At 38.3% G+C, this 72,089-nt stretch overlaps 1 protein-coding gene across 1 annotated transcript; it reads right to left on the minus strand.

Annotated features, from left to right (window-relative positions):
- Positions 1 to 19,089: 19,089 nt before the first annotated feature.
- LOC140234336 (R-spondin-2-like) lies at positions 19,090 to 52,603 on the minus strand. The gene is made up of 5 exons (XM_072314395.1): positions 52,522 to 52,603; positions 22,628 to 22,798; positions 20,554 to 20,703; positions 19,875 to 20,060; positions 19,090 to 19,295 (listed from the first exon to the last, which is right to left on the minus strand). Exons 1-5 carry the CDS (start codon positions 52,601 to 52,603, stop codon positions 19,090 to 19,092), a joined length of 795 nt encoding a protein of 264 aa, XP_072170496.1.
- Between the last annotated feature and the right edge of the window lie 19,486 nt (positions 52,604 to 72,089).

A 72,089-nucleotide genomic window follows, 5' to 3' on the forward strand; every position in this document is an offset into this window, starting at 1 on the left:
GGGAGTTCACTTGGGATCTGTGCCGCCGGAGACCCCGGCGTGATGGAAGCCGGGCTCCGAGGTGTCCAGGAGTACGAAGCAGCCGAGAGAAATGGAGGATCAGACGTTAACCACGGTGATGAGACGACATCAGACACGTTTCCCGGCGTTGTCATGGTGATACGTTCCGATGTAGCGCCCTCTCTTGACTGCGTGGTAGCCAAGGTAACGGAGACACCTTGTTTCGTGAAAACAAGGGCATGTATCCAATGACAGCTTATTTTGATATGAGTCTTCATCATTTTTTTGTTTTTTATTGGTGCCTTACTACTTACAGCTTCGGGGAAATCAGTCACGATTTTCTGCTAAGGTATACAATATTTGTCTTCTTCAGTTGTTTGTTTGTTTGTTTGTTTGTTTGTATGTTGTTGTTTTTTTGATGATGTCTTACTACTTACAGCTTAAAGGGAAGGTAAACCCAAAGAGCAATGTGGATTGAGTGAAAGCAGCAACATTAGTAGAACACATCAGTGAAAGTTTGAGAAGAATCGGACAATCGATGCAAACGTTATGAATTTTTAAAGTTTTGGTGTTGGAACCGCTGGATGAGGAGACTACTAGAGGGTATGACGTATGAGTGGACAGCAATACAAAGAAAATATAAAGGATATTCAACAAAAATTCACTTTTCTAGAATTATGAAAGAGCAGTGGACCAACCGCTTTCAGAAAGCAGGGGGAATAATTGCTACCCTTAACATATGTCAATATCAAGTTGATGGAATTTGTAATTTTCATGAAAAATGGATTTTTGTAGTATTTTCTTTATATTTTCTTGATATTGTAGTCCACTCATACGTCATAACCTCTAGTAGTCTCCTCATCCAGCGGTTCCAACACCAAAACTTTAAAAATTCATAACTTTTGCATCGATTGTCCGATTTTCTTCAAACTTTCACTGATGTGTTCTACTAATGTTGCTGCTTTCACTCAATCCACATTGTTCTTGGGGTTTATCTTCCCTTTAATAGGAGAAAAGTCACAATTTTCTGCCAAGTATTTCTAGTTTGCTAACATTTACATGAGACGGCATCGGACCAAATGTGCGCTATTAATACACGTAAATGTGCGTGCGTGTGTGTACGTTTGCGACGATGTGTGTTGCTGTGTAACCCCATACCTGCACTGAAATTCATCCAGATATGGCCTTGACTACGTGGCTGGTGTGAGAAGGTAGGCACTATACTTCTGTCAATCTAATGGTCATCTTCTGCATTTCTACGGGGGAAGTGTAAAGAGGATAATCATAACGAGGTATGGCACTCGCTGAGACATCGCGTTTTTGTCAGTTGTTGTCGTGGTTGTTGTGAACCCCGAAGTTGTCATTCATACATATATTTGCATATTTATGCAAATATGATGCGCGCACAAAGCTTGCGGTCTTTTACTCTGGGTTCTAAGAAGCTGTGAACACATCATCTAGATTTGTTCTTGGTAAAATGTTGTTGTTGTTGTTGTTGTTGTTGTTTTGTTTTGTTTGTTTGTTTGTGTTTTTTTAATGATTTCATTCAGTGTAGATATAGTTGTTTCACTTATTAAACAATCTTAAGGAGGCAATTAATTACCAAGGCACGTAAAAGCTGGAGGCGTCCAGCTCCCGTCCTCTTGACAGTGAACCGTTGATCGCCCGTCGAGAACGAATCCGTTGATGCACTCGTACATCGCCACACCACGGTACGATGTCGAAGACGTGAATATAGCAGCAGCGTTGTCTACCGTTGGTGTAGGACCACAGTCGATGGCTATATTAAGAGAGAACGCACTTGAATATTTAGAGGTAAGGTTGCGTTTTACTCCCAACGGTAAGAAAAAGAAGATCCCTCTTTTTACACTTTCAGATGGAAAGGACAGAATGAAAAACGTAAGTTTTCTTATCTGGAAATATGCTTCGTGTTCTAAAATGGCTAGCATTAACATAATGCATAATAACCGTGGGATTTACAACAGGAAATAGATATCTTTTTTCCACTTTATACTTTTTTTTTCAAACTATTTGATTTCTCGTGCATGTTGTCCTTGTATCTAGAAAACTTTTTCTCCTATTTTCCCCCTTTCTCTTCATTTTCTTCAACTTCATTCTTCACCTTCCCCTCTTTTTGCGTCCAATATCCTCTTGCACTTCCGCAAAAAATATCAACAAAAAATATGTAACAAAAAACACCGATACGTCAATGTTGTAAGCTAAACGATGAGTGACGTATGATTTCCTCTGCCGCTGCAAATCGTGCGGACAATTAGAGGGAATTACCAAATAAGGAGTAAGACAGTAATATACTCTACCCTCAACTGTCTGGAATTATCACTTATTAATATGTGGTGATGTCTCTGACCCTAACGTTATGATCATTTAATGGACAGGGACCAGTATACCGATACAGACGGGTGAGGGGGCACTCCAAGTTCCGTCTTCCAAGCACTCGGCGGAGCCTTCACCCACGAGAGCGTATCCGGAATTGCAGGTGAAATTTACTGAAGCGCTTGGGCTGAACGGGGCCGTCTTGTTCCCGCGGGAACCGTGGTACGGCGTGCCGGGATCGCCACAATGCGTTGTGGAGTTTGACGAGCCTAATGTCAATAATGATGATGATAATACTTATGATGATGACGATAACAATGATAATAATAATAGCAGTGATAACAATTGTAATGATAATAATAATAATCAAAATAACAATGATGAAGAATAATCAATGATAATGATAATGAAACAATAATGAAAACAACCGTCATTATGTGTATTACATAATGTATAATGTATAATTTTAAGGCGCTTGATACTGAATTTCTTTACGCGGTCTGGTCTACCATCAATGCGAACATCCACGCATGCCGAGAAAGTATTTAGAGATTTACAGTTATTTTCATCATTTTCAGCAAAGTCTTTCAAGCAGTCTAACTGGGAAAATGTTTTAATGCATAAGGGTTTCATAGTTTTGAAGCAACCGCAAACTGTATTTATACTTTTTAAGTAGATCTTCCATGTCACTGATATTCCCTTTTTTGTCTCAAGGACGAATTATCTAGACTACTCTGCTATTAAGTAATCGCATGGTTTTCCATGTCCTCTCTTCATATCTTTCTTTCTCTCTCTCTCTCTCTCTCTCTCTCTCTCATTCTCTCCCAATTTCGATAAAGAAACTGTCTTATCGACAGTAAAAGAGAATCACGTTCAAGTTCAAATTCAAATTCATTTCCGTTTTTCGACAGTAATATTATGATATAGGCCAACGTCTCACTTTCTTTAGTGACAGAAATAATGCATATGGATTTAATAGAGTAAGCAACGATAATCGAAACCTTACAGTAACGATACATTGTAATGGGTGCTGAATCAAAGTGAAATATTAATATGCACTGTGTGAAAAATCGAGGGACCGACTGAAAAGACAATGCTTGTTGAGTGAACCTCTCTTGGAAAAAAAAAAGATAGATGAAGAAAATGATTGAAACAGCAACAACGTCAATAAAAATAAAGTTAGACAGCCCACTGAGAGACAGACGGACAAACAGATACACACAGAAACAACAAACAAACAAACAAACAAACAAACAAACGAACAAATGAACAAACATGAAACGAGACTGGGACAGCCACAAGACTTTTTTTAGGAAAAGACTGACTTGACGACGGGATAGGAGGCAAGACTAGCGTAACAACGAAATAACAAAATAGACGGGAATATACAACAGAGACAACGATTCTACGAGGTAAGACAAATAAAAAGAACACCATCCCATTCTCCCTTTATCCAGTACATGCCAATCTAACCACGAACCGAATTGGCAGATGAAGTACAGACTGTCGGCACAATCGCCGTCGTGCATGAGATAGTCGTGCGAGGGCGCCCCATTGAAGAGATGGATGCATGTCTCCCCCGTTAATCCCCCGGTGGGCTGCCCTGGACCCCACCAAAGCGTTGTGGCGTCAGAACCTGTTGAGACACCGAAAAAGAACACCAAAAATAGAAAAGAGAGAGAGAGAGAGAGCAGAAAATATTGGCAGACGTGTTCCATTTCTCTGTACTCACGGTATTCTTGGAAGATAAATTTATTGAAGCTGAGGATGACCCAGAAAACATATATAATTATATATATCAAATTCCTATGATAGTATACAGATTCGCAGGAAGCAAAATTAAGAATAGTTATTGTTCCCCCGGTTCATTTTAGTAGCTCGTTACGGTTGCAAAGACAAAGCGAAACAAATTTGTCTAATTCCAGTGACAACTGCCGATAGATTTCTTCAAGTTTCTTAAGAGATGTAACTGTCCTACCTATGATTATTGTATCAATTGTAAGAGATGTGAAATATGCAAGTAGAAGGCAAGCACTGTAAGAAAAGATCTGTGCAAGACGTTATTCACCGTCAACCCACAGCCAAGTACGATTTTCGTTATTTCTGTCATCTCTTTCAGCCCCAATCCAGTAATTCCTGTTGTTAATGGAGCTATGGTAGCTTCGAAGTCTCCCAGAGATCGTCGTCTGCGTTTGCTGGTCACGAATCTCAGCGAGGAAGCCGCCCTTTTGAGAACACCGCGAATAACTTTCGTCCCATTTCAACTGGCTTGATGTTTCGACGTAGTAGCAGAAGTTCACGATTTCATCTATGATGAATCCGTTGCCATCGTTACCGATTCCAGCTCCGGTACAACTCGAGTCTGCGAAATTTTGTTTGATATATTGATTTCAAGATACAGTGATATCGGTCCCACTCACATATCACATGGCAACTGATTGATTTTGATTCATTATCAAGTACATCAATTTTCTACAAATTGCATTTTGTCTTACGGCTTTGCTAAAAAGTAGTTTTTAGCTGATTTCATGGTCTTTCAGCCAATATTGAAAAGAATGAACTCCAATAGAGTAACAATAACTAAAGATTTAAAAGAAAACGGATTTTATGATTTTTGGTGCATACAACAGTGTTGGAGTGTTGAATAGATGACGGCGACATTGTGTCGTCTGTCTTGACCATGTGATCAAAAACTATGGGAGTTATTTTTGGAAACGTGAAGCTTTAAGGTTATTTCATAAATTTCCCTTTTTGTCAGATTTTCATAAAACATTTTGTTTGACTCTATTTGACTTTATCAACGTATACACAACTGCTTCCATTGTTCAGTTTTTAAATATGTGGCAGGCAATTGAGCATTACCCGTTCCAAACGAAATTTTGAAATCTTATAATTTTGTTCAATATAGGTTCCCATATATAGGTATGGGTTAAAGGATCCTTATTTGGATACCAAGTACACGAACATTATGCACATGGGTAAGATATTGGGGTGGCTGGCAAAGAAGCAATGTACTCCTACTATCAGACTAGATATAATTTTAAAATACAAGCTACTCTTTCGAGAAATGTATCCTTCCTTGTATCTTTTTTTCTGACTTTTATGACTTTAATTTATAATTAATTAATAGTTGATCAATAATATGCTTAAATTATCTATACCTGAAATATTGTTCTTAACAAAGAAAAACATAGCATTTCCATGAGATTATGAAATCTGGGGGGCATTTCATGAAGAGTTTTGTCAGACATTTCATCTGAGAAACTGTTAAAAGCTGCTGAAATCCTTGCATCTGATTGGCTGAGAGCAAATTAGTCCGACAAAGTTGACGCACAAAATTCTTCATGAAATGCCCCCCTGATGACCCAAGCGTGTAGGACAATGCACTTAATATACGGATTGCCCAACATTCGATTTCAGTTCCAATACACACACCCACGCACACGCGCGCACACACACACACACACACACACATACACACACACACACACACATACACACACACACGACTTACTAAACTGACAGATGTAGCCAACCCGATATCCATCAAGATCATTGCGAGTGTATTCAAAGTCTGCCCAATTAAAATCATGACCTTTATTCGTCATTCCGCTCAGAACGATGCGAGTTTCTGCGGCGCCATTCGTCGGCTCGTCGGACTCCCAGGGGAAAAATATGACGTCATTTCCACCTGCAAATAAACAAAATCATGGTAGAACTATGAAAAGTGTGAATGTTCATACATGTTTAACTCTGCATAAAATAAGGTGGTAAAATGACGACGCGTACCATATCTTAAAGATTATTACATCATGATCATGATCATCATCATCAGCATCATTATCATCATCATCATCGCTGTCATCTTTATCTATGTCTTTGTTTCTTTTCCCCCTCATTATAATGTAATAATTTTCATAAAGTCACTATCATTATTACTCAATTTTATTATCTCCTCGTTTTTTGCTGTAATCACAATCTTATTTTTCTCTAAGGTCTGGTTTTATCCTTATCTCCGTCTTCTGCACATATAGCAAACAATACAGTTCAAAGTTTAGGCACTCTAAAATATAAAAGGTGAAACTGTGTGAACAGCATAAAGAGCCATCATATTTATACTGTAATGAACGTTGACAAATTTCGGTAACTTATCAAATATTACAGTATTTACCGGTATTCCATCTCCAAGAATATTCTGCCTTTGCTTCGTACGCCCCGATCCAAAAGCCTTGGGAGGTATTAAGATATTTTACGCCGTCTCGAAGAAACTCCAGTGTATTATTGCTTGTGATGACGGTGAGGGAACCATTCGACGAAACACAGGTCGAATTCGCCGTCGACCACGTGGCTGATTCGATCACGAAGTCGAAACACACGTCATTGGAAAAGAATCGTTGGTTTGCCGACCCCTCCACCCCAGGACAGGTCACTATATACAGAGATTTGTTAATATGACCTTGTGAAATACTTTGATAGACAACTGTGTGGTTTGAATTTATATGTATATTATATATTAAAAAATATATATATGTATATATATATATATATATATATATATATATATGTATATCATAGATAGAGAGATAAATAGATATATAGATATAGATAGATATAGATATGTATAATTACGTATACATTATTATATACAGTACATAATATTATGTATTTGATTATATTGGCTTGTGTAATACTTCATAAATCACGTTACTTTGTTATTGAGATGAAACAAGCAGTATTCGCTCAACTGCATTTCTTTCATTATTCATGTGTAATTAAAATTCAGTTCGGAGGTCTTAAAGCTGAGACATGATAAATAAGTGGATCAACGTTCCTATACTTCTTCCTGACGGGGCTATGTTAGAGATATTAATTTGTTTGTTATTGATATGTTGATTATGCTTTTAAAGTAACTGATGATCTAAACCAGGCATAAGGAATGCATCAATTCAATCATATCAATGTAACAATTTAATCTATCGATTCTATACTTTCGAGTAAATCATGGAAATCAAGTAAATTATGGAAATCATGGAAATCGAGTAAATCGAGTAAATCACTTTCATGGAAATTCCATATTGATAGTATATGTAAAATTATTTCAAGAAATATTGGTATAATCAACAAGGTTAAATTTTGTCTTCCTTTGTCGTCCCTTATAACATTATATTCATCTCTCATATTGCCGTACTTAAATTATGGTATTCTTGCTTGGGGAAATACATATCAAACATTCTTAGATGAATTACTTTTATTGCAAAAGAAGTCACTCCGTATTAAATGTCATACTGCATTTCTGTCTCATACCGACCCGTTATTTTTTGAAAACAAAATATTGAAAATCAAGGATTTGTATCTGTATAACCTAGGACAATTTATGTTTAATTATGAAAAAAAAAAGATCTTCCAAATATATTTGAAACAATGTTTCCAAGAAATCAGTCCTTTCACAATTACCCAACAAGGCGTTCGAATGAGTTTCATTTGCCCTTTTTCAGAACTCTGCTGGCTCAGAACACCTTTATTTACGATGGGCCAAAGTTTTGGAACTCACTTCCTAATGATATTGTAACAGCACGAACTTTGAATTCTTTCAAGAATAAATTGAAATTATTTTAATTGTAATCTTATAACATATTACCGGACTAGATTTGTTTCATTAACTCAATTAAGTTATCACTTATCTTATCATTCATTAACTTATCATTCAAGGGTGCGTCTTATTACTCCTATACATCCTGGAAATCTGTTTGCTTGTGTCCACGATGACGTGTGTTGCAGTTTCATTTTCTTTTGTTTCCCTTTTCTCTTTTTTTTTTTCGTTCTTTCCTGTTATTTCATTTCATGTCAGTTGACATTGGTTTCTTTGATTTTGTTTCATACATTTGTTTGTAGTTTCATGAAGCCATTATTTGCTTTTTATGTATTTCTGAGGGTCCCATATCGTACAAGCTTGGCTTTTTAGTGGGACCCTCCATTTTTTTCCATCCGTGTAATATGCATATGTATATTCCTTATAAATGCAATTATGTCGTTAATCATCATCACATGTATCTTGTTGATGTACGTTTATCGAAATTACTACAAATTTGTTTTGTTTATGCATTGAACATATTTTCTCCTGTTTATTTAATGGAAATGAAAATAAAGTTGAACTTGAACATGAACTTGAGTACATATAGGTTTTCCCATCCATTTTCGCACTTTTGTCATTCAATTTCAAAGATTTTTTATTCAATTTCGTCCCGAGAAGCACGTGGAACGCAAATCCTAACTTCAATTTCGTCAATTGTCATTGCAATTCGTTTTTCGTCAAACATTTTCGAAGACATAGCATTCAGAATCGTCAATTGTCATTCAAATTCATCCCTCCCGCTGACGGATCGCAGAATTTGAAGATCAAATTCGTTTTTGTTCATACAATTTCATGAATTTTTCATTCAAATTAGTCAGATATTATCGATTCTTTATTTTGATGGTGAACCAACTTTAAGCCGACATATTTTTACTTTCTCTCGTAATCTGTATCGTTACACATTATTCCCTAACCATTTGCTTTAACAATACACACGAAAAAACATAACTGCCAACCAAAATTGATTGAAGGATAAAAGACAGTCAAAAGTCATAACCCAGGACGGTATATCAGTGTCAACTTTTTAACTTTAACTCGTAATGTTCAGGTTTTCGCATCATAATGCATGAAGCAAACTTTATTTCTTGTACCCTGGAACGCAGTAAACATAATTATGTTACCCATTCTTTGACATTAAACAGGCTACAATTCTACACTTAAATTTTGTCTTTAATCATGTTTGCCTAGAAATCGTTTGCCAATGTTTTCGTTTGCGAGACGGTGCGTTTGTTTGTATGAGTGTGTACTCGGATTACTTGTGTGTGTCTGTATCTGTGGTTTTGTGTGTGGGGGCACTTGTGTGTATGTTAACTCCTGAATGTAAAATGTGAACGGTTACAGAAAAAAAAATACATGAATGGCTGGAAAATCAAACCGGATAGAGATATAAGACGAATATGAATGATAATTTAACGAAAATGATTGACAAAAGACGAAATCGATCCTGCTATTTTGAGTGCTGCGAGTGAGACTGACGAATTTGAACTGTAAATGACGAAAATGTATGCCAAATGACTAAATTGAATGGACTTTATTTGAAAATAAACGACGAAAGACGAATTCGAAAGTAAGATTGGCCTATTCCCGACATCCTGCGACGAAATTGAAGTAAAAATTTGTGAAATTGAATGACAAAAAGTTTAAAAAAGAATGGGAAAACCTATATTACATCACGATGACAATCGAGGAAAATTCCAAGTCCACTGGGACAGGCAGTTATTTTTTGCCATTGTTTGCTTCTTTTTTTGTGGGGGGGGGGGTGGGGTCGTTCTCATGTAAATCTGAAACTTTCTGAAAATTAGAACAGCACAATATGGCTAATTCAAAGTGATACAAAACGATATAAGTTTCGTAATAACGAAGGTTCGTTAGTAGGCCTTTTTTTTTTCATAATTATTTGGCTTAAGGAACCTTTGGCAGTCGTTCGGAATAATGATTTGTTTGTTTTTTTTTTCATTTTCGGAATTTTATTTTTCGTACTAACGAACTTTTTTTTCATTTTCAGATTAACAAACCTTCGAAAAAAACGAATCTTATTTTCTCTTTCACAATCACTGATTATTCGGGGCTTACAGCCAAACATGCTTGCTTTCATGTAGGTCACATCATACCTCTCTTTGTACGGATAGCCATTTCGACTTCGACCAGTTATGCTAGTTATCATTATAATTACTACATTATTTTTGTTTGCTTTGTACATTGCTGACAAGGTGAAAGAACTAATATATACATATATAATATTATATATATACAATACATATGTATGTATATATATATATATATATATATATATATATATATATATTCGTAGTAACGAATCATCAGAATAACAAACATCACCCCCCCCCCCCCTTATATATATATACCTGTGCAGTTGGGTGAGGACGAACTCCACGAACCATCCACGGTACAAGTCGCCGAAGCTTCCCCTCTGAGCTCGTAGCCATCCTGGCAGGAGAAGTTCCCCGTTTCCCCGTACTCGCGAGCATCGCTAAACTCACCACGGGCTGGAGTTGGAGGTGATGGGCAAGATATGGCTAGAAAGAGAAAAAAAGAAGATTTAAGGTGCAATTCCACATCCTGCTCAAGTTGCCTTTTTAATAACTGGAATGATCAAAATGATAGAAGAGTTGTCAATTCGTTTTCAATTTCAATCTACTCAGTTATATCTTATTTTACAATATTTTACAACAAGACTGAATATGTAACATTCATTTGAAAACCATATTGGGGAGTTTCACGAAAATTTTCAATTGAACCTAAAATGTTAAGATCAACTTAAAATCATGGTAGGCCGTTGATTTCTCCTTCCAGTTTTATCTAATATTTTCAGAATCCAATTCAAGTTGTCATGAGAATTTACAGAAAAAAAAAAATATGCTGTCCCTTACTTTATTTTGTTAGTTAATGCCTGTATGAAAAAGTCTCCAAAATTGCCATTCTTATATGAAAGTTGAAATAATGATGTCACAAACAGCCTCCCATATATCGAACTTCAAATTTTTGGTCGACTTCAATTCTTTGTGAAACACCCTCTTATAAATGGTATAGCTTACATTTTGATACAATGACATATCGTAACAAGTATAGACGTAAGCGCTGAACTTACATCACTATGTGATATTTGTATCTACTATGGTATTTCCCAATGTTTATTACTGTTCAAAATTTAGGTGTAAATTTTAGAATTTAATCAAGTTCATTACAGAGAGAATACAAGGCAAATATAAAAATACAAAGTTATGCCTTACCGACACAATTGGGGGTAGCCGCCGACTCCCATTCACCCGTCGATGAGTTACAGGTGGCTACCAAAATCTCCTCGTCCCCGTCCAGGTCGTAGCCGTCTTCGCAGGAATACACGGCGTAGCCGGGAAGGACCGTCTCGTTCACGATGGCGTTGTCGTATGACGGAGTATTGCCGCACGTAGCTTCACCGAATATGTTTTATATTTTTGCACGAGCGATACTTTGTTAATATCTTGATTCCTGCCACAACTACCCTCTTTAAATACATGGAAACAAGTACATATGATATTTATCATATCATGTGAGAAAATTACATAAATATGTATATATATATATATATATATATATATATATATATATATGAAGAGTTTGTTTGCAAAAACCGATAAGTCCAAATTTGCCAAATGGAGATATTTGCGATTAAAGGTCAAGAAAAATAAAGAGAATAATAACAAAATTTTTGCTTCTTTTGACCATAATTTCAAAAATGTACCTTTATATGTAGTGACCAATATATCATTTAAAAGGTATTATTTTGTACTTTATGACAGAGACCGTACTTCAAAATCTTCAAAAATGGATTTATCGGTTTTTGCGAACAAACTCTTCATATATTCATGCAAAAGTGAATGAATGAAACTCCTTGAGAGATTGATATTCAACGAATTTTCGACCATAGTCAAGTTATAGAAGTTTAAGCAATTTATAGCAAATGAATGCCAAAATTTCATCAAATACCAATCTACCACGAAGCTTCATTCACCATGACATATATGGATATATATTTCTCCTGCCCCACTCAGACTGAGTGGTAAGGGGCATTATAAATACCCCTATTATTAGTAGTTTATAGTAGTAGTAGTAGTAGTAGTAGTAGTAGTAGTAGTAGTAGTAGTAGCAGCAGTAGTGGTAATAGTAGCATCATTATTATCATTACTGTGATATCTAGTGTACATACGCATTGTATTTTCTATTATTGCAACTGGCTGACAAATAGCCCTAACAAGTTGCACTACATCGACGCAAATGATACACATATAACACACACGCGCACACACACACATATTATATGTAGGCCTATGGTATAAAAATGTATTTATGTTGATCATCTATTATGTATATATGTGTGTTTATGGCTAATCGTACTCTTTTACCTGCCATCTGTCCTTCACTTTGTTCTGGTGTCACGCACATCGCGAAGAAACCCAATAAAGCGATCCATTGCCAGTTCGCCATGACGTAGACTTTATGCTCTTATATATCCTCAGTGCGTGAATGAGCCGAACTTACGCCTTGTTCATGCAAGACATACAAACAGTTGGTTGACGTTCTTGGTGAAATACGAGGTGAGTGCAAGTTGCCAAAATACGATGTAAGCGACACTCTTAGTCCCTCCGAATCTTGACGTATAACAAAGCAGGACAAGTGCTTGAAAGGCCAACCAACAAAATTCATAACTTCAGACACAGAGTCGCTTTAGACAAGAGAGATTCCAACACGCAGACAGACAGACAGACAGACAGATAGCCAGACAGACACATGGTAAGCCACGCGAACGAACACCACGAACACCACGAAAACTATAACTACTGTAAACGCAACAAAAATCAGGAGTCATCCTTTTATCAAACAAGGTTTACAAAGTTAAAAGTCACCTGTACAATCATTGTCAAACGATTTCCGCACATGATTTACCACTGCAGAAGAGAATACTCATGTTTCAAGACTAAATGAAGACCCGGAATATAATCTATCTAGCCATATTATGTATATCTAGTCTATAAGGAGGTAATTCAACCGAATATGAGGTAAAAAGCCTCTCTGCTCCCTCCCTTCCCCCATCCCTCTCTTGTATCTATTTCCCTCCATCTCTCTTTTTTAATTTTCACTGTGTAAGTTCCATGTTTCCTATAGTATTTTATCACTATCATTATCATTCTATCATAATCAGTATCATCAGTAGTAGTAGTAGTAGAAGTAGTAGTAGTAGTAGTAGTAGTAGTAGTAGTAGTAGTAGTAGTAGTAGTAGTAGTAGTAGTAGTAGTAATACAGTGCACTCCCTTTATAACGAACAAGGTTATGACGAAATTCTCGCTACAACGAAGTAAAAATTCAGGTACCAAAACTATCATCTATATCTCTTTACATACTTAACTTTTACTTTACGAAACGAAATTCTAATGTAATGAAAAATAAAAACTGCAGGTCCCGAGGACTAATATTATTTACACTTACATTATTTCTGCAATCATAATCACAATTATCATTCGATTATCAGTAGTAGCTTATCTTATGAGCCAAGCTTCTTGTTATTACTCACTAGCCGTATTACTGTTTTATTATTGTTCTACTATCATTGTTTTTATGATCATCAATCGGATGTTTCGTAGATATTGATTTACACATCAAACGGTATTGACATAGATGTGCATAAAAGTATGTTAGACCAACATAATATTCAATCTGGGCTGCAAGTGTGGTGACACAGTTTGCCGAAAAAAACTGGGAAATGTTGCTGCAGACCCTGATGCAAATTTAACTTGGTTTTCAACATGAGTTATCTTCTCGCTACTTCGATAAAGCGTGCAACCTTCTTGGGCCAGTCGGTGCAAGGTATTGTTTCGCATTTTTTTTTTTTTTGAATCTCTGATGACCTTCATAACATTAATTACAAATACGTGTATCTAGAGGATTGTGTGTTATGATTCAGTCGCGATTTAAATGCCTTTTTTTCTTGACTTCACGTACCAACGAATTCAACACATGGAATGATTGCAAAAGCAGTATCAATCACGAAACTACGGATTGGGGGCGTAAACCTTGTTAATGTTCCGATTATCTGGCCATGTCCACTGATCGAACAGATACCGACTCACTGATAAGCAATCGTGTAAATACACAACCTGAATCCACCTACCATCTAGATCAGGTTGTTTTCTCAACAACCGAAAGAGAGAATGGCAAATACAAAAAGAGATAATCTCTGCAAACTAGATTGATTAACATTCTGTAACGGTGATTCCCGTTTCGATCGTTCACCGTATACACTGGGGTGCATATTAAAGGGACTGTACAGTACTGGTTGAGGTGGGGATTCATGTTTTGAACATTCCTAAGTGAGAGAATGAAAAGCCTCTTATGAAATATGAAAGAGCATGTAATTTTAAAAAGGATTCAACGTTTATTTGATGAAAATTGGTTTTCAAATGGCTGAGATATCCAAAAAAGTGCTGATAATAAAAGGCGACATGCCACAACTTAATTAGGATCTCTTTGTTTCACCTTATTTTTGGATATCTCAGCCATTACAAAACTGATTTTCATCGAATAAACTTTTGATACCCCTTAGAACTGCATGCCCTTTGACATCTCATAGAGTGGTTTCTGAATATCTCGCAAAACGTTAAAAGCTAAATCCGCACCTCGACCAGAACTGCAGGTTACCTACACACCCTTTAAACACCCTATGCAGCCTGTCATTGTGTCTTGTACTGAGCATTACACAATTTGTCAGGTTGTGTAGTTTCTCCATCTTTCTTAATTGTTGTTGCCTTTCATTATCTCTCTTGTACGCTGTCTTCGTTCACACAATCTCCCTAGTATCTTAACCAGCCAAACTAAATGTGTGTATAATCGGCATAAGAGTGCTGCATATATTACATATAAGTATGTTTATGAAGAGAAATTGAGAGGAAAATAGAGGCTTCGAATTAAGTTGAACTTCTCCTAATCTTGTTTATGTTCATTCTTAGACAGGACTTCTTTCTGCCACATTGTTTTGGTGTGGTTTATTATTTTTTTTTTATTTTTTTTTTTTGGCAGAGGAAGGAACGCACGTTTTCTTGTTTTCCTAAAGTCTCATCCATCATGGGGGGGGGGGGGGGGAGGAGAGATTTTAGATTACCCAAGTTTAAGTATGAGTTTAAGATATGGAATAATCTGCCAGATGATATTAAGCAGTGTGTTTCTTTGTCTTCATTCAAGAGAAAACATAAGAAATATATATATTGTAAAATCATATAGTGCCTTCTTGCAAGAGATCCATTATTATTGATGCTAATATCTATAATAAAATGTGTTGTCTTGTTTTGTTTGGTTGTGTATTGCCTTGGTGTTAATTATAATTGTTACCTTTTACTTGGGGGAGAAGCCTTTGACAGGTCAATGGCCTTTGCTTCTCCCTCCACACTCTGTATTGCATTTGATTGTCGTGTTGTTTTGTATTGTTCATTCTTTTCTTTTAATTGTGGAAATAAATAAAATGAATTAAATTCAGTGTTAAAGCATAATCTACCGTAACCAAATCTCAACGTAAGAGGGCGTAAATCATTATTGGACATGGCACAAACAACTGTAAGGAACAGCAATCGCTCACCACGACAGACACACATACATAATAATCACAAGAGAAACACATTACGTTTATGGAGCATCATTAGATAAATCATTATTCATAATGTACTTATACAAGCAAAAGGCCTTGCTGCATTTTGAAAGACATGGTAGAATAAGCGTGAAGCAATGGTCACATTAATCTTCTTAAGATAAGAGGTACAACAAGAAAATGATAATAATAATAATAGATTAGTTTGCCCTTTGCTTGAGCTTACTCTCACCAACACACTGTAAAGTCAGAGTAGACTGCATGGGCTAACTCTGCCATTGCCGGCGGCAATTTGTCTTTACACAATGTCAGTGGCGTGTTAAGATTTTGGTCCCTTAAGGCTTAATGTTATATTCTATCAAATTGCCATGTTGTGTTTGGGGAGGGAATCGAGGCAGTGACAGCACGTTCGCAAGGATTCTTGTTCTTATGAGCTGCAGCAGCCATCTTTATATGCAGATCCGGGATCATCCCACTAGACCGACACCCACGAGTCATACAGCCCACGAGTTCGACATTGGAAACAGGCCCATGAGTCATACAGCTCACGAGTCATAAGCCCAATGAGTTCGACACTAGGTAACGACAGCCCACGAGTTCTACAGATACAACACGGGGCTTAATGTGTCGGCCTCGTGGGCCTTGTTAGCTTAGTATCGAACTAATTGGCTGTATGACTCGTGAGCTGTAAAACTCATGGGCTGTATGACTTGTGAGATGTATTACTCATGGACCTGTTTTCAATGTCGAACTCGTGGGCTGTATGACTCGTGGGCTATATGACTTGTGGGTGTCGAGCTCGTGACGTGCACCCTGCAGATCCTTACAGTTCTTCTTTTGATTCTGTAGGTGCTTGCTATGTGAAAATCATTCAAGGTTCAATAACCCTTGCAAACATAAGGCAACCCACCGAGACATGGCAATGACTGACGTAACTAAGGTTACATTAAGTTCAGTTTGTTATTTTTAATTTTTGAACGTGCGTAGCTGCTGCTGCAGATCCTTAGGCAAATGGTTGTCTTATTTGAGTTCTGTTCATTGATTTGCAAAGTAGCTGCGTGGATAAGTAACATTAAAATGTACTCCCAGGTTTATAAGAAAAAAAATGGTGTTGCACTATTTCATTATATTCTATTGCTATGCATTTCTTTATTGTCACTAGTTCGCCGAAGTTACTTTATAGATTTTCGAAGGATTTCTCTTCGAATTGACCATCTAAACGGCAGGAGCTGAATGTGGAACATTTTGATAACGAGGAACTTTTCCGAAGAAGGAAAATACTTTTAATGCATTCAGCATGAGCCTCGGCAATAGGCATATTAGGCTGATTCTCGTCACTTTGGGAGGTGCATGAAGCTTCGCACTGAACAGCAAAGGCTTATTTTCTGACAATTCTGACATACAGATATCAGAATAGGCACACGCCTATTGGTTGTTCTCTCAAGAAAAATTGTTTTGAACAGGCACGTATACTAAGAATTATGATTATTGTTAAATTTTCTGCACCAGTTAATGCAACAAGAGATTTCTTGCGACCAGTAATGACCCCATGTCTCTGCACCAAAACATAAGGCACATCGTTCCACATACAAAGTGTAGAATAAGAATGGAAGCAACTGGATTGGAGCACATGAATTGTGTCAATACTTTCTCTGACATCGCTTTCTAGCTTACGCTTTATCATATGCTACGCAGGAAAAAAAAAATATCATCAGATTATTCTCATATAAATCTCACATCAGTTATTATGTCAACAAGAAGATTGATCAGACGTATGGATGGGTGAAGTTTTGCAAGCGTGCTGTGTCGCATGTCTGCAATCAGGAAAGTCTTCATTTGGCAACAGAGAAATTTCAATCCACACAGTTCAGATTTGGATATGAGGGTTTTTTCGTTTTTGGAAACATTATGTGTTTATATTAAAGCAAATAACAAGTGTTATTTGCTTTATTGATAATCATTACAGATATTTTGACCTGTGAAGGCTTTTTTTAATATAAAATTGATGTGACCGTGCATCACAAAACGAACAAAAAGTCACACTCACTGATTTTGTGTGAGAACTAAAAATTGGTGAAAAGGGTCAACCTAGTCAATCTTGACTTTTATATATTTTCTGAAAGAGCAATTCTTGTTCTACGTTATGCTAAAATTTGGGATCATAAAACGAACAGGAAAGTGTGTTTTTTTAGCAGTTTATCTCAAACACTTTTTTTTTTCGAATGGTGTGATTAGGTGTGTCTTTAGAGTCCCCTTTTCATTTCTTAAAAACCCTGCACACACTTCACTTTCAACTATAATAACTTTAGAAAAGATTATGCTACTGCTTTGAAAGTTGGTATTTATCATGGACAAAATGTGCTAATAGAACATGCTCAATTTCAGGTTAGTCTGATAATTCCTTCATTGTGATTAATCCGATGGTTTACATCAAGTCTTTTGTCCCATTAATTGCACAGGTAGCATTAAACGCTTGAATACACCCTGTACTTCAGAGCCTCTTTTCTCAGTTCACACTTTTCTGGAGTGTGTGCTTTCTTTCCAAACTTTAGATAGGTTAGGAGAGTCCATTTGATTTGAGTTATACATCATCTTAAAGCTTAAAGTCTGCTCTTTCAGAATACCCTGTTAACAAAACATCCATATCTGGCGACTTTTTGTTGGTTTTGTGATGCAGGGTCACGTATATAATGTATACCAAGCTTATCCTCATAAGCTCATTAGTATCTTGCTCTCCATGAAAGGAACCTGACATTAATCCTCTTCTTTCGAGATTCTTAAATCGTCATAAGCTTTGCACGGTAACCATCAGATTTCCGGAACGTAGTTTCACAAGGACACCTGGATCAATAGAGGCATCCATTCTCGGTAGAAACATATTTTTTTCTCGAGATGAGAGCATCTGGCAGGAATCAGAATGATAGAAAAACGAGGATTTATACACATTTTTACGTAGTCCGTGACGATCCCAAAATACGCACCTTGAAGCATCAAAAGTCACTGATGTTCGTTCCGGAATTTTGTTCGAGGCGCGGTCCGAGTCCGAGACGTCGGCTCTACCACGGCAGCACTCTCTTAATGGACCCTTTCATGTTCATAGGACGGCAGAGTCTGGTTGATCGTGCGGCTGCGCTTGCAGCTCTTTTTGACGAAATGTTCTAGCGCCACCTGTCGTCGAGCATATAACGAACTTGGAGCCTCCACGTATCTCGTGCACCACACTTTCAGAGGTGACGGGTTCCCACGCGTATTCCCTGTTCATACAGATGTTGTCCTTGTCTATGTCCACATGTTTCCCGTTTTATGTGGCGTCTGCAGGTGTCATACGGAAGAAAATAGTGACAGCACCTCACACGAACAACGATGCGTACAGATCTGTCAAATTTGGGACACACCCGTCGGGCAACAGCAATTCAAGCACTGAGGCACATCGCTCGTGCTAGTCGACAACAAATCATCAACATCAGGAAAAGAACGACACGCTTGATTTTCAAATCGTTCTATCAAGATGAAGCGGCGTTTCGAGAACGAAAGCCTCCTTTTTCTTCTTCTCTCTCCTTCGCTCTTTCCTCGCGGATCTCTGTCGGTCAGTTCGTTGGGATTTCTTGCTTTCCCTGTCTGCCTTTCCGTTCTCTCTGTGGCCCTTATCCTTCTCTTTGTTCTTTTTGCCGTTTTTCGACCGCCGTGGCTTTTTGCCTGAAAAAAAGAGACAAAAATGCAAACATAAACATACGAATTATATACTTAGAAATGGTTGCATTTTTTTCTTACACAATGTTTAACTCATCATTTTCTTGTTGTGTTTACCTGTAGACACCCACATTCATTTTGGGATTGACTGTAATCATGGTAATCAGTATAGGCCGATGATTAGTTTTCAATTTTCTAATCAAATCTTCAAAGGGTGAGGGGTGCACCTAAAATTCTGATTATAACCCCCTCCCCCCCCCCCCCCAACCTAAACAGAATCTTGAGCTCCCTGTACGTCCGATGGTTTGTGTGGCACTGTTAGCTATTCTTGGTAAGGACTGTCAAATTACGTTTTATTCTTGCCAAACTTAAAAATGTGTATTATTATCTGTGTCATTTTCATCATCGGTATTGATATTGTCATCGCTGTCATCATAGTACTAGTAGCAGCAGTAGTTGAACTGTTGTTATTTTTGTTTTTTAATGTTATTTCTATCAAGGTGAAATAAGTTTCATTGTTGCTATCTTTGGCACAAGATGTCGCAGAGCACAAAACAAGTCATTATATCGAAATGTCGCCCTCACCCGGGCAGTATCGCTGACTCATTCGGCACCTTTCGCTCTCGACCAGCTCGGGGCACGGCTGGCCGCCCGGGGTGGCATTCACAACCACCTCTCGCTGTCTCTCCCGCTTGCCCCACTTGTGGCCGCACGTTTGACCCTTCTTCATGCACTGTCCCCACGGAGACCACGACGTGACCTCACAATCAACTGATACAAAGACAATAGAATATCAATGAGGAGGAGGAAGAAGAATGAGGAGAAAAGGAGAAGAAAGGTTACAATTATCATAACAATGATGATGATGATGATGATGATGATATGGCTGAGAAAATTGCAATATATACAGACAGAGCGTTTCATATTCATATCCACATTTGCATATTTCCACACATCTGCGTATTCACTGATGACCTAAAGACCAATGGACTTTTATATTATATCAATTAATTAACAAATCATTCATTTGTGTTTGTTAGATGGATGCTCTACCGAGGTGAATTTTTACGAAAATCTCATAATAGACTATAACTATAAAAAAAAAGGCCTAAGATGCATTTAAAAAATGAATTGTGATACTTTGATACAAATCTGTTGGTTTTTTTTTTTTTTTCCTAAAAGAGTAAAGATGTTAGGCCGTCCAAGATTCAGGTACGACACTTTCTACATCACAAAAGACGAATACGATTCATTCAATGATCACCTTTAACCTCACAACGGCCCGTGCGCTCGTCCGCGTACATGTCTTCTGGGCACTGTAACATGCATTTCCCGTAGACGCCTACGAACGGCGGCCGGCATCGCGCGCAGAAGTTTCGACTGGCACACGTCTCACAGTTGTCGATTCTGCACCCTGCGAGGGAGAAAAAAACCCAAGAAAAAAAGAGACGAAGTAACGCCTAGGGTTGAAGAAAACTTTTTATATGCACTCTTGAAGACAACGAAAGATTTGAGGGACATATAAAATTAACATGGCCGAATTGTGACGTATATTGATACAGAATTTCGGCACACCTTCGCCCTACAGCAAGTGTCATACACTGTATAAGTATCAATGTGATCCTTTGGCACTTGAAGAAACAAGAAGAAGAAAGATATGGAGTGTTATTTGCAGATCAAGTTCATTCCCAAGAGAGAGCAGGTCTGAAGTCGTCTTAGATATCGTTTCATGATCTATAGATCATAGATTTAATTGGTTTAATGTTGCGATGTTTGCTGTTTAGGTTTGGGTTTTTCACTGATAATCCATTTAATGATCTGTTGGTAATGGATGGGTCGTAAGATTTAGGTATAGGTCTCCAGGAAAGTTAACCTCAAGATCAACCACTAGCTGAAATAGTCGCGATAAAATGTTCAGAGACGTCTTTGACGTCTTGCGAAATGGAATTTGCCACCTTCGGAGTCCCAACGCGACAGGAGGGTGACTCACGCGATCTCCTTCGGTCACTGCATTTCAGTCCCGATTAGCTGAGACTTTAGAAGGCAGGTATATTCTTTTCGATTTCTTGTGGGAAGGGGAAGAGGGGTTGGGAGGTTGTAAAAGTCCCAATTACGTGTCAGAATCATGGCACGCTTTCATTTAGCCGATGCCGCCGCCAAGTGCGCTGACCTCCGTTACGGCTCAAGGTGGCGCCTTTTGTGTTGTGAAAATTTGAGGAACTGTGATTATCTTAGTTTGTTCTTCGAGTAAAATCTCTCCTTTGACTCTAATCCAAGAAGAGTTCCTCCCCCCCACCCCTCCCTTCGAACGATTCATGATGTCGATTCAGATATGCTTGCAAACAACCTGCATTTTTGCTTTAAGCTAGTCGTAGTACGTTCCGTAAACTATTCCGAGAAAATGATATTCGTGATACATTTCAAGGCACTGCAAATACAATCGACAGTCAAACCTGTCTGTAGCGGCCACCTAAGGGAAACGAAAATAGTGGCCTTTTAATGACAGGAGGCCACTTTAAATAGGTTCGCCGACATTCCGTGTGTATCATATGCATGTACATGTAAAATGTACCTATTATTCATTTTACAACTTTTATAAGAATAATTTTTGTTCTTATCAACTGAAAAACTTCGCCCCCATGCGTTCAAATGATATATTTCCTTTTTTTTTTAATGGATTCATCACCAGTGAATGTTCACATGGATTGATGGTTCTATTTTAACATTTGGAATCCAGCTCGCATGCATGAATAGTTGTCATGTCGGGCAATTTTCCAACATGCTTGGTGATTGTCAGAAACCACGGTTGTCATTAAAGAATAGATCAAATGAGAATAGAGAACACGTAAGTAAAATACTCTCCTAACCCATTAATCACTGAAATACCCGAAACCACCCGTCCGTTTTCATAATGCCTTACCCTTCTTTGTTTTCATAATAGAATATGCACTTATAATTACGTAATTTTGAGAGAGGTCAAAAGTCAACAAGAGTATGTCAGAATTAATTCTGTGGCACACCATTTTCTTGGAAGAAGTCTTGGTAGGCTGTCAAATAAACATAACTTATAGTAGACAAAAATGAACATGCAGTGAGCTATTTTACATCATCGTTGATCATGTAGAAAGTTGTCGAAATGAGAGCAAAAATTGCGGTACCATCCAGGGAACCAGAGGCCATTATGTACAGAATCTTCAGTTGCTAAAGAGTTAAGCACCTTGTACACATGTTGTGTTAAAAAGAAGATAATATCTATGCGGTTGGATGCACTGGTAAATAGACCTCTTATGGGGATTGTGGTCGATTGGAGTTCACGAAGACGGTGCTCGATAACTTACGAGAGCATCGTGAGTATCCTCCGGCGCTGTTGGCGTAGAAGTCGACGGGGCAGGTGTGGGTGCACAGCCCGATTTGCTTCATACCGCTGCGGTGCAGGAGAAAGTGGAATCGCGGCTTGCACGTGAGGCAGCCGTTAAAGGTGGAACACGAACTGCATCCAAGAGGGCAGCCTACATAAGGTGGAAGGGGGAGATTTAAAAAAAGATATATATTTTGAAAAAAAAAACCTGAAAAATAATTATAACAACATTAGATTTCACGCTCAAACTACTAAAATGTCAAAGAGTTAACATGATAAAAATATTCGACAATATATATGAAGATATGCTTGACCGGGACAAGACACCAATCTCTAAAGCTAAGAATTAAAATCACGCCTTGCCCCGAAAGGGTGAGCGGCGTTGCCTTGCGTCAAGTTGACTGAGCTCCTCCCTTCCCGTTCTGCCGAAAAGATGTCTTGGGAGCATGACGGTTTTCATACACTTTTTCTGGTTAGTAGCAACGGTAGTAATATATGAAGGGTTTGTTTGCAAAAACCGATAAGTCCATTTTTGAAGATTTTGAAGTACGGTCTCTGTCATAAAGTACAAAATGATACCTTTTAAATGATATATTGGTCATTACATATAATGGTATATTTTTGAAGTTATGGTCAAAAGAAGCAAAATTTTCTTATTATTCTCTTTATTTTTCTTGACCTTTAATCGCAAATATCTCCATTTGGCATATATGGACTTATCGGTTTTTGCAAACAAACTCTTCATATATACTAGTAACAATAGCAGACACATAATAATGGTACTTTTTACATTTACAAGAAGAGGAGAAGAAGAAAAGAAAAGTGAAAATGAAGGAGGAGGAGAAGAAGAAAGAGAAAAAATGGTCCTTTTTTCTAATTTATTCTTCCTTCTTCTTGTTCATCTTTTAATTCTCTTTCTTCTCATGAACATCACATTTGTTAAGACATCGTATAAAAACAGAAATTACGTCATGAAAACAATGATTAAAGACTGGATTCTCTAACAGGAATAAGAACAACAAAAAGAAATGATTATAAGTTGTAGGAGAAAATAGAGACAAAGGGATTATGAGAACAAAAAAAGCACAAAAGATTATCTGTAAGAACATGTCCAGTAAAGAGACTGCGTAAGAGGAAGAGAGAGAGGGAGAGGGAGAGCTGTTGGCGTGCGTATGTGTATGTGTATGTGTATATGTTTATGTTTGTGTTTGTGTTTGTGTTTGTGTTCGTGTTAGTGTGTGGGGCGTGTATATGTGTGAGTGTCAGGGAGAGAGAGGGAGGGAGAGCAGAGTTACAGGGCTTGGAAGAGGGGAAAGAGGCAAGGAGCATACGTAAACACGTAAGGACACAATTAAATGTTTTGGGTTGTCGACCTGGTGCTAAAATGTTGTCTGCTCGTGAATGAACTGGGGCAAGATAAAATTGGCGCGAGACTCGTGAAACACAGTTTTATTGTTAGTCTTCTGTCCCATTTTCCCGTCTATTCTACCATCAAGGGAAGAATGACCGCAAGGTGACGCATATAGGCCCGATTTAAGTATTGTTATCTCCTCGTCATATTCACATTGCGATGGTGTTGTGGAATGTCTTGAAAAGGCGACAAGACGAGATAAAAATAAAGACGAATCTGTTCCGACCTCGCGAGATTTATGTTTTTCAAAAGAATAAGAAATGTTCACAGACTTCGTTGTTCCGAGGGACACATGGTTATCATATACCAGTCCCATTTCAGTTAAGGGTATAATTTCATTCTTAAGCTGTTCGGCACAGGAGGGTACAGGAAGAAAAACGGAACCACAACTGCACCACTAAACACGGACAACAAAACAAAACAAAACAACAAAAAAAAACCGAGGGGGAAGAAAATTGGCGACAGCGAAGACAAGAACAAAAAGATGAAGATAATGAATCAACCAGAAGAGGAAGAGGAAGAAAAAAAATTAATAGGTGAGGAAAAGAAAAAGATGAAGACAAAAATGTGGGAGAAGAAGAAAAGAGAGAGAGAGAGAAAAGAAATGACGAAAGAAGAAAAAACACACGACCCGTATTCGATGGTGATGGTGATGACGATGCGATGATGATGATGATGATGATGATGATGATGACGTTGCTGGTGATGTGATGGTGATGGCGATGGCGATAGCAATGGAAATTGTGATGGTGATGGCGATGGCGATTGTGATGGTGATGGTGATGATGATGACGATGCGATGATGATGATGATGATGATGATGATGATGATGATCATGATGATGATCATGATGATGATCATGATGATGGTGGTGGTGATGTTGCTGGTGATGGTGATGGCGATGGCGATAGCAATGGAAATTGTGATGGTGATGGCGAAGGAGATGGCGATTGTGATGGTGATGGTGATGGTGATGGTGATGGTGATGGTGATGGTGATGATGATGGTGATGGTGATGGTGATGGTGATGGTGATGGTGATGGTGATGGTGATGGTGATGGTGATGGTGACGGTGATGGTGATGGTGATGGTGATGGTGATGATGAAGGTGGTGGTAAAGCAAAATATAAAATGATCAAAATTATGCTGTTTTCATTTACTTCCATTTTCATCATCTCGCCTACAAAATTCGGAAAGACGAGGATCGAGTCTTCCTTTCAAAAGAGAAGAAGAAAAACGTTCATAGAGTCTAATTTCCATCCTTATCCCCCTCCGCACCCCCGTCATCGGATGAGTAGACAAGTGAAATAATAGTGATAGGTACTAGCTTATCCTCTTCAAGCTGTGTTACAAAAACACACTGTTCTGTTAGCACAAAGTCTTTGGGAAGAAGACACTCAAAAGCGTCAATTACGACCCATGGACAAATCCAAACTGGAAGGGCTAATCGGCGTACTTTTTTAGAAGTAAGAATGGGATAGGCCTCAACTTCCAATCCGTCTTACATTTATCCGGTAATAACATGATTGGTGCAAGCTATTCAGTTCATAAAGAAACTCACGACATTCTGTCTTTTATTGGTGTTTAATCTCAAGGGCACTACCTGTTGACAAGGGAATAGAATAATTTTGTTAGAAGTTTCGAATAAATGCAGCTTAGGTAGAACCACGAAGTCTTACGAGTCACATGAAGACCTACAGAACAAACAAAAAAAGAAAGTAAAGAAGAGAAATTCCCTTGATACTGGACATGACAAAGCCAGCATAGTATTATGAGCCATTACCTATTTTAATTGTGCAACTTACTGCTCTATATGTCTCTCTATCTTTCTATTTGCCATAATATAATTATGGAAAGAGAGAGAAAGAGATAGAGATTGCATATATTTGTGCATGCATTCCTTTAATGGCTTCTAATCCCACTGTTTTCATATTCGTATCCCAGCTCATTAAGTATTTTTTTTTCGTTTTTAACAAACGCAAACAGAAAAACTGACCAGAAATGAATATTATTTATTAGTGGAAAATTGAGCAAAGAAAATGGGATTCCATCGAGATTCGAACCCGAGACCTCCGGGTGTTTCGTTTTTATATGCACATGTATATTATTTGAGACGAGAAATTTCCATGAAATCCGCTTTATCTCTATGGTAACCAGTATAGTATGGAAGGGCCGGAAGTAAAATTGAGCTAATGAAGGACGAGTATTTATACAGAATGGCGTCCAGTGAAGTTGAATCACAAGATACTATACTCATGGCTTGGAGTTCAAGGGTATCTCAGATCTCTGTGGTTCAATCTGTCAGTGACGAGTCCAGACAGAAGCTACATAACAATCTTCCGTGCCGGAAAGGGGGGCTTTTGACTCTCCCCCCGAGCGACAATGACGCAATACAAACACCCCGACACGATTTCTGAAATATCGCCCTGCCCACACACACACACACACACACACACACACACACACACCCAAACACAAATTTTACACACTTACACATTCACACACATATACACACACGCACACACGGTGAACATTTATTTCACAATGTTTCAGGGTGGAGTGGGCGTTGACGATTCGCTCACTTGTTACAAATTTCCTTGCGCTGCATACGATGACATCGAACTTGTACGTGTATTCATCAACACCATTAAACGAAATGTTCGTATTCAAGGAAAGTTCTGATACAAAGGTAACTCCAATCGATATGACGTACACTCGGTTTTCTTATCAAATACTAATAATGCGTTACCTACAGCAGAAAAAAAAAAGCTTATCATAATATTAAAGGAATACGGTTTGTCCAAAGCACTGCGTTTCCATATTCATTGATATAATACATGTATGCTCCTTTTTACATACCGAAGTTTTTCTTATGCCAAAAGTTGCAAATCAAAAGAATCAAATCTTCTTGTTTTTAATTCGAATTCTGTTAATATTGATAATGAGAATCACTGTTCATAGAATTTTACTTGCTTTTTGTACACAAAGAATAGTTTCCTCCGGTGAGAATGAGAGTTATCGCTCGAACATCTAGCCACCTTTTCTTTTCAGTTTGATAGTGGCAATTGAATGATCATTGTTATCATGTTTGCACCACTTTACCATCGATGTTGATCTTACTGTTGGAGCTGTCATATCAATGAATTATTCCATCTGAACAAATTTTCGGGAAGTATACTATCTATAAATTGTAAACTATGCAGGTTTCATTACTCACATTTGGCTGTTGTTACATATTTACACGCCTAATGCGTGCATGAAGCGCAGCAGAGTATATATTAACATAGTAGCTGCGCTACACAAATTTGTCAAATTATTATGAAGAAATGCCAATGAACGATTTATTTTTTTTACAAGGCTTTCGAATTTGACATGACGGACCAATTAACGTCGATCGATATGGGAACGAATTTTCGATGTGTGCAACCTTGCACCCATTTTCAATTTGGCGTCATACGAAGGAACCCTTCTGGCAATGAATTCTCAGGTGATCACTTTTCAGGCTGCAAAGCCTTTTCTTGAGGGGCTCCCGACTTTCGAGTCATTATTGAATAAAACGACATTATCATGTGAGAAGAAAACAACAGCTCGAGAGGTCTCGAATCATAGAAATGGCGCACAATCTTCATCATTGTTGGCGGGGAACATCATCAAGAGCTGTCAAAGTTCAGAAGCACTCTTTCGGCAGTTTGCTGCTTCGGAAGCCCGATTCATCTCAATCGAAAAAGTGCAGACGGAGGGAGAAGAGGGCGAGATCGGGGGCCACTTAGATCCCTCCTTGATCCACATTACTTCTGACTCGCTTTGTTGTCCAAAGGTTTCCGCTATTGGTGAGTGGACTGAAGGTTTCTTTCGTAACGTTGTACAAGGAGAGGGAGTGTTTCCCAGCCCGCCAGAGAATATAAAGCACCGGGCGGACGTTTACCCATAGCCTCGCCCCTCGCTCTCCTTGGAGGGATTCGGGAAGCCTCCCGATCACTCCCCGATGGACCTCTCGGCGAACAGCTCGTTTCGCTTGGCTTACAGTATCACAGTTGCATCACCATCCAGCGTATCTACCTTTAATTATGGTTATCCATCGATTGTATTCGTAATGTTTGGAGCTATATACACCCTATTCTGTTCCCATTTGCCACGTGTATCCCCCAGCTATAATTAGTTTCATCTTCTATAAGAAGAGACAGAGAGAGAAAAGAGAATTGGATTGCAGGAGAACAGAAAACAGTAGGAGGAGAAAGAGGAGGAGGACGGAGAAGAAAAATACGAGGAGCATGAGCTGGGGAAGGCGAAAAAGTGAAGAAGGAGAATTGAAAGGGAATGACAAATTGCAAGATTGTTTTTTTTTTTTCTTCATTATATAGGCCTACAGTCTGACGTTGTTGTAAGAATCTAAAATCTGGTTGTCTTGTCTGTTTTCCCCAGACAGCCGGTAGGAAGGACTTGTTTTTACTCCCGGGAATAACTCAGATATTGGACGAAGGCTTTTCAAAAACCAAATGAATGGTATATTTGTTCTTCACGCTTTTTGCATTTTTTCCTCTTCTAACTTCTGAATGACGACAACTCCACATCATCACAATCATCCACACACTTTTGGTTTGTGTAATAATACACTCGATTTCGAAACAAGGACGAAAGGCAAATTTGTTTTCTGTGAATAGGCACATGTCGAAGCCCTGATTAGAGATATATCGAGTGAAGGCCTACTTAAAAGGCAAAATTAATTAAATTTTCGTTTGAATGTAGTTTAACAGTGGGGTCACTGCATTACAGTGGATAAAACTTTTAATCGGAGCTCTCCCGACAGTGCCCGAGTGCGAATTTTGCCAAGAGCCTAAAAGCTCTTGGACAACCAAGTTCTCACGCACAGTGGCCCTCTCCATCCAGGTGTATTTATCAACTATTGACCGATTCTGTGACGCGCTATGTGTATTTTTGGCATGGGCAGCGCCATTACGCGGTGTCTCAGCCGACCCCCCCCCCTTCCCACTCCCCCACCCCTCTCCCTACATTAGCACGCGCGCAGAATGAAAAACTGATGCATGGTTGCTTTAGCCAATGGGCGTCTCGTACTGAGTGCGCGAATGCTTGCTTAGTGCGCGAACCTTTGTTACAAGTGCGCGATAAACATGTTGCCCGTGGGGTGGGGGAGAGCGGGGGGGGGGGGTGCGGCTGAGACACCGCAATTTGAGCTCATGGCTGCGCCCAGTGCTATAAAATGTCTGCTGCCCTCAACGAACCCGAATCGGTCAATACCATGCACTGAGAGGTTTAAATTGAAATTATGGATTCTGAGGTGGCTGGCATAGCACCATTTTCTCAGGGATGCAGCCGCAAAGAAAAAAAAGTAATCGTGCCAATCGCCCTTAAAATATTGGTATGGCACAAAATATACCGAGGTCTGACGTCACGCCACATCCACTTTTTATTTTTCATGGTGAAGTTACTTTAAGTCACATGAGAAGTTTACATGAGAAGTTCTCGGTTAATCCTAGTTCGAGAATTTTATAATGTAGGATATAAGAATGGATATTCCTGACAAAGCTATAGGGTGATGAATTTGTTATGGCTCATTGGTGGAGCGGTGACAACAGTGAATGGGCTATCTTGAGTAAATAAGACATGTTATTATTATTATTATTATTATTATTATTATTATTATTATTATTATTATCATCATCATTATTATTATTATTATTATTATTATTATTATTGTTATTATTATTATTATTATTAATGTTATGCAAATATCGGGTTTACCGTCTTGCATGACGGCGTAAAAGTACTAATACGCTTTTCTATTCAATAGTAACTCTGCGCCCGAGAGTACGCCAAAAGTGTCTGTTACGTTAGGAATATGTGATCCGTCGAATCACTGTCTTTCTACTGGATATGTAAAAGACATTGAAATAAACATTTTGAAACTAATATCCTCTACATTATAGCGATTGATATTTTCTTGACGTTTTCTACTCTTTGTTGACGCTCGTTTCATACATGTTGGCAATACGATGCCACACGTTCAAATCTAAGTTTCTAATAGCCGACATCGTAAAGACATCCAAATGCTGACACAAAAGAATTCGTTGCTACATGTATAACTGTAATCATAATCAATTTATGTTATCTCTGTTCCAGCCCATTTTTGCGATTTCGCATGCAGCCGCTTTCGTGCCAAACTCTTGACAAAAAGCAACAACAACAGAACGACATTGAGAATGATAATAGTAATAATAATGATAAATCCACAAGTGATAAGACTAAAATGTCGGCGGAGATTTTGTGGTCGTAAAAGTCAGCTCGATGTATTGAGCAATAAGCAAGATTAGCCACGCGCGTTGCGTGTCCGTCCGTCATCCCCCCATACAGTTCTTCCACCTGCTGTACAGTTTTTCTGCGCGCACACTTGCGCGGCGCGTTTCGCCGCGCCGTAATTGATTGGAGGGGACATTCTGTATCATTCCTAATACCCACATACACTCGCACCTGTCAGTCGGAACATCCGCTGTTTGCATTTAATCTACTACACGTCCGATTTACACATGAACAGAGCGAGAGACGTCAGACACGCGCGATTGAACAATAGCCACTCAAAATAGTAGAAATATATACCACATCGGGGATAATAGAATTACAATCTGCTCATATTAAAGAGTCATGGCATTTCCAGGGTGGGTGGGGGGGGGGGGGGGGTTAATAACCCCTGAGATACATGTATGAACATGTTTTAACATGCATTTAAAAGAGGTATTGTGATTCCTTGTTCTGACCAAGGAGCTTTCCATGTTCTGACAAAAGTACCTGTTCGTGCTACTTTGAACATGTTGAAACGGTGAAGTTATTGACCATCCTCAGGTATAGTTTAAAGATGTTGATACTAGTTACAATGACAAGAATAAACTATGAATCATTATGGCCTTATAATGTCTCTCGAATCATAAATGGCACAAATGAAGTGTCAACGTACTCTTCGTCGCTAATTCTAAGTACATTTGCACGTACCCACAAATACACACATTGTAATATCTCACATTTATAAATACAAACATGTATGTATATATTGTACATGATTATGTGTGTATACATATATATGCACTTTCACATACATACCATACTTTATACATATATATTTTTATAAAAGATATTTGCATGTATAATAATGATCATGTGTATAAGATGCAAAGGATGAGATGAAATACTTAAGGAAAAAATTCATACTAATTCGATGTCAGCTAAGGAACAGATTTGGCTAAACACACTCGTTCAGTGAAGAGATGCCCACGAAAACAACCTAACTACAGTAATAGTGTCTCAATCACACAAAATGAAGTATAATCATTAAGGAGCCATGAAAACATTCTTTTACCACCCTTGTCAAAAGAAGGAAATAGTCTGATGTACACCATGAAGGGAACGAAGACTGGAGGTGAATTGTGCTTTTATGTTTCTCATAGAGATAAATTTGATGCATAATTTTCAAGAGGATGCACCAGATAGACTTGCACTTTTTGTAAAAGTCAAAGAAAAAAAGAATAGAAACAAATAGGAATTATTAAATGTCCCGAATTGCCAATGAGTGGTTGCTGAAGCGAGCAAACACATGTCGCATCTATTTTAAAGCCGATAAATGTATAAAAGAATTAGGAAAAGAGGGCGCGTGTCATTAATAATCAAAGAAACCATAAAATGGAAACCTTATCCGTTGTGGCTGTCCGATTCACAATCTAATAAAAATCTAAATGTCTCAACATGATCTTGGCAGGCTTGAGGATGAGGGATGTTGAAAATTGCAGTGAAGTTCATCCCATATCCGTGATTATGATCCAAATACAACATTTTGTGTGATGGTGCAACACAATACTAATGCAGCTCTCCGACCTAACGTTGGTAAGATTCTATATAGGAGGAAATGACGCAGATCTTCGTTTCTTTTTTCTATCTTTCTGGGTTCTCTTCGCTTTACAGGAATATGTATTTCGTAGGCTTAAAGTTATTAGCATATTTCAAACATTATTCTTATTACTTTTCATCTGCTCAAAATACGTCTACGTTGTATGAAATAGCTTTGATTTATAATAAAGGCATTTCTCTTTCGAGACTTACATGCACAAAAAATGTTTTTATAGTTTGGCTGACTCGCTAGCGATATTCTGTTCTCTGTCTTATTTCTTACTTTTATCATCACGTGGTTTAGGGGGAGTTAAATTTAAGGACATTGTTTCCGAAAGATTTATTCCCGCTTTGGAATTGAGAGAAATTTGATCTAAAGAGTTTGACGTACATTTTGAACTTCCAGCTTTTTATCTACGGATAGAATATCTTGGACAAGTGGAAGGGCATAGGCGTAGAAGAAGGCCTGTCACCTTTAACGCCGGGCCCAGACGCTTTGCGACGCATCACTCAGCGTACCGGAAGTGCACCCTTGCTCTTTAGCGCGTTCTCAATGACACTTCGTCACCGCGACACTTCCGGTTGCCCAATCTGGCCACTCGATATCCCGCGTCCGCGGAGACGCGTTGATAAGACACATAAGCAACCATCGGGCAGATGCCATCCTCCTGGCTTACTAACTCTTGTGCTTCCCTCGAACTTAAAGATGTTTTCTAAGATCCTACCGAGGTGCATACGGATGCAGGTTCTGGACAGAAAGTTATAGCATAAATAGACTATAAACTGGAGTTTAAACCCGTGACGTTCTCTTGTATGTCAATCTCTCCGTTTCGTCCTACGTTATGAATTATCATTACATAGATAATAAGATACGAAGATTTTGATCGCCAAAATAGTTAAGCACCATATTTGAACATTCTTAGGTATGTACATCATCCAATGGAGGAAAACTAAAACCTTTTCCTATGATACCTCACTTGTTACATAACGATAAAAATTCGTGAAGTTATGATTAAAATATCCCATAGAGTATAATTATCAGTTTCTCTGTTTTCTAAAAATTGTAATTGCAAATATCTCAAATGAACGAAATAGAGTTAACTCATTTTTTGGATCAAACAATACATATTTCAAAGAGAGGAGGATGAGAAAATGACAGTAAAGAAGAGATGACCACGATTATGTTATTTTGTCGTCCATGTTCGCGTCGAAAATATTATAGCAGTCATGTGAGAGGAATTCAACCTTGTCATTGTTTGTCTTGCTCAATGCTCCTATACCCTGCAAAGTTCTTGAAATGTCAGACAAGGGCTCATTCTCTCCGGCGAACCGCCGAGAGTTGTTCGTGAATCTGCCAAAGTATAATGTCAAGGGTGATTCATGAGACTACATCCCTCCCAGACAAAGTTACTTGATTCCATTCTACAAAACTCGCGACGAAAAAAAAAACAAAAAAAAACAAAAAAAAAACATGATAATTTGGTCCTTCGGCGTATGCCAGAAGTGAAGAGTGTTCCCTGCGAAGCAGCATCATGAACACGATAGATGCATGGGAATAGACATGACGACGTCGATATCCGCTGTAAATATGACTTTTAACACACACTTGCTCTTCAGCTCTCAACTACTGTCCGATAATGGGCAAACATATTAAGACTTGTTACTTTGATTCCAGTGATTCAATTTCTTTTGTTGTTGTTGTTGTTAGTGTGGTTGCTGGTTTGACTGTGGAAGAGGAAGCAACCTTAACGAGCCTCTCGCATTCAGTAAAGCTTCGAAACTTATAGCATGCAAAAACCTTTAAAAAGTACACATCTTTTAAGAACGCTTTTCTTGCTGTTACCGTTTTTTGGTTACTGTCATTGCTTCGAAGGCAATGCTAAGGAATGCGACAATAATAAAAGAACATGATTATTTACATATTAATGGTGATGACGATCGAAGCTGCAAAGATGATAATTTGCAACCATGGTAACTGGCGTGATATTAGTAGTGATTACGTATAGATTCATATCATAGACACGTTGCTATTATTACTCTGCCCCTTTTATCATTCTCTGTTGGTCGGTGGATGAAGAAGTGATCATGATTAGAATTAACATAACTACGGTGGCTAATACTAAAGTCTTGACCTATCGGTTTTTGTTGCACTGATTATTTGAATCACACCTTGATCAATCACTGCATATTAGTAATAAAAGTCCCCAGTCACATGGAGTTAAAAAAAAGCCGCAAAAGTCGCATTGAAAACGTGTAGCCATTTTAAGGCAATAAGGGAGTATCCCATTTCTCCCAGGGGGGGTGTTCCGCCCGCGCCCTTCTCACTCCATGCCCGGAGGGAACCATGAATATTAATATTTCCGCCTCCTGTTTGTCTCTGCTCAAACAGAACCTATATCAACGCATACGACCCGCCTACTCGGTCTTCTCCTGTCGAGACTACAATCGTGTATTTAAGAAAGGATCATCTTCTGATAGAATACGAAACGTAAGTGTTTGACTTACTTGAGCATTACGTATCAAAATCTAGCCTACTTCTAGGATTTATATCAAGGGACACGTTAACTGGCGATAAATATTTGATTAAAAACATTGATAAAAGAAAAATGAAGATCGTCTGAAGAAGAGATGAAATGTGACAAATAATATTCTCGGTTACGGAAAAAAGGGTGATTCTTCTTATATAATTTGTGTTTTTAAAAAAAAGAGGGTACCGTAATTCACCGCTTCGTGATTATTTTCTAGGCTATCAGACGTTTGAAAAAAAAAATGTATCAATGAATTCACCACTTTGTTTTTTTTTTTTTGGTTTAATCTTACGATATATAAACTAGAAATGTCGGTATGGCGACTGGTATGCCTCCGCCGTAATGCATGGTTCTCCTGATAGGTCTATATTAAAGTACGTCTTGACAAAGTGTGATGACAGTTTAACATAATTGGTAAAATATCAAAATGACAGGTTTGTCACAAATGTGTTTAATGTTTACTTTCCTAGAACTAGATTTAATTGGATGAATGGCTATATGTCTACGAGTGCAGGTATTTGGGGATTTGAGGATTGTTACTTGACTTTTGACTCTTTTATAAGTTTATGCTTGGTTGATGACCTATACGCATGCATGAATGCAAAATTTTGTATAAAAAAAAGTCTTTAAAACAAAACTCATCGGACTTCACGATTTGTGTTAATCATGTTAATGTCAATTTGTTGAGGACAACTTTTGAAATGTCCTGGCGGAAGAGAGCATTCACTGCTTTTCACAACAACAACAACAACAACAACAAAAAAGATGTCATGGTTGCGCTCAGCACCCGATGTGTCAAGTACGTCGAGGAGATTACACATCATCTGGGAGAGACATGGCCACAGTGGCTTGAATTGAATTGAATTGAATTGAATTGAATTGAATTGAATTGAATTGAATTGAATTGAATTGAATTGAATTGAATTGAATTGAATTGAATTGAATTGAACTGAATTGAATTGAATTGAATTGAATTGAATTGAATTGAATTGAATTGAACTGAACTGAATTGAATTGAGTTGAACTGAACTCATTTGATTTGATTTGATTTGATTTGATTTGGTTTATTCTCTGTATGGTATTGCTTTACACTTACATCAATTAACAATTTCAGTAACACTGTATCATTATATGAATATGTCATTACACATCATGGTTATTCTGTACAATTTCAACAATTTTCGTTACATATAATAATCATATATACATCTGTAATATAATCACATCTTAATTTCATTCAATTAAGTGAATCAATCTAACTAAGAAGGCTAGTCTCATTTAAGCCTCCCCTTCCTACATCATCCCTCAGCCCCAGAAGGGCATTGGACAGCATCCCTCTCGTGTTTGTCCAACCTCTTACTGGCAATGACGTATGGCGGTGTCGGACCCCTTCCCCCCTTTGCAGACGAATGTAGTCGTCATGGGACGCTTGTTAAGCACACGAGAACTCACCCCTACAAGTCTCCGGGAACTGAATAATACACGTGCTCAGGACTGCATAAGAAGTCAGCCATGCTCTATTGGACATCAAAGCGTCTTCTATGGCAATATGATGATGATGATGATGATGATGATGACGATAATACTGACAATACTAATAATAGATAAAGATTACGATAGTAAAAGCAAGAGATATTAATCAGAGCGATGAAGGTTGAGGAATGGATTTTCTTCAGTTTGTCTCCCTCTACAAATGAAATTAGTTTTTTTAAGATTGTAACTGCTGATCTGTAATCTAATAACCATGTCCGAAACTAAAGGAACCACGGGACTCGAACCTGTTATCTACTGCTTCCCGGGCAGTGACCACCAGGCTGTCCCTGGTTGCCGGCAATATTACAATGAACTTGAAACAAATACCCAAGCTCCGAAATTCCGATATTGTTATTTTAAGTAATCCTAGGCGGACAAGGCATTCATGAAAGCAAGAGAATATTAATCAGAGGGTGAAGGTTGATGTGCGAATTTTCTTCAATTTGCTGATCTGTAATTTAACAAACATGTCGGGGGCGAAAGGCATCTCGGGACTCGAACCTGTCATCTACTGCAAAAGATGACAGGTTCGAGTCACATGGTTCCTTTTACAGATATGTTTACCATCATTGATACCGACGTTTCTTAGCGCATTGAGACAGATCAGAAAACTTGAATAAAAATACAGAATGTGATTACCAAGTACGAATAATGCGATATGTTTCTAACATAAGAGAAATGAATTACGATTGAATAATTGAGTTTTGAGAATTGATTTAAATTTGTCTACACTTTGAGCATTTTGAATGTGTTGTTTGTTCGAAAGGATTGGGGCAATGATGAAACTTTAACCTCTTTCAATTTATTTGTATTGGCTGAAAACATGAAACTTCATAATTCGATATTTCTTTCTTATTTTTGGACGATTTTAGTGTAACGTCTATTACTCTGATTTTATTGTACTTGTCAAATCTAACTTGAAAATGGTTATAGAATTTCGTTCAAGGAGGAATACAGTGTGGAATGATTTGATGATCAAAAATGATAGAAATAGTGGGAATTATGAAATAAGTGGCGAAAATGAAAACCTGATGATTAGCGAGATGAATGACGAGGGCATAGTCGTTCAGAGGTCGACTCTGCCGCAAAGCAACACTACAGCTGCCACGGCACGGGAACATCCCGCGTGTTTTTTTTTTTTAGACGGCGCAGATTGGGGACCCTAAAAATCTATTGGGGACCCTATCCCTAAACCTAACCCTAATCCTAATCCTAACCCTAACCATCAAACCCTAACCCTAACCCTAACCCTAACCCCAACCATAACCCCAACCCTAACCTTAACCCTAACCAAAAACCCTAACCCAACGTTTTTCCCATAGGTTTAACACGCGCCATGCCCCAATCTGTGCCGTCTTAAAAAAAAAAAAAAAAAAAAAAAAAAAAAAAAAACGCTTCCCGGAATAATGGGCGTGGAAGGCAATACAATGCACCCTCCTGCCTCCTCCGGCGGGTTGACCGTGAATTACGGACGCTCAAGCTCATGATTGAAAGCGTTCGTGAACGCTCGTCACTCCCCTGAACGGGAAATCGCCCGTGGCTGCTGAAGACACACAACGGCTGCTTGCGGCTGGTGCGCGATATTGTCTTACACGTAGTAAATGCGATCGCACTTTCCTCTAGACTTGCTCTTACAACTGCATTGAAGTTATTCCCTCATAGCATAAACAAATGATACATCTGCTTTTTGCCGTCAGAGTATAAAATTGTATCAACATGCAGCAGGGAATGGGGGGGGGGGGTCCTCGTTTAAGTTTCATGTAGGAACGGGGAAGGGAAAGGAGGATGGAGGCATCATGTATCTATATCGGCACGCGCCTTGCATGGTAGAGCACATTGGGGGAATGTGATCATGATTATGTACGCTTTTCCTGTTTAACTTAATGCCACTCTACAATGTTACATTTTTTAAAGAATGATATTCTCTCTATTGGGGAAATGTGCAAAAAAAAAAATGAACTAAATTGAATGAAATTAAATTGTAGTAAATCAAATTGAATGAAATTACATTGAATTGGATTGGATTGGTTTGAATTGAATTGAATTGAATTGAATTGAATTGAATTGAATTGAATTGAATTGAATTGAATTGAATTGAATTGAATTGAATTGAAATGATTTGAATTGATTTGAATTGATTTGAATTGATTTGAATTGATTTGAATTGAATTGAATTAAATTTCAATGAAGTGAACACAATTGAGTTGAAAGTGATAAAGACAACGTGTGCCTGCATGTCTTGGAGGGGAAAGGGGGTATACAGAGGGACTAAGGAGGTAGTTACAGGGCGCAGGTGGAGTGCCAATGATAATGACTTGGCATTAACGACAGCTCAGCTAGTCAGCGTTCTGTGTGCGGAAGGTGTGGCCCAGACTCACCGAGTTTTCTTTGCCCCTCTCGATGACTCCTTCAATATCCTTGACTAATATCGTTATATTGCGAAAATTTGCAGCTCGCAACGCCGCAACGGGTTCACGTTACATGGACACACTTCTCTCTGCTCTTAAATAACCGTCTATAAAGTCGAAAGGGATTCAACGACTTCTTCATTAGATCCTGCTACGTATCCGTTTGATATCATCGCAATGAATCCGGCCAAAGTTATGGGGTATCAAATAGCGTCATAAATATTCTGACCCCTGTGTCAAAGACCGGAGACATTTTATTATTTCCACAGACTATAGCGCCGATAGGCATTTTGATCACCATTATTGGCTAATTAGGTAAACTAATCGTAAAATATATATCTACCAACAACCGTACCCCATGGAAGTCGAGCTAGTGCAGCTAAATATGAGGTGTCCAGCTATCTTGTCAAAAGGAAAATGCAACAAGCGAACAAACTTATTTATCTTTCCTGTGAACGTATAGGTTGATTCTATTTCACATCATTTCAGTATATAGAGAGTTTGCACTTCGAACTGTTCGACGCAAATCGTCTCAGTCATTCTTTGCGTAGAATTTTATACACACGCGCTATATTAAAAAACAGTGTAGTATTGGCTATATTGTGCGGTTGCTTGTTAACAGCAATGAAAAGAACAATGCCCAAGTATACAGATATCAACTAGTCATTTTGTTAGCCTGTTAGGGGAAAGAGCGGAGAGAGACTTTGAAAAATGTGTATAGATGCTTGGAAACCGATTGAAAAGACAAGGGTACAAATTGATTGGGAGCACCCATTCAGACTACTAAGGATCAATTACTTATCCCCCCCCCCCCTTCTGTAGGCCGACTATATAGTCTGTCAATCCCGAAAAGCCAAAACTCGATATGACGTCAAAATGAGCGCATAAAGAAAAAGGTCGTGCGAGCTCTCGACGAAAAGCCTCCACGTCTCAACAAATCAGAAGGAAATGTCAATTGTCTTTTAGCAAATACTGTCCATTACGTCATTTACGTCATTCGGGTTTCAGACTGGGGGCACTTGAGGTGGCTCTTGCATATTGGAAGTACTCTGGCAATCACCACGCAGACCTATCCGACTTAATGCACTATTTCGGGGGGGGGGGGGGGGGGGACATCGACCTACCTCGTTGTGTGTTCAACGGGCATCCTTTCTCGTTAAAAAAAAAATAGATTGAAATAAGAATAGATAGATAAATAGATAACATGTTGCAGCCTCGATAAAAGCATTGTAAAAAGGCGAATATTATCAATAGAAAAAAAGAATAAATCTGAAAATCGGAGGGCACAGCAACTCGCGTGTTTGGGTTGATATAGGCCTATTTTAGTAAATGTTTCGAGAAGCTCGTCACTGTCTCTTCAAAAACACCAATTACTCTAACGTTACAAACGAATATAGAGTGTTCAAACATGACGACTGATCAACTTTGCGATTGGTGATTATGCAGCTGGTGTCTCATACCCTGTACTTTCTTTGAACATAATTATTTCGATGATTATTCATTATTCTTCATTTTGTTGCATTATCGTGATTATGTACCAGAATCTTAAAATGCGTAGACAGACTTGAACGATTTGTATCCAGGGGAAAAGGTGATATATGAATATCAAGTGTCATTATTATCACTGATTCAAACGTGAATAACATCAAGTTAAATCAAGTGCTTTCAAGCCACAGGGGCAAAGACTTATAGCTGGACGTGACGTCAACATAGCACTACCTGATTGAAGATTTGTCGGAGGATCTTGTTTGTTTTGTTTTGTTTATTTGTTTCATTCTCCATCTGAGGAGATCGAAGATGGCTGGATAGCCCATATTCAGCTGCACTGAACTGGTACTTCCATGGGATCTAGCTGGATGTGAAGGGGGACCACTTCACCGGGTTATGCACTCTGCTCTCTATACGCTGAATGAAAGAATGAAGCTGGATCTTTTACGTGCATGAGATGTGACTCTCTCACATACTGGGACCTCTATTCTATGTCCCATCAGAGGGATAGGGTGCTTTGCTTCTAACTATAGAGGGGACGGTATGGTTACACACAACGCTGCTATAATACGTGGGACCCGGGAATCGAACCCTGGACCTTTAGATCTGGAGGCAGACGCGCTACCGACTAGATTGAAGCTCCTCTCTTCATTTAATCCCTTTCTGTGCCAATGAGAAAATGTGCACAAATTTCACATACAAACCTACGGACAGGAAATAAACGTGGTACACAAAGGGCTAATAGACTATCAAAATAGTATCGCAGAGGACAGGCGAACCAACATCTTGAATTTGATCCTTTTTTTTTTATATACCAGCGGTCAATGTATGATGTAGGTGTGTGGGTAGGCTTGATCAATCGCATGACAGGATTTATAGATTTTTAAGTTTTGCGAACACACTTGGAAGCAGATTTCTTTTCCCGCTCTTTCTTTCTATCTTCTTTTCTTCTTCTTCTCAACCCTCTGCGAATAGCAATTTAAATGACATTTTACATCATCAAAGATCAATGTATTACCATGGAGCTACCAAGATGGTATTACCATATAGTCTCAGCAAACTATTACCATGGGGATGAATGAAAACGCTGAAACAACGACTTTCTTATACTATCAACCTAAGCAAACCGTGGCTTTTCTGAAGCATATAAAAACATTTGGATTTCGGAAAAAGCATGAGGTAGGCTTCATCGACTTTTTGCAATCGTCGTTGTCTTGTAATGATAGTTTAGAGCTTCGTCATTCATCCATTGTTTTGAGGGGTGAGGGAAATAGAATACTAGAACGAAATAGTGTACAACGATAATGATTCTCCTTCCTTGAAAAAAAAAGAAAAGAAAACTTTTTGTAAATTTCTCAAAGTGCTTTATATGTGACAGAGTTTTGCCTTCCATATTCAGGATATTGCATTAGTCTGCATATTTCCTGGGTACTTCAGTTTTCTTCTCGCCTCCCTGATTTTCTTCAATGAGAAATAAAATGCCCACCCTCTAGGATGCACGTTTCACGATGATTCGGGGGAATAGCTTTTATGACTGCTTCGACCTTTTGTCTAGCAGGAACTAACAAAATTTAGGAAATTTCCTCTCTAATTAGCATTATTAGCATCGAATTTCGCATGGTTGTCCCAAAATAAGTTAAGAGCGTGGAGATGCACCTTTTTTTTTTTTGCACGACATAAATGCTTGTAATTATATAGTTATATATAGAACCTTTTTTCCTAAATTTCCTCCCTTACTGGAACTTGGGAGACTTCAACGGACCGTACAAATATATAAAACGCCATTGATGAACTTTTCTTGTAAATGTATTTTAAAAAATACTTCAAAAAGAGATGCAATTCAAACTGCTCGATGTGTTATCACAATATCACATGCAATGCTATGCAAAGGTTGAGTCAAAGTATAGATCAGAGTGCTTGTAATCCGTTTTGAATATTCTACATTAGCTATCAATTTTTCAACATCTGTCATTATCATTAATTTTGCTTGTCAGTATATTTTCTTAAATTGCCCCGTCAGTGTCTGTCAGACCAAGGAGTAAAAAAGATAAATGAGTTTAATATACTGTATTGAAAAAAAAAAAAAAAAAAAAAAAACCTAATGGATGTACCATAACCTGAAATTTTGCGGGCAAAAAGAAGTGCTTCAGCCTCGAGAAATGTCCCTAAATTTTTGATGGAAGTTTTATCACTACGTTCGTGATGCCGAGGATGACGCAGGATTATCCTATACACGCTACATCGTCATCTCAAATCAGCTGAAATCTGCGATCTCACTGGGGACTCGCGGCCCTCGGTCGCCCCGTTCCGGCCCGCCTGTGCCAATCCGCTACACGCTACACCTTGCGGACAATGGCCAAGGACAAACATCGAACACAAAAGAAATCAGCGGCTTTCCTCTCTCCGGAATTATCGTCAATTAGCCATGGAATCAGATATGACTCTTGTATCCGCCCAGCCCCGCCCAGTACGTTCTTCTACAACAATGTTTAAAAGTACTGGTAAGGGAGAAAAAATAACAGAAGAAACACTTGCAAACATTCGACTCCTGTGTTTGGTTAGTGTGCAGAAACTGTTTGGAAACTGACGCTCGCTTTTTCAATTCAAAGTACAATGCTCGGGAATGTATGTATACGGAACTTTAATGTGTTTGAGCACGCTGCCTAAATGACTCTCAAGAATTAAAGGAAGGAATGTCTTTCATTACATTAAGAATCAACATACCGTCAGAGAGTCACATTAAGAGCGTATATATTTGTCTACCATGCCAACGCACATCAACAGCACGTTGCAGCCGCAATCAAAATCACCATGATTGTATGATCAAGGCACGGGCTAATAAGCTTTGATCCCTATCTAAAACGTTTTAGACGGTAGGGCAGGTACAGATTACAAGGTTTGGTTGCATGACTATGCAAATTTCCTTTCACAATGTTACATCTTTCTCACCATAATTATTACCCTTCCAAAATTGCAACCACCAGTTAACTAGTCTGCCATTCAGCAATTGTTCAGCCCTATTATTGAAATCCACCTCCGACAACCAACATCACTGCAAGTACGTCACGAGCGAACATATCTTGATCGTCAAAAGATGTTTTGGGGACTTGATGGTTTTACTGTTTTTTGCTCCTCCTATGGTCAGGTTGAGTTGGGTGTATCTAATTTTGCTGTCTAGCGGGACGCTTCTAGAAGCATGTGTTCTCTGTGTAGAAAATAAGTTCATCTCTTGATATTCTTCAGTGAAAGCACAGATGTACTAGCTACACGATGTAAAAAAAAAAAATAAAAAAATATATATATATATATTCTTGCTAACGACTCCATCTACATTTTGAAAACTGAGCTACGTCACAAACAAAGTGCATCAACAATGTTTCACCAACTGCTTTACATCTGAAGAGTATCTGACAATGCGACACAGCTTATAGAACCCAACCCCTAAAATCTTGGCTGTGTAATAACAACCTTAAAGGGGCATTCTAGATGATTTTCATAATTTCACATCAAGTAGTACATAAAGCGACAGATCCACGTATAGATTTGTGGAATTTATTGTGGTCCTTGAGCAGAGAAACCAATACTCTGAAAATCTTTAAAAATTTAATTGAACAGTGTTGATGACGTAGGAGCCTCACGTATTTCAGAAATGTAGCAGTGTAATTCCATTACAATACTGCTTGCTTGACACGTTCACCTGTGTAGAATCTACGCCTGCCTTCTTCTTTTGTTCTGCTTACTCGAGCCCCAACTCATGCATTCTTACGGTGAGGCTGCCATGTCATCATCCTTGTTCATTGCAATTTGTTAGACATTTTGAAAACATTCTTATTCCTCATCCTAATCACTATAAATTCTGAAACTCTGTACCCAGTATAACTAATTTATAGTTGTTTAAATCTAAAAGTCTGAAAATCACCCGGAGGTCTCCTTTAAGCATTCTTGCCGAATCATCTCCCCGTACGATGTCGCACATCAAAATTCTTTTACCGAAGAGTTTAACCCCTTCTTTGCCAGGGACTTTGGACAGAGTGCATAGCGCTATGGGGCTTTCGATGCCAATCGGCACACATGAGGTTAACAGTATTTTCCAGCCTCGAGTGGGAGTGACAAGGAATGAAACTGGGTGTCACATCGAATCGCCCTGGCAGCCTGTTCTCTCAGGGTGGTGAGTGGGCTCCGTTTATTAGATTCGTCTTGCACACCATCTCGATACATTTCCGTACCGACGGTGGAAATGTAAACTATGGCACAGCAGCAAACCACTTGGCCAAAATCCCGGTACACTCGTTTGATATGATACACACCTCGCCATTAAAGGGATGGTCATCGTATCGGTTTAGGTGAGGAATCAGCGTTTAACCTTTTGCGAGATATCTTGAAAACCACTTTCTGACAGAACATTTTATGGAATGTTAAAGAGCATGTAATTCCATAAGGAATTCAAACTTTATTTGATGAAAATCTGTTTTAATTGGCTAATATATTCAAGAACAAAGTAAAACAAAACGATCCTGATAAAAGTTGGCTCCCACCTTTTATTAGGATCGCTTTTTTCCTTTTAGAATTATATGCTCTTTCATATTTCATAGCAGTTTTCTCATTATCTCCAAAAATCATCATAAAAAAAAACGTTGGAAAATGAAGCACTAGCTCAACCGAAACTGTACTATCCCTTTAATCGCGCTCTTTGTGTCGCTCGTCCTGTAAAACATATCCATAAACTCTGGAATTCAAATATTTTGCAAAGGGCGACGATCCATTGATTTCGCGAGAAGTGCAAGAGAACGACCTCGAATGGCAGCTGATTAATAACGAGTAATAACTTTATGACGCCCCATTACGAATCATAAAAATCTCTTTATGATGTGTTTGTCGTCCATCATCATTTAAGTCCCCCTGACGCCAAGAATGAGATAAACAATGCATTTTCTTCTTATGGCATTTTGCACATAGGTGTTACGTACGGGAAAAGAGAAAAACAAACTTTATCGTGAGCGTGATAAATGCGAAGAATCCGCATATTTTCCCCCGTCATATTGGAAAGGCACAACCTGTGTTACTGTTAACAAATCTAGCGAAAACAGATTCTAAAGAAGTCTCATTCAATATCCAATGGTTGTTCCCAACCGATTATCATTGCAAGGATTCACTTTTCTAAACGAATACAAGTGATTCCAAATTCTATTGCAGAATAACATCAGCCCCCAAGCAACATTTCAAAGCACAAACATCGACCATGTACCGAACAGGTTGTGGAGCACAAACCCTTTGGCATATCAATAGGTTGTGCTATGATTTATATTTCTTTTTTTTTTTATAATGTCTGTCTTCCAGATATGAGGAGGGGTGTTACAATATTTCAGGAGAGCCTGGAAAGGCACGAGGTCGTGTCGTCCAGGGGTTAAGTATCGCAGGAGTGGGCGTGAGGCGTTGAATATTGAAAGGACATGGTCATTGATGTTAACATTGTTATCGACATCGCCAGACCCAGATCTGTCCACGAAACACTTCCATTGTGTTAAAGAAACATGTTTTTGATACAGGGGTAACGCAAGGGCATGCGTGTAGAACAGGTCCAGATTTAAAGCGACATGTCCTGCAGGATTCTTATCATCCCCCCCCCCCCCCCCGTGGATCTGGAGGTGTCCAAGGAAATTTGTACATTATCCACTATCAACCGATCGTGTACTGGATTGATTTTGCTTCCGGGATTATTAGCTAGTCCTTGAATAAACTGGCAACTGTAAATTGTATGTGAATTCTATAGATCATAATCTGTTATGAGAGAAAGATTATATCTGCAAAAAATTCAGGGAAAAAAATATATTGCCAATTTGCAACAGAAACAATGACTTCAATCTTCTAAACTACCCAATCAAGGATTACTTTAAAATATGTCAATTTAGAGAGATATGAAGACTCTGCACAACGAAAACTAACGATGGTATATGACAATTAGCCATCGTGTAAGTGAGGCGCACCTTATAGAACAATCCGAAGAAGGTGCAAGTAAGGGCTTGAAGGTACTAATTACCATTGGAAGCAGTGATCTAATCAAAAGAATATTCGGGTTATTACATTTGATGCATATTACATGTATTGTCAGTGAAATTGTCTCACAATTGGTCGATTTTATGACTGGCGTACGCTGCCATTTATTTTCCCTCTTCATTCACAACATTTTCTGTCGCATAATTCATGGTTTACTTGTAAGTTATGTACACAGTGGTAGCAGCAGCAGGATTTAAAGAACGGTACCGGATCTAGGTGAATGACTGGGTTTTTGTTTTGTTCTGTTCAGCTCTGTCTCGTACCCCCTTCCCCTCGTCACGATGTGTTTGTAGGTTGAGCACCTTATGAACTTTTCACACGTGACTACATGTATCTTGTTTATGGAATGACGATGTCCTTCGAGAGCACATTTCCCGACGAATGAATTTCACACCTCGTCGTTCTTATCCCCAAAGATGAAAACGGTGGGAAAACTGGTCAGAGTGACAAGGCCGCTCTATAAAGGTCTCCTGTTTACCAAAGAAGAAAGGAAAAAAAAATCTGGAATCCCTGAACGCCGTTGATAATAGACTGGCATGTTACCTTGTAGTTGTACATTCCACGCCTACTTTAACAGTCCAACCAAAGGATTTCAATTCCAATTCAATTTTAATTCTGCCGCCATGCAACAATGGTACATGTCATTCAATCTGTTAATTGAGTTCATCGCCATAATTCGTAGAGTGTCGATCAACATTGTCAGGTCATTGACCCACGGATGCGATAATATTTTGGTTTCATCTAAAATAAACAAATAAATAAATAAATAAATAAATAAATAAATAAATAAATAAATAAATAAATAAATACTATGTATTTAAATACAACCTCCTAGAGTCATCATAGTTTAAACCTTGCTTGGCGAGGACATAGCGTCGATCTTCTTTGTCATCATTTTTTTTTTTTTTTAAGTTCTGTAAAACGTGATGAATCTTAAATCATGATGGTTTCATTCGTCTAGGGTAACCTCTACAGTGTAGGTACTGTTCGGTCTGAGCCAACCCTGTATTAGTGTTTACCTCACATTGAGAGTTCCCCCATTGGGGGCCTGAGTGAAGGGGGGACATTGTTAAGGGCAAAACACGCAGGCAGGCACAGACAAACGTACATAGACAAAAACAAACAAGAACAACAACAAAACAACAACAACAACAACAAAATCTTGTCTATAGGTATGCTGGACAGCGTGAAAGACGAATGCAAATCATTTTACAGTCTTTACACCTTCTCCATCTATATACTGGTCGGACTCCCAATCTGCTTCCCAGAAACGGAAAATTAAAGAATAATTAAAATATTGATTACACTTTTTTTTCTTTAATCAATTTGTCCGCATTCAGATTTTAAACACTTTCAAACAAAACAGAGGTCGTTTGTTAAACTACACGTTGGGGAAATGAGAAAGGTTGTCATTTGTATTATGAAATATTCTTGTAGCTTTTCGAGGAAAATGTCCTAAAGTTGTGGCTCCATTATGATCAGGTCAGCATTAGTGTCATTTCACGTGATTAACCTGATTAATGAGTAGTTTGAAGGTGAAGTAAAGTTTCCAGTATCATATGGAAGATTAAAGAAATATGTAGAATTCCCTTCTTCAAATTTGAAGGGTGACTGGGACGATAAAGATTCTACATTGTCTCCGTCTTCTAGTGTAAAGTAGTGATAATTTTAAGGGTTTGGGTATTTCTTATTATTATTACTTCTTATTTTTTTAGAGTAACCTTGCATTTCTTTCAATTGTATCCCCCAGTGTCATGATATGCAATGTTGTGTTCCTCCTATTTTTTTTTCAATTCAATTCAATTCAATTCAATTCAATTCAATTCATTTATTTTTCATTCTTCTTTTTTTCAACAAAACATAACGCATAATATATTTTGGTTGGTCCTGTTTTGAAGTATTCTTGGTGTTAAGTATTAGTGATTATTGAAGTATAGTCCAATAGAATTCTATGAGTGGTTTACAATATACAAGGATGCTAGTCAGTGGACCTCTCAGTCCTTTTTTTTTTTCTCATTATAAATTTGTAATTTGTCGGTCTGTATGTATTGTCTCTATTGTTAACTATCATTTATTTTTATACAGTCAATTGTTTGCCTAAAATTATGTGTAGTTTACCCTATGTTATGCTTCGTTAAAAAAAGAAGAAAAGATGAACTGAATTGAATTGAACTATCTGAAAATTTATGAAGCAATATGATGAGAATTTAATGCAAAACAGTGATCTAACATTTATGTATATGTTCGTTTTTTGTTGATTTATTTACGTAGCCTCTACACTGAAAATACTAAATCGGTAGATTTCTTCCAAATACCTTTTTCTTTTTGTTGTGCTCTAAAGAGTTTCCACGATTTTTACAGTCGTTAACAAAATGCATCTTTAAAGTTCACAGCCAAAATGGGCGAATAACATTTGTGCTTCCCATTTCCTCCTTCTATAGAATCCTCGCGTGGCGTTCGGGTGTGGCAAACTCGCGATGACTAACAAATCAATGGACTCAAGAATGGCAGTGTTTTTTGTTTGTTTGTTTGTTTGTTTGTGCTGGTTTTGTTTTTCTTGTTCGACAACATTTGTCTGCAATTAATAGTATTCTGTGAAGTTTCTTTATTTCGCGTTCTCGTTTAGTGTCTATTGGGGTTTGGAAATCTCGAGGGGAACGTGTTAAACACAACAAGAGTCAGATGATACGTAATCCATTACTGTAGAAGGGGTGAAGAAAAGGGGTATTTAATGTTCATCTCAACCCTTTCCATACTGAATTCTTAAATCCCCAATGGCATATTACAGAGGCCACCAGGTTCCAGTTAGGAACAGGCCAAGCTTCAAAGACAAATAAGCTTTTCTCTCTTACTTTCTCACCGGAAGTGTTCTTTGTAGAAGTTAATAATGATTATATGGGGTTAGCTTACCATGCTTCGCTTATTCATCAACATTCTGTCTGACACATTTCAAAAGTGGAAGGAAGAGGTGTATCCATTTTCTGCGGCAATGAGTGTTTTTCGTTTAGCGGGCCTGTTTTGTATATCCTCTCTGAACCCCCCTTTACAGTAAGCATAAATGTATTCATATATCCACTTTCTTGTACCTCCCTATGTTCATAGTCCCGGGGCCATTTCTTCGAACGAAAGGGAGAAGCGTTGTGTTGACATTATCCCTCTGAATTCCTTTCTAAGTTAATTGATTTGTGAAGGAAGCAGTGTAAAATCATACAAATGATAGATTAAACATATACACATGGCATGATTACGTATGCTATACAATGTTATATATATGATATAACATTATATTATATGATATTATATCATATTATATTATAACTATTATATTATTTTATATTATATTATATCATATTATATTATATTATATTATATTATATTATATTATATTATATTATATTATATTATATTATATTATGATATATCATAATGATATAATGCAAAATAATATACTGTGATATAATTGATTCATATGTGTAATATGATATAGTATACAATGTAGTGTAACATAATATAGGCCTAATTATACTCGTATGCACAGATAGAAACATGTACATTTTTCATTACAGATCATAGAATCAGATATAAAGAAGAGAAAGAGAAAATAGATGGATAACATCTCAATGTAACAAACAAGCATATGAAAATTATTTCTAAGTATATTCTGTTGATAGGCTGATCGAATAGTATTCAAGTAGTGGAGATCAATTTGTCAGGCCTTTCTGACAGCGTGAAAATAAGTGAGGCAGTCTATAACCTCCCTGCGATCACCACTTAGGAGCAATCGTCGCTAATTGATTATCGTGAGCGTGTGTGTCGTCTGTTTATTAAAAGACATACCGCTCTTTATAGCGCTGGAGATCCGCTCGGGGCAGAACGACAGACGACCTCGCACTTTCTTTTTCAACTATAGCTCTGAGTTCGTTGATACCAATGAGAGTATTTGCTTTCAATTTCCCTTCAAGACTTCCACATGAATAGTCTACAAACATTCCTCAACATACATTATACCACAAACACACACACACTCTCTCTCACAAACATACACACACGGCAATACACACACACACACACACACACACACACACACACACATACAGATCGAAATTTAGCAGAAGCAGTTCGATTTGTGAACAGAAGAATGATACTTCTAACAAAACTTAAACACCTGCGGAGAGGCATAATTAGGAAATGAGGACAGCACAGGTAGGAGATTCATGTGTGGAGACCCAAGTTTAAATTGATGACATCAAAAGGGGGCCGCTATCTTTACAAGGACTTGGTCTTCTATTAGACTAGAATCATATCAAAACATCGCTCCATTCCGTCCAGCGGATCATTATGACAAACCTTACTATCCAGACATAACATTAATCAAATAACAGAGTTCGATTTCATTGTCTAGATCCACGAGGACGTCTTTCTTAGCCAGTGACCTTGGATTTACTACACCGTTTTTAAAGTGCGTTTCGGTCCCATGCTCGAGTTAACTCTAAGAAAACAGTAGGCCTAAATCCAAATAAAAAGACTGGTTGCAGGCTCATTAACATTGTACATGAAGCGATGAAACTTTCAATTTTAGAACGTCTTCATAAGGCAGTGATGTTGGTCCAAATGACGTGTCATTAAAAGTCAATGACCTCATTACTTTACACCTCTCTGATTAAATGGAACACAACATACCGGGGAAAAAAAAAGAATTGCAGTATTGGTCGATGATCTATAGCAACTACAGCATCAACCTCTTGACATAAGGATATCAAAATTTTATACATGGAGTCCTCGACGGATTTTGAGATGCCCTCACCTTTTAGAGTTATTCACAAATTGTACAAGCTATGCTTTTCTTGTGAATTCCTTTTTTCCATGTAGAGTTATAAATTAAGATTGTATTGCCTATTATCCAAACCAGAGTTGATATCATTATAAAAATTCTATTCATGTTTTGTTGAAACGTCAGTGGTTCAAAGTTCCTTTAAATATTATGTACTCATGTAAGCGTTATGCATGTTACTTTGTATTACTTTATATGGAAATAAAATGGTTTTGAATTGAATTGACTTGAATTGAATTATAACCACATGCTTAAGAGTCAATGGGAATGTAACCGCTTGTGTAATATTTCACTGAAAGCAAGGAATTATGATTAAGATTTCTATACTAGTCAATTGGAGATTGTTGAGGTGTTGAACATCGTCAGCTCCTCTAATCCAGTGCATAAGAATTTTTTTTTTTGTGAATATCGCTGCGTGGTGAAAGCTTATAAACTTCCAAATTCTATATCATCTTTCATATCTAATATTCTTTTCAAATTAAGTTTGTCTTGTTCTGTCTGTTTGAATCAACGAATTAAACCTGAATTCCGAGTGGAATAGCTTCTTCTCTTAATGGTCATAGCAGGATACCATACACACACAGAATACACCAATGTGTCAACGACCTGCACGAAAATAGCCTCATACACATGTGCACTCCACACTCACTCAATGGCTTGCTCCACGATTTTACGCTTATAACATAAGGCCATAATTTCACGCACTCTCGGTATTTGACGTCGAGCCCATGTGACGTCACAGAGGAGAACCGTAGTGGTAAACAGAACAGTGTAAACCTGGCAAATCAGCAAAGATGTTTGTGGGGTCTGAAACTCCGGCACTGTTTAGAACTAAAATACAGAGGAGCACGAAGCAAAACTAATTTCTAGGGAATGCGCGGTGGCCAACAATGTCCTGTCTCTATAGTTTGAAACAGAATTTTGCGCCAAACAACCATGACTTGATTGAGTGATTGGTATGTCGAAGAGCGCTTAACAACCCGTCTTTGTTGATGTCTATGCCCCTCGTGGAATTAGGCAAGTTTTCCTTACATGCGAGGAATGAATGAAAACTCAAAAGGAAGGCAAGATATTGTTACTCCAGGGAGAACACATATTACGTGCTTGATGGAGAACAGTGTGTAATAAAAAAAAAAAAGCAGCTGATTAAAGTCTCTACATTTATAGAACTACAAAATGTTGGAAAGACCCTTTGTGATGGTAGGTTGTAAGGGGTCCCGAGAGTAAGTTGTTTATTACTTTTGTTTCCAGCTGTTACATTCTTCAGAAGCAGACATCTCTAATGTACTTTTAAGAATGTATAGAATAGTGCATGTTTACAAGAAAACACCTATTCATGTACGAGATATTTTCCAATCTAATAAGCTTCGTTGTGTTCTCACGTCTGTGTTTGTAGAGAGGCAGAGTGAACAGATGCATTTTCATGAGATAAACTACGCAAAAGTAAGTACATCACCATCTAATTTATGTTAATCAAACGACAACAGAAGAAAACATTGAAAGACGTAAAAACACAATAGGAATAACAATATCATTGCAGCAATACACTGCAATACACTGCCCAGGACAGGGCGTATATATGAAAATGCAGCCCAGGGCACGTCCATGGAATTATGTAATATTCTAGGTCCTATGTAAAGGTATATTCATGTAATAGACACAGACAGGCACAAGAAAGATGAAGGGAGACGGACGGAATGGAGTGACATGGTAACCATAGCAACGTCTTACCTTTGCCTCTATGCCTCCCTTCGAGTGATGCGATAAGTCCCAATAATAAAGTGACAGCGAAGATGAAGCCTTCGGGTAACATCTTGCTTGGATAACTGTATCCTTTTCACGGCAGGGAGCACGGAAGAAGATAAAAATCATACAAAGGCAAGCTGGTCCCTGTTTGTGTAGTAGTTTTTTTACCGTTTCTTTTTGCTTTGTTTCATTCGCTTCCCAAGATTTGGAGTAAACACTGACGTGGAACACTTCTAAGACTTCCCTCACCCGCTGCGTGGCGTCCTGATAAAACCCTCCGCGTTTCTGAGATCAGCTTGGTTCATCATTGGGAAGGTAAACTGCGGGATACTCGTCGCACGGGAAGATACAGTCAATGCCCTCAATGGTTTAAAACTCTGGAGTCATCGCTCTATAACGACATTACTCTCCCCCTACACATTCACAAAGCGATATTCTCCTTGCGAAAAACGTGTCTGGAGAGTCAAACCCATTGAAGAATGGGGTATCAGTGAAGTTTAACTTGAACAGGGCGTAAATCACTCTATATTTAGCGTATACAGGTCCACAAGAGCACATTTGTGGGGAAAACGTGCGATTGTAGATGTGATCGTAGATGTGTTTCTAACTTCTAAAATGGTCAGGCATGGTTACAAACTTGACCGACAAAGGGGTGTGATAAAATAGCCTCCTCTGAAGAAAAAAAAAAGGAGAAATCAATAAATTAAACAAAAAAATAACAGAGCCACCTCGCAAACAAACGCTCAATTGTTGCTCTGATGCCATGGAGTGCACATTAAACACGCCTCGCGTTTTTCTCCTTTACGTTTCACGGCCTGGCTGACGTCGTTTGGCCGGTCGGGTTTCGGAATATCTGTTTCACGGAAACTTTATTCTCCAAAGGCGGCAAACTCGGTGCTGGGACTGGAGTTGAGATAGCGTCATCCATCAACTTCGATTGAATCCGTAAACTTGAGCGGACACGAAACATTCAGTCCACGCCTACCATGGGCCTTTATACCCTCATGGTAAGTGAAGGAAGAAAAAAAAAGAAAAAAAAAAAAGAAAAATGGGAAATCGTAAGGAAATAATTACAGATGATGGTAAGCCACGAAATCGGTGACTTTAAGATAAGGGGGGGGGGGAGGGAGGGATAAAAAGAAAGAGAACGTGAAGTGAGGTATATGGAAGAATGGCCCTACTTGGTCTTCTGAAGGCTTGTTTGGCTGTTATTGTTTAAACCAGAGGCGAGGAGTGAAATTTACCATGGGTACACCAGCTACAACTACAAGCCAAGAACCTGAACTTTGATCACTTGCTTCTTCTTCTTCTTGCAGACAGATCAGTGACGTGGTACATCCATCGGGATATTTTCGGGCACAATTTTCAGTGCTTGAGACCCAGTGCGTCACATTGCAATAAAACCAGCTGTCGATTCATGTATCGGCGGCGGGGAGAGCCAACTTCCCTCGAAAAAATACTAAATGAAATGTTGTCTCCAGAGAGATATGTCCGTCGAAAGTCCTTTCCCTGCCAAGTTACTGATTGCTAAATCTTTCTGTCCTCCTCTCCACATGACCGACGTGAGTAAATCCTTGCAGCGATTGCATGGCAGGGTGCATGTTCGGACATTGTAATCTCGGCAGCCTGCGTCCCCAGTCTCTCTCTTTCCGTCTCTCCCTCTCTATCTCGCCTAATTGAGAGCAAAGTTTCGAGTTTGTTGTCGTCTGCTGCCTTAAAGTCGTAGCCGGCGGCGTGCGCAAGCGCGTGAATGATGTCAAAGCAAAAGAAAGCACGCTGTAAATAACCCCTCGACCCCGCCCACTTCAGTGAAGGCACAAGTGCGCACGCATCTTACACGACTTCTAGATTAGCAAACGACACGCGATGAGAGGAAAAATAACGACCAAAACCCAAACATGCTTACTTCTTTAAACCCAGAGCACCTCTTTGGTCCTTACATAAAAAGGTACGGAGTGCAGTTACGCCACTTTCTTACTTGATAACTGACTGATTCCTTCCAATTAGCAAGTGCATTACTGATGGGTTAACGTTACCATTGCTAGCAGACGCGGTCACATAGAAGAAAGGCAGACATTTTCCTTATAGAAAAAGAGGTCAAAGCAAAAAAGTAATGTATGATACATTGGCCCTAAAGGGTTATGAGACATTGTGTTATTAAGTTTCGATGCATCCTCAACCGGTTCTCTGAGGACCATTCTGCGCGTCGTGAGGCTGCCGAGACTGTCAACGGGCGCTGACTTAGCGGCGATGAGTTAAGTCGCCCGCGGGCATCGCGCTTCCATACAGGGTGATGGGAGAAGGGGGAGGGGGTAAATGATTAGCAGAGAACTTTCACACACTTGACAAGACCTCGTTTGGAAACGTGTCTTTGAACATCGCTGGACGATACCGAAAGATGTTTTAAAAGACTACACTCAAACTGGAGTTACGTTCCTCTCAAACGCGCTTTTCCATAATTTAAGGCCACTCGTGTTCCGGAAGTACTTTCCCCAAGCCATATCTATTTTGTTGTTGTTGTTTTTATTTTGTGTGCACGTTTGAAATCTCAATGGTTTGACCTATAAAACATGAGTGTGATGATGGAGCATTGATTGATACTGTATTCGCTTCTGCAAATGTGTGTAAGGGCAACGAGTCTCTGATTGACAGACCGATCAACTGACCCAGTCGATATAATTTTGGAATCCCAATGTATCATGCAGTTAACAGTCGACGATGGGGCTCATTTTTATATCTAAACACTTTAGACATCCTGCACTAAACTTTACGCTTTAAAATGTTTTCAGGAACGCAATTACAAACGTGTTCTTTAGGAGATATGAAGACGTTCAAACAAAGGTGGGTGTTTTAATCTGTCTCTTTTCGGAGAGTGAGGGGGAGAGTATCGTGGCTCATACCAACCATACTACTACTGTATCTGAAGTCCATTTTCCATGAAGCCCTCCCGTTCCCCATCCTAAACTACCCCATCCCCCATCCCCTTACCCCTCCTCTTCCTCTATCTTCCAAAGATGTGTGACTCAAGTGATGCAAGTCGTTGGCATCAACTCCCATCAAGACTTGTCCACATCAAGAGTGTTACAAGAGTCGCTGGAAAGTTAGGACTCTGCCAAGAATTGGACTCTTATAAAGAAAAACTTCTAACCTCCTCCCCCCCCCCCCCTTTTCTCTCCCTCTCTACCTCTCGTTCTCTCATCCCACCTCTCTTCTTCTCTTCTTCTCATATCCGTCTATCTGTATGATTATGTTTCTATTAATCTAGCTATCTAATACTCTCACTTCTATAAATACAATGACAGCATATGGAATTTATAAGGCGCCAAATCCATGTAATAATTTATATTCGTGCTGCAACATGTGCGAGATATGAATTACATGCACAAAAGAAAAGGACAAAGTGAAACAGTACAGTACACTATGTAAAGATAATGGTAATCACATCATCCTAGGCCAAGTTAAACAAAGGTTAATACTTCTCGAGGTAGATTAGTAATCAATTAATATCTCAACTGAAACGATGTTCCTACGACTGGAGGAGTGATTTCCACAAAAAGGACCCGAAGTGAGCGAAGGTTCGATTCCCCACTTTTATATCTTTATAAATAATTTATCATGTCTCTATTCATGTATTTATGTCTTTTAATCTATCTATTAACAAATCTTCTGTGAATTTGTTCTCCCTTTTCTGTATCTCCCCATGTATCTATTTGTCTCTCCTTCTATCTATCTACTTATCTGAACATTGCCTGTGGTTAGAAGAGATTCATTTTCTCATTCCAGGGTCTTGCTCTATAGTCAATTTTGGTTGTTGCAATTAAAGTGTAAGCCTCTAATAAGTATACACTGTAATACCTTTGTAATACCAGGAATACCTTCTAAGTTAGCAAGATTCATGCATCTCCGCAACGTACACTCCCTTCCCTAGATTCACTGGTGTAGTCAGTGGAAGAACCCCATTTAGATGAACACAATCAATCAATTATCTTACATTGGTTTCTTCTTCATGTTTTCTTTCGTCTTTCTCTTCTTCTTCTCCCCTGAAGACGTCTTAGGATGTCCTTTCCGATTTTTGCGAGATTATCTCGTAATTGCTCGGCTATATCACCAATCAAGTTTCAGTCTCTTCAGACCGTTTCGGAACTTCCGTTTATGCGGGTGCTCAAAAGATTATGTTGCCAGCATCATAATCTTCGTCAGGCTCTATGAGTGGAAGAGTAATCCTCTTTTGTGACCCCTCCGCCTCGTCGCTTTCCACCTCGCTCAACCCTTTCCAAATGTCTCATCAAAGTTCATCGGAACTTGTTGTTGGTTGTTGCAAACAGCAGGTGTTAAACTTATCCTTGTCTTTTCCTTTGGCTCGGCGAGGAAGTTAACCTTTTCCATTGGCTTGGCGGTGGACATGAAGAAACCATACTTTTTTATTTCTCTTTTATGAATTTACTTTGATTCTGTATTGTTCTTGTCCAGATTGTAAAGGCATATGCCATGTAACTAAATGAACACGGATATTATCAACGGTGCATAAACTACAGATGATTCCTGAAACATCATTGCACTTGTAGGACAACTATAGTTGACTGATAATGTTTATACCTCCGGAGTGCTACCCTATGGTTAACCGCTTTTTTGTCCTCCCTCCCCCTTTCCCGTCCACCGTTCCTCAACCTTCCTGTGATTTTTATTCATTATTACTATTATTTCATGTAAGGAATGTTAAATGCTATCTAAATTCATAGTAAGTTTGTTAAACTCCAAGAGTTTCAAAAGGGCATCATGACAGAAACGGCAATACTTCGTGTAGGTGCATGTTAAAATTTCCCTCATGATAGAATCTCAGCTTGAATGCTCGAAGAAGTCTGAAAAGAAAAAGAGGAAGAAAATTTCTGCCCGTCTAGAGTCGAATGAAACGCAAACAGTCGTTCCTAAGCCTCCTCGAGTCCTCTTTCTCCGCCCAACAATAGCCCGATTCTACACACCGGTTACCAATGACAAGCCCAACAATGATCTGTATTCTCACAGTAAAACCGCTTCTATTGCGGATGAGCCCACTCAAAAAGCGATATCCCAAGTCATGAAATAAATCCCCGTATAAGCGCCATGTGTAAATTGCTCGCCTTCTTCAACCTCATTCCTTTTTTTTTTCCTCTACATCTATCCCGTGTTCTTGTGCGACAAAAGCAGTGTTTTGTGGGAGATTCTGACAAAAAAAAAAGTCGGTCATTCTCTTCAGCTAAACTGTATAAACGCTTGTATCTTGCAATCCCAGGAAAAAGGAGATAAAATTTAACGTAATGATGGCAATTGTAAAGGTCTAAGAACTGATACGGTGTTTTTTCAACGTCATTTTACGGTTTACTCCCGGGGAAAAAGAAAATCCGCAACTTAAGTAGTGTCTGCCCAAAGAAGAGAAAGGGAAACCGATTCTAATAGGCTCTTTGAAGAATTTTGCTTAATTGAAGCCAGGCTTATTTGTCAACTTAGAAAAAAGACACCGCGTCATCCTAGCAGAAACTGCCTTATTTGTGTATCAGTGTAGTAATTTAACGGAGGCTAGCCCCACTTCAATGGTTTCCCGGTTAGGGAGATGCGATGGAATAGTTTATACTAAGTACGTCTTGAGGGGCTGTTGTATGCTTCAAAACTTTATAAAGCAAAAAGAAGACTTTTCATTTCAGATGAATCCATTCCCTCTCGAAACACAATGTTCACAATCCTCATGACAATTGGCGTCATTTAACCATCTACTATTCAAAGATAGAACTAAAACGAGAATAATAATTGCTTAACCCCTAAACGAGGTTTCTGCATCTGCATTGATAACTAATTCCTAATCCCAATGGACATGCTGTGTCTAGACTCAAGATTTTTATTCATTTCATCAAAATGGGCATGCCTTCACATATACTGACATTACTGTGAGTATATTTTGTAAATACATGTATCTGTTAACTGTGCCATTATTTTAGTTGCGACAAATCAAATGATATACATGGATATAATCATGTAATAGATTAATAAACGAATCACAGCTGTATGATGAATAACAGAAAATGAATGAAGATGAATAAATAAAAGATTGATACATAATTAAGCAAGTGAGTGAATAAGTAAATAATCTGGTGGTGATGAAACAGCATTTATATAGCACCATTTATCTGTAGAAACATTCAAAGGCGCCCACATGAATAATAGATAGATGAATAACTCAATAAATCAATGAATAACTATAGATACATATGTGAATCAAATATGAATAAATGAGTGAACACATAAATGAATAATCGGATAAATGATTGATAAACTAAAGAAAAAATTTTCATGTTTTCTCACTTCAATTTCGCCAAGTTTAACATTCTTTATACCCAAAGTCTAGCAGAATATGTCGTAGGCTTACTAACGAATGTTTCCAAATTTACAGGAGGTTTTCTACTGAGGAACTGGTAACAAGCTAGTATAATCATAGTTCAACCATCTCAACTGGAAAGAACACACTCTCTTATCAGTGTGTTCACATAGTCGACAATGTGAAAACGCTCGAATTTAACAGTGTGAAGATGATTTCACACTGTGGTGTGGTTTCACAGCGTGTTCACATAGTAATGCTTTGTTTCACGTTTCACACTGTGATGTGGTTTCACGGCGTGTTCACATAGTCATGCTTTGTTTCACCTTTCACACTCTGAATTGATGAATCTAAATGTGTTCACACCACGAAAATGCTCGAATTTAACAGTGTGAAGAGATTTCACACTGCGTTCACTCTGTTACTCACCTGTGGGACACTGTGTTCTTTCCAACAGGGATTGTAAGTACCTTTTGTATCTTTGTATCATACTTAATGGCATTCACTTTTTACAAATTGTTAAACAATAAGATTTGTCAAATGTATACTTTGTGTTACGAACTGCCTTTTGTGTTAGATGGAAATAAGATATGATTGAATTTAATTGAAAATTGAATTCAATTACTGCACGCACATTCAATGCACGCACATTCACCGCCATCACACATCAGAGTTTATTTTCCCCTGCTATCTTCGCAGCAGAATTTGTACTGTTACGAATCTAGTACGTCCCTACCTTTTCCTCGGGCCGGCCATCTTTTCAAGCTATGCTTACAACAATGGCGGCCATCTGCATAATCGCTTCTTAACTACAATTGTTGTTGTAATCCCCGCTGCATAGACATGCATACAGTATATACATCATTAATTTCCTTTTATATCTTTGTTTATGCAAGTCAAACGACCCTGTTCTGAATTTACTTTTTATTTCCCACATGTTCATGATTATATACCTTATGTATATTGATTTGCTGATTGATTTTATGATTTGCAGAAAATAAAGTATCTATTAAACAAACAACAAAATTATTAGAATCAATTATTAGAATCAAGTCTGCGTGCACCAGTTCTTGCCATATCGAGCAGGCTTTTTGTTGGTCAGAATTTCTTTCAAAGGTGTGCATAAACCTTGAATATTATCAGTAAACTGATCTATCCTGTTCTGTCAATATGAATATAAGCACAAAGTCCACATCCAAAAATGAAACACACAACGAATTGATTTACTCACACGTATCTTAACCGTTTTGAGTAATTGTTTGCAAGAACATCAAACATAACAAATCTTAAATTAGGAGAGAAGACGTGATAATCCAGTATCCACTTAAGTGGTAATCTTCTTACTTGTTCACTTTCTAAATGATTTTAAATAAATGACTGTAGGACGTCTTCAACTTATATTTGATGATCGATTTTTTTTTAAGGTTTATCATTTGAAATCAAATATCCACACATCTATTTATTGACTGTCTGTAACACGTGCTCCTTTTAGTTGCCGATTTTCATTTTTTTTTTTTCGTTTACACGTCTATTCATCTATACTGTGTTACCTACACAGTCGCCTCAGTCGCCCGTGCCTTTATCTACTTTATCTAGCTGGCCAGAAACGGTCATAAAATTCGACACAATACCCCCTTTAAAACAGAAAACCTATGACTTAATTTGATTAGCAACTAGGTGAACCCTAAAAAGCTTATGAAAAGTCATCAAACGGTGACCTATTGAGGGCACACAAATACCTGAGTAATAAAACTGGATGACTCACATGATTCAAAGAAGAAATACAGGGAGAGAGGGAGAGAGAGGGAGAGAGAGAGAGAAAGGGAAAGAGGAAGAGGAGAGATGGTTTGTGTGAGCGTGTGTGTGTGCGCGTTTGCGTGTTTAAGAAGGGAAAACATGGAGAATTTAAAAGCTTCCATGAAGAGTTGATGATTGTGTGCAGAGTTGTGTGTGTGTGTGTGTGTGTGTGTGTGTGTGTGTGCTGGAGATCGAGGCAAGAAAGGAAGGGAGAGAGGGGAGAGAGGGAGAGAGAAATAGGAAGAGAGAACTAATAGTAATTTGACCGCTGTGAGGGCGTCTACTTAGTTATTTAAAAAAAAAATGTGCAGATGCGGCGCCTACTTTCTACAAACATTGTTTTGAAGGTGTTGAATAGAAATTAGCCTTTTATGGAAGCTTATGATATATATGAGTCATGCAGCTTCACATGCCTATCGTGACACTTGTACGGTCATTGTGCAACACAACAGAACAAGTAAGATGATTCACCTAATAGGCCTATACCAGACCAGTGGTAGCCTTCATCTCCGAAAAAAAAAATAGAAAGATTTCATTTGTTTTTCTCTCATACCCAGACATCTTTTATCATACAGACAATTAATTCCCGCTTTTCCAATTAAAAAAAAAAAAAATCTATCGTCAGTATTAACCCCCCCCCCCCCCAGAACACACACACACACACACACACCGCGTGGCTACCCAACGAAATGAAGTCAATATAACAATAATCATAGTTTTGCAAGTTCACTTGCACATTTTGCGCTCCGCGGAGTCTGCGCATAGCCAATAGCTGGCGCCCTCAATCATCTAAGTTATAACATGAAGTGCCATGAAGTTATAGTGGACGAGCCCGAGCCCCTACACTTTGTAAAGAATAATCCGCACAAGCATGTTTGATTACTAGTTAGATGTGGTTGATGACGGGAGAACATTATTAACCATATCATTTTGTAAAGAATAGGAAGATGCCCTTCTGATGTTTTATTTTAAGAAAAGAGGAATATCTCAGAGATTAACGAGTTGTTTCAGCTATTGTTCACCTCCATAAATGCATTTGAATTAATAAAATGCAGCAATATTAATAGAACGCATCAGTGAAAGTTTGAGGAAAATCGGACAATCCGTTCAAAAGTTGTGAATTTTTCAAATTTCAGTGGTGCCATCGCTGGATGCGAAGACTACTACAGCTTGTGGTGTCACACGTGCAGAACGATAAATAACGAAAGTATGCAGAAAGCTGAACATATTTTCACTTTTCTCGCATAATAAAAGATTACTTGACTTGCCTCTCTCGGTAGGCAGGGGCAATAATCAGCAATAATATTTCTCTTAATGTATGTCAGTGACAAGTCGACGGAATGTGTACTTAAAAAAAAAATGTGAAATTTATATTTTCCTTACAACGTTTTACACAATGTGACATCTAGTCTGTGGTAGTCTTCTCATCCAGCAGTGGCTGAGCGGAAACTCTGAAATTTATAACTTTTGAACGAACTTTTGAACAAACTTTCAGTGATGTGTTCTTCTAATATTGCTGCATTCATTCAATCCACATGTATATGAAGGTGAACTTGTCCTTTAATTTCATATGCTTTGAAACCGTTCTGTCCACAACGAAAAATGAACTATTACAATTCCCCCTTAAAATGGGTAGATCATAAACAGACACAATATTTAATTACTAGTGGTTTTAAAGACGACTTTAATAATTACAAAGTGCGACATCGAACAAGTTACAAGTCACCTTGTTTCGAAATTTTCATGATTAAGTGATTGAAATATCATTTTCGTGAAGAACATGATCTACCCCACAACATATGGTTCAATTTTTTTTTCATGTCCGTTGTCGGTATTTTTCATGAGTGCGTGACCTCCTGCAAGTTTTTGAATTCTTTTGTCTGACACGGCTGATCCGCCAGCTTAACCCCGTGTTGGGATTTTAATACCCATAATCACTGCATGATTTGTGTGTGTGTGGGGGGGGGGAATGGAAATGCTTTGAATAGAAAAACAATAACGACAACAGTACGGAGGAAGGAAGTAAAGTTTTTGTTTGACGGCTTATCAGGGATGGCATGTCTTCATTCTATTGCACTCTTCTTTGGCAATCGCATTCCTTTGGGTCATGGGGCTTGCGAATGTATATACATGTAATTAAAAGCATGCACGCGACAGAAAGTTTCGCCATTGCGGAGCGCGGTGCCACGCCCTTTCAACGATCCGCATGGGGGTGTCAGAATGTATTAACGCATGTTTTAACGGAGGGAATGAACTTGCGGAAAATTCCCCCAAGTAATGGGCCTATTGAAAGACCATGTGAACGTCTAATAATGGGATTAGTGTGTCCTCTCTGTTTAGGACTCCTCCATCACCTTTTTACACGTGGTTTCTATTGGCAACAACTATTCAGAAACTGTTGAGTCATGGGAAGATGGCATGCACTTTGTTCGCAAACCTCGTATCATGCTCTATGTATTAAGGTGAACACGATTGTATTTAGGAATTGAGTAACAACAGCTTGCTTTTGTTGAAAGACAGAGTGCTTAAGTTATCAACTGATTGATATAGTTGAGTCACCTTTCAACAAAATAACTGACAGCATCCTATCTTTGGAAATTAGTGTTATGTCCCCTCCATAAAACAATCGACACATGCGGTTGATATCTTTATAATGTTTATAAAGGTACAGACAATCACCCCCCCCCCCCCAAGAAAAAAAGATGTTATTGTTAATTTAGCCCGGATGATCTTATTCCTATTGTGATTGTGCGGAGTAATTTAGATATACAAATTAGATTAGAAATAGACGCAACACTACATTAGTAAGAGTGACGTAAGGAATGCTTATGCACATTTGAATAGTGTCAAAAAAGAAAGTCTATGTGCATGAAATGAGAGAGGGGCGAGGGGTAGGTTTGAAACAGAATGAGTTAAATTCAAATGTTGGATTAGAGTAAAGTTATAAGAGACCAACGCTTAATGGGTGCTGTTCGTTATTCCGAAGGTTCGATATTCCGAAGGTTCGTTATTCCGAAGGTTCGTTAATCCGAAACACGCAAATTCCCTATACCTAGAGGTTCGTTAATCCGAAAATGAAAAAGGGTTCGTTAATCCGAACATGTGTTTGTGGCGTTATTCCGAAGGTTTGTTATTCCGAAGATTTGTTCATCCGAAAATGAAATTCGGAAAAACGAACCCTCGGAATAAGGAATCTTCGGACTGAAGAGCCTTCGGAATAACGAACCTTCGGAATAACGAGCTGTAATCACGCTTAATACATCCGGATGTATACTTCAATCCTCTCATCCATTAAAAAAAAAAGTCCAGCTATAAAATGAAATCAACAAAAATCACCATACTTTGTTTCGTATAAATTAACTGCGCTGAGGTAACAGAACAGTAACAACGTTTACGGCAGGAGGAACCGTACTTTGTAACAATCAGTCAAGAAGATGTTTTACATGTTATCACATTTTTTGTCTTAAATTATTTTTTGTTCCAGTGCAAACCAACTGCAGATGCTATGACACTGTCACCATAATATATACTACCCATTTGTGGTTGGGAATAATAATTAGGTTTCGCACTATTGGGTCATTGTCTTGCTTTACATCTGATTTCAGTGAAAATAAAGTTGTTATTGGGGGGGGGGGATGGGCTCTGTTAAGGATTTTCCATGCCTCAAAAACTTCATTTACATTAACGTATGCTTCAAAACTATGGACATGTTTATGATACAGGGTTCATACACTTTCACATTTTCAAAATTCCCTGACTTTCCATGACTTTCCAGAGCAGAAAATGTAAATTTCCATGACCATTTTACACGATGTACACATGTTATTCTAAAGTGTGTAAAAATACATTATCATAATACTAGGAAGCAAAATAAGTGTGTATACAGGGCTGTACACTAACCCATTTTTTCTGCCGGTCGAACCTGTCTCTGTCGAACCAGTATATGCCCCGTTTTACAATTTTTTACTGGTCCGAGCAGAAAATTTACTGGTCAAAAACAACAACCTAAAAAAACATTAAATGACTTGCGAACTTATTTTGTTTTTAATGGACTACTATTATTCCCCCCCCCCCCCAAAAAAAGTACATTTTACAGATTAGTATTCTGTAAACTTGCATTGTTTATTGCACAAGAAATTGAAAAAGAATAAGAAAAAAAAAATGAATGTTTGTTTGTGAATTATAGTGTAAAATCAGATCGTATCAAATGCGTTTGTCACTTTTTCTAAACATCAGCGCACGTATGCGTTTCTTAACTTGCTGCGTAATTCACACTCTTGGTGCTCAGTTGGATTGCGATGATTTTATGAATTATTTTAGCTGTGATATTTTCTGATGCACGCGCCACAAGGGGTTCTTTATTTTTCTCCCGATAATCCCTTCGCATTTGTGCATGCGTTCTTGAAAGGTACACGGCATGCAGGGCCGAATTCGCAATCCTCTTTGCGCCTATTTCTACCTCAAATATCAGCGGGATTGTGACGATTTCATGAATTACTTCGGCTGTAATCTTTTATAATGCACGCGCCAAATGGGGTTGAAAATGTGTCCTTCATTTTTCCCGATAACTCTTCGAATTTCGTAAATGCGTTCTTAAAAGATGTACGACATGGCCGAATTCATGATACTTTTTGCGTCTATTTCTACCTCAAATATCAGCGGGATTGTGGCGATTTCATGAATTACTTCGGATGAATCTTTTGTGATGCACGCACCAGCTAGAATGGTTGAAAATGCGTTCTTTATTTTTCTCCCGATAATCTCTTCGCATTCCGTATATATGCGTTCTTAAAAAGTATACGACACGGCCGAATTCACGATCATTTTTGCGCCTATTTCTACCTCAAATATCAGCGGGATTGCGATGATTTCATGAATTACTTCGGCTGTCATCTTTTATGATGCAAGCGCCAAAAGGGGTTGAAAATAATAGTGTCCTTTATTTTTTCACGATAAACTCTTCGCATTTCGTAAATGCGTTCTTACAAGATATACGACACGGCCAAAAATCAAAAAATTCCTTGTGCGCCTAATGTTTCCTTAATCTTCAACGGGATTGCAATGATTTTATGAATTATTATTCGGCTGTAATCTTTATGATGCACGCGCCAAAAGGGGTTGAAAATGTGTCCTGTATTTTTCTCCCAATAATCTCTTCGCATTTCGTACAGGCCTATACGACACGGCCGAATTCACGATCCTTTTAGCGCCTATTTCTACATCAAATATCAAAGGGATTGCGATTATTTCATTAATTGTTTCGGCTGTAATCTTTTGTGATACACGCACCAGAAGGGATGAAAATGCGGTCTTTATTTTTCTCCCGATAATCTCTTCGCATTTGTGCACGCGTTTTAAAAATTATACACTGCATGTAGGGCCGAATTCGAGATTCTTTTTGCGCCCAATATGTTTCCTCAAATTTCAGCGGGATTGCGATAATTTCATGAATTACTATTCGGCTGTAATCTTTATGATGCAAGCGCCAAAAGGGGTTGAAAATGTGTCCTTTATTTTTCTCCCGATAATCTCTTCGCATTTCGTACATGCGTTCTTAAAAGGTATACGGCACGGCCGAATTCACGATCCTTTTTTGCGCCCATTTCTACCTGAAATATCAGCGGGATTGTGGCGATTTCATGAATCAATTCGGTTGAAATCTTTTGTCATGCACGCACCAGAAGGGTAAAAATGTGTTCTTTATTTATTTTTCTCCCGATAATCTCGTCGCATTTGTGCATGCGTTTTTGATAACTGAATTCAAGATCCTTTTTGCGCCTATTGTTTCCTCAAATTTCAACGGGATTGCGTTGATTTCATGAATTGTTATTCGGCTGTAATCTTTTGTGATGAACGCACCAAATGTGTCCTTTTTTTTCTCCTCTATAATCTCTTCGCATTTCGTACATGCGTTCTTGAAAGGTGTACGACGTGGCCGAATTCATGATCCTTTTTGGCCGATTTCTAGTACCTCAAATATGTCAGCGGGACTGCGATGATTTCATGGTTTTTTTTTTTCTCCCGATTATCTCTTCACATTTTGTGCATGCGTTCTTAAAAAGTTCACGGAAGGGCCGATTTCGGGATCCTTTCTGCGCTTATCTTCATTATGAGACCATTCTGAACAAATGAAAATATTCATTAATTTTGTGAAATGACTGTGTAAAATGTAAATGAACGAAGAAAAGTAGGTGTATCAAATCACACGCAACTTTTGCATTTAAACGCAAGTGCGTTGCTGAAAAGACTTGCGTTTGATAATGATATGAAACTAAATTGTACGAACCTGAAACTCAATTGCGTTTAAACGCAACTCTAAAAATCAAATGCAAGTCCATCAAATCACACGCAACGATGTATTTAAACGCAAGAGCGTTGCAGAGAAGACTTGCGGTTTTCGTACGAAACTAGAAACTGCGTTTAAAAGCATCTCTATACATCTACGGAAGTGCGTTATTGTTGAAAAGACTTGCATTACCTTTTTATGTCGTAAGCAAAATAAAAAATTAAACGCAACTCTGAAAGCCAAATGCAAGTCCATCGCATCACACGGAACGCTGAAAAGACTTGCGTTCGATAATCATACGAAACTAGAAAATTGTAGGAAACTTAAACTCAATTGCGTTTAAACGCAACCCTTTAAATCAAATGCAAGTCCATCAAATCACACGGAACGCTGAAAAGACTTGCGTTTGATAATCATACGAAACTAGAAAATTGTAGGGAACTTTTTTAAAAAACTCAATTGCGTTTAAACGCAACTCTAAAAATCAAATGCAAGTCCATCAGATCACACGTAGCAGAGAAGACTTGCGGATTTTGTACGAAACTATAAGAAACTGCGTTTAAACGAATCTCTAAACATTTACATACGGAAGTGTGTTATTGTTGAAAAGACTTGCATTATTTTTTATTTCGTAAGCAAAATTATGAATTAAATGCAACTCTGAAAATCATATGCAAGTCCCTCAAATCACACGGAACGCTGAAAAAGCTTGCGTTGATAATCATACGAAACTAGAAAATTGTAGGAAATTAAACTCAATTGCGTTTAAACGCAACTCTAAAAATCAAATGGCAAGTCCATCAAATCACAAGCAACGCTGTATTTAAAACGCAAGAGCGTTGCAGAAAAGACTTGCGTTTTTTTGTCCGAAACTAGAAACTGCGTTTAAACGCATAAAAATTTGCGGAAGTGCGTTATTGTTGAAAAGACTCGCATTATTTTTTATTTCGTAACGGAACTTTCGCCGTGACCGAACTTAGTCTGCACTTGCAGGGGAAAGACATCGCAACATTTATACTGACGTTTCAAACCACCGAAACGCATGCTGCTTCACGAAATGTCAATGAAAAATGATAACAAATTATTGTTAAAGTTCGCTATGCCGCAGGTTTAAATCTCAGTCCAAAGTTAAATTAGTCCGACAATGGAAAGAGGTTTGTTTTTACGAAGGTTAGTAGTCCGAAAGATGTCGTTTTCGGATGAACAAACTTTTCTTCTTCTTTTTATTTCAGACGGGCCCGCGCCGTACAGAGCGGTAATTAATGTTGCAAATCGGAGCGCGAGAACAATTCATTTTCAGATTATGGCAATAGAAATTTAAGTAAAACAAATATGGCGACTTAGGGAAGGAAAATCACACATATTTCAACTCAGTCGGCACTGAACAGAATCATACGAAATCATACAGAATCATCTCGACAGAATCATACGAAATCACACGCATATCTTCGCAGCGACGCACTTGAATTTAAATCGCAAATTTAATGCAATTTGGGGAATTTGCGTTTGATATTTCAAATCAAGTTTAAAACGTGAAGTGTCTAGAAACGGGCCAAGGTTTCCGATCCCGCTCTCTCAAAATCTCTCTACAGATTGGGAAATGTGCGTTGTCGTTACTAACCCGCGCGATATTTATGCATAAACTAAAACATTATGTCAGTTGGCATGTTTTGGCGGCAAAAGGAGTAAGATTTGGGTAGCGATCCGCATTGTGATCCAAATCTTACTCTGTACAGGGGAAATTAGTTTTCATTTACAAGTCGACATTCGCGTAAGTCGACGTATTTTGCTCAGTCCCGATTATGTCGACTTATCATACGCGAGGTTGACTGTACATGTACCTACAAAAAGGCAGACTTGCGGAAAACAACCATGAGATAGGCCGGTCGCACTGCAGCAAAGTAGCGCTAGCTACATATGTAGCTAGAGCTCGCATGCGCGGTATATGCGCAGGCTAAATGCGGACTTGCGATAATTGCGCCTTTGGAAATATAGAAAGCAACCACGAGGTTGCGATATCGTCCGTCGAGTAAGCTAAGCAGACACGATTTTTTTGAGAGGTTCTGAAGAACACATGAGTGGCATATGATGCAAAATTATTTACATTGAAATGATTATGTTGTCAATATTCTGTGGTAAAATGCTTTAATTCAAATTTTATATCAAAATCAAAGCACTATCTCGATCCAAAAGTAATCATACATTCGTGTTATTAGATGACTGACGCTTCGATCATGTACGCAATTAATGCCAATCACATCGCCAGCAGCGCTCGTGTCACACATACATGTATGTGTACACAAAGGCACCACGGCACCTTACACCACTGCCAGTCGATAGTCCTGTATACACACAAGTACACGTGCATATGCACATGAAGGACGCAAACGAAAACGATCTTAATACGAGAAACCACAAATTTGCCAAACTATTTTTCCTTTGTTGATAGGAGAAATCAAATACCATTTCAACAAATATCTTGAAAAATGATTTTCCCTGACTTTCCAGAAGAAATAGACGGATTCCCTGACTTTCCCTGACTTTTTGCTTCTGGAAAAAGCATTTTTAAATTCCCTGACTTTCCAGAAATTCCCTGACCCGTACGAGCCCTGATGATAGTATATTATGAGGAAAACTACCGTGTGGAAGAAATGGGCAAATACAGTGAAGGCCAAATGTGATAACTATAGCACTTTATAGAATGAGTTTTCAATCATTTTTTCTTCATTCCTGCTTGAAAGTATATCATGTAGATTTGTAATGTACTCAGTCATGGCATGATTACCCTGCATCAATCCCAAACTTCATTCAGCTTGTACTGGTTAAACTCATACAGTCACAACTATAAATACATGCTGATTTCATTGTGATCCCTATAGGCAAACGTGGGTGAATTTATTTTAATACTCACCACATCGTTATAGTAACTGCTTCCTGAAATCATTTTGAGTGTTTCAAGTCTATCTGTGTGTGTATGTGTGTGAGTGTGCTTATGACCTGCATGTATAAAGTACGTTTAATTTATATACATATTATGTAAGTATGTGTGAGGTTGCGCGTTGTTTTGTAGCGGACACAAACGTGTTGTATGCAAGTGTAAATTGGTTGTATGTACTTCATCTGGCATTTCCTTCCACAAGGTGGTAACAGCAGATGGGCCTCCTTCTGTTCCTCGTTAGGCAACGTTTGGCTGAAGATGAGTTTGTTGATGTAAAGCGAAAGCGATGACGCGATAACGAAACCACGACGTCGACGAAAGATCATTTCATACACACTGCTGTCAGAACAAATCTCCGCATTTCATCGTCAGACGGGAGCAGAAGTCGTCTCCTCGCCAAGCCATTATCTCTATCGACGTCGTTCTGGGAATCATGGGGATTAAGTCATCAGGGCGATCACCGCTACCCATCACCACTTCCTGATGGGATGGTGGCAATTGCCCACTCCAGTAAAATTTGGTCTTGAATATCGGTGATATTGATGCAGGCTTGAGTTGATATGATTGACCTCATATGTGAGAGCGCGTTACGCACGAAAACCAGCCGCACGTTCGCGATCTTGGCCAGCCATCGCGATACTACAAAATTACGCGTTATTCCCGTGTTCGATGGAAATTTAGGCGTCACGGTGATAACAATTGAAAGGATCCGGCCGGGCCAAATCGCATCTGGATGCACGCTAGCGAAAAGACGATGCGTCACCGAAATAGAGGCATCACTCACCACTTTCTGTCGATCGACGTATTGCATCCATCAGTCACCGTAGAGGGCCCTTCGGGATTGGTAATGTCTAGAAGAGTGGGGATGGTGGAGAAGGGAGGGTGGGAAGTTGGAGGGAGGGTGGATATCATGGCCATCGCATATTGATCAAATCAAGCCTCTCGTAGATTCATTTAGGTGTTATTGCATTGGCCTTTCTCGCAAATGTCTTCTATCTCAAACTGAAGGTATAAAATGCACGTTTGCACATTATAATACTGTAGTACATGGCGGTTGGTTACATTTTCAGGTCCAATATCCCACCCAGCGGTTTGGCTATGCGTTCAAACGACGTGAAGGGTGACAATAAGGAAAAGTTTGTTCCCATATTGATAAATATAACTATACTATGTTTAGGCCTCTTTACAAAAATACGCAAACACACGCACACCCATAACTATAAGCGTGTGTGTAACTTATGGATGCATAGATAATGTTCTCCTTTCTAAATTCATATATAAGATGTAATGCACTACATTAGGTCATAGTTACACACACACAAACACACACACACACACACACACACACACACACACATTATATAGGTGCAAGTAATGTCGTTCCACTGTACAACTCTACGGTGACAGTATCTCTACGTCACATGTCATTATAATTGATATGTGTATGCTAGTGCATTATTATAACAAACTCGATTGAGCAATTAACACGCCCCATGGATTTGCAAGAAAACCATGTATACATTATTTTGTATATTTTCATTGCTGGTGTCTTTTTTTCTACTCTAATTTGTAATTTCCAACCAAGAAAGAAAATTAGTCAACATTGAGGATATAGATATGAATGAATGATGTCATTTGTTTTTTAGAGAGAGAGATAGAGAGAGGATCACGTTTCATGTTAATTCTAACATTAATTTTGTAGTAATTTTCATACGCATTTTAATCTTAATTCGGTATAATCAGAAACGCCACAGTATTAATTGCCAGGTCATCGTTTTTTTCTTTGCTACAACATTATAATTGACTTTGTGTTCTATGTGTGTGTAAATATTTTGTGTTGTCAGATATGACATAAATGAAATGAAATGAAATGTTATAATGGCTTTCACTTACGTCGATATCTATCTCCAGGAATGCGTGATATTATCATTACTGCATTTTCATATCATAGAAATAATTGTCATAAGATATGAAAATTGATATATACACCAAAAGTAAAGGTGTACAGTGTTATTTTTACAACATCATTCCTTCTGGGCTTTTTTTTTCATGATGACGTCCATCCTCCTTGTGCATTGTGACATTTAAAATTTCAAGTTTTTGAGTCAATAACATGAGTACTTTATTTCACATTTTACTTTAGTACGAGAAGAAGTTGTTCTAGATCAGTGTGACTTGTCTAAATC

This window comes from Diadema setosum, chromosome 10 (assembly GCF_964275005.1).
Source record: "Diadema setosum chromosome 10, eeDiaSeto1, whole genome shotgun sequence".
Lineage (NCBI taxonomy): Eukaryota > Metazoa > Echinodermata > Echinoidea > Diadematoida > Diadematidae > Diadema > Diadema setosum.

Excerpts from the sequence above, each read along its gene's own strand:
- LOC140234336 (XM_072314395.1), bottom strand. The coding sequence starts at position 52,603 with ATGTTACCCGAAGGCTTCATCTTCGCTGTCACTTTATTATTGGGACTT. Across the intron at positions 20,061-20,553 it reads GGGCCGTTGTGAGGTTAAAG|TTGATTGTGAGGTCACGTCG; the intron begins GTGATCATTGAA and ends TCTTTGTATCAG. Across the intron at positions 19,296-19,874 it reads GAGTCAGCGATACTGCCCGG|GCAAAAAGCCACGGCGGTCG; the intron begins GTGAGGGCGACA and ends TCTTTTTTTCAG.